This window comes from Rana temporaria, chromosome 4, assembly GCF_905171775.1.
Source record: "Rana temporaria chromosome 4, aRanTem1.1, whole genome shotgun sequence".
Lineage (NCBI taxonomy): Eukaryota > Metazoa > Chordata > Amphibia > Anura > Ranidae > Rana > Rana temporaria.
The window spans coordinates 152024956-152097044 of NC_053492.1; positions in this window are offsets into that span (position 1 = coordinate 152024956).

Genomic DNA, 72089 nt, shown 5'->3' on the forward strand with positions numbered 1-72089 from the left:
CATGATGATGAGGTTATAAGATGGTGGTGATTTCAATAATGCCTCCAGGCGAGAGTACATCTAAGCTATAGATCCAGTAAGTCTCTCTGGCACAGAGTTTTTGTAATTTTTCAGCTGCTGGGAGGGATCTATCGATTTGTTCGATGACCCACGCCTGGATCCCTGAGGTAGATTTTTCGTGTGCCTTTGCAAAGTGTCTGGGTACACTGTGAGAGTCTATACCACCCTCTATGTATCTCCTGTTTTCCACAAACCTTTGTCTCAGGGGTCGTATGGTTCGGCCTACATACATTAGGCCACATGGGCAACTGAGGCCATATACCACAAAGTCATGGGAGCAGTTGTAAAACTCTTTAAGTGGATAGGTTTTACCTTTTGTGTTAAATGTTTTTTGACCATGCTTGACAAATTGGCATGTTTTGCACAGTGGTTTGCGGCATTGATACATACCCACTATAGATATAAGAATAGGTATGGGGAGTGGATTAGTGATCAATTTTAGTTTGCTAGGGTGATTTTGTTTTTCAGGTTGAGAGCCCTCCGATAGGTATCTCTGGGGTAAGCTGGAAGTACAGATTTCAGGTGAGGATCCTGTTGTAGAATGTCCCAGTGTTTGGATAGTATTCTTTCCATATTTTTGTGCTTGTGGTGGAAGGTGGTCACAAATCTGGTTGAGCAGTCATTCATGGTTTTGTTTCTATTTTGGTGGATTTCCATGTAGATAAAAGTTGTAAGCTTCATCAATCAGGCTCTCAGGATACTGTTTCTTAATGAATTTTCTTTTAAGATTTTTGCTCGACTTAATTCGAGCCTTTGGTGCAGTTTTGTCTGAGGTGACAAAATTGGCCCTTAGGGAGGTTACTTATCCATTTTGGTTATCCCCCATAGACGTACCTTGTACTTGCTGGTAAAAGTCTCCGTCGAAGGTAAAACCTTAGCACAGGCATGCAGGCAGGAGTGTTTGCTTAGCTGAGAAAACCATTCCTCCAGATGCAAGAACAAAAATGCCCATGAAGACTCCTGGGATGTATGACATCATTTTGGCCTACACCAGAAACCAGGAAACAACCGAAGAAATGTAAAAAAAAAAGTTTAAAACAAGAAACTGTAATATACCTTCCTATCTAATGCAAGCAGTGTAAGGATTAAAAATAGTTAATGTTAAAGTGGAAGCAAGGGGACGAAAAGGACTTTTTATTTAGACAGATTTTTATCTGGAAGTCTGTTAATTTTCACTGAACAATAAAAGTGGATTGCTCAGAGCGAAAAAAGAAGCTGACTGATGGTCCGTCACACCTACACACCATAGGTTAAATAACCGATCGTGTCAGAACGCGGTGACGTAAAACACAACGACGTGATGAAAAAAACGATGTTCAATGCTTCCAAGCATGTGTCGACTTGATTCTGAGCATGCGTGGATTTTTAACCGATGGTCGTGGCTACTAACGATCGGTTTTGACCTATCGGTTAGGAATCCATAGGTTAAATTTAAAGCAAGTTGGCTTTTTTTTTAACCTATGGTTAAATAACCTATGGGGCCCACACACGATCGGTTTTGACCAATGAAAACGGTCCATCAGACCGTTGTCCTCTGGTTAACCTATCGTGTGTACAAGGCCTTAGCCCTGGCCAGTTGTCTTTTGCTGGTTTACACTATATCTCCTCATCTCCCTTTCAGTCTGGCAAAGATTTTAATGGGAACTCCACACCAATTTTTATATTCTTTTTATAAAAATGGCGTGGGGTCCCCCCAAAATCCATACCAGGCCCTTTTTTGGAGCAAACAGCCTGACAGGACAGGAAAGGGCAGGACAGGAAAGGGGGGGAGGTGAGAAGTTGCCAGGAGGCCTTCCATGGAGGCAGAACTTTTCCTTTTTTGTGGTTGACAATAGATGTACACCGCAGGACGCTTTTTTTTCTTTTTTAATAAAGGAATTGTCAAAACCTGCCTAGTTTGGTTTTTACTTGTACCCGATACCCATTCACATAGGGGAAGTCAGGATCTGGGGTCGGGATCTGTTAAAGGGGGCTTCCAGATTCCGATAAGCCCCCCACCCACAGACCCTGACAACCAATGGCCAGGGTTGTCTGGAAGAGGCCCTTGTCCCCATCGAGATGCTTTGGGGGGGGACCCCAGAGCACCCTCCCCATGTTGAGGGCAAGTGGCCTGGTATGATTCAGGACGGGGGCGCTTGCTCGCCACCCCCCCCCCCATTTCCTGGCCTGCCAGGCTGCTAGCTCAGATAAGGGTCTAGAATGGATTTTGGGGGGGACCCACGCTGTTTTTTTTTTACATTTTGGTGTGACGTTGCCCTTAAAATCCATACCAGACCAGAAGGGCCTGGTATGGACTGGAGGGGGGGTCTATTTTTTTTCTTCGATTTTTCATCTTTATTGCTGGGATCCGGCAATACATTACAGCCACGAGCAAGTTTTTAAATTACATTTTTTCCTTTAGAAATGTCATTTTGCTGTGGCACTGTTCTACACATTGCACAGATGCACAACTTTACAGAAAGATTAAGGCGACCCCCAGGCACGATATTTAAATAAATATACCTACAAGTTTTTACATTGCAGGGGTAACTTCCAGGATAGAAAAGCCAGATGGCATTGTTTAGATGAGAATAGACTAGGTGAAGTGCAGTCAGGCCCGTCGGAACAGGACAGGCAAAGCAAGCAACTGCTGGGGGCCCCCGAGCTGGCCAGGGGCCCCCAGCAGCCACTTGCTATAAGTGCTGCAGCCTGTAGCGTTAGGCTGACCAGACGTCCCCGGAGGAAGTTTGTCCCCACTTTGCAGGGTCGGGGAAGTCCGGTCACTGACAGATCGAGAGAACAGACTGATTCTCCCATCCGCAGGACAGGAGAATCAGTCTGCACATTACGGGCCAGTGGCTGCAGCTGAGTGGAGTGAGTGTCTCTGACATTCCTCTCACACAGCCCAGCGAGTTCACTCCCCCTCTCCCTGCATTGAACATGAGACACCACAGCTCCTCCTCCTCCTGTCTCCTCCTTTCTCCTCCTGTCTCACCTATCACGATGTACAGCTGTGTGCAGGAGAGAGAGGGGGAGATGTGCGCGGGAGATATGAAGAACTGCAGAGACCTGACTGCTACACATTCCAAGCTGTGTGTATGATGTCTGAGCCACCAGCTTCCAGCCTCGTCCATCCAATGAGTGAGCTCTGCATTTACACTTTACACTGGCATTTACACTTTGTTCAGTGAACTGTACTTTACACTCTGCATTTACACATTTACACTTTGTTTAGTGAACTGTCCCTATCTCCTTCCCTCCTCTATCTATCACCCCCCTTGTTGTTCCATTTAGAACTTTTATGCAGCAAATACTTGTTGTTTTGATTTTTTTTTTTTTTTTTAATCAGTACACCAGTAAAAATATATATATGATCCAGTTCCCTCCAAGTGGATGGGAGAATTCTCCCACTTTTCACCAATGGCTGAACAATCAGGGTTTCGGTCCTACCCCTGTAATTGACAGCGCTGGTCTCTGTCTCTATGGCAGAACATTAGGACACAGTGCTGGTTATGTTATGGGGCTGATAGGCACATGTGCAGAGCGCAAGTACAATTGGCTATAGACAGGATATGTCTGTGTTAAGGATGAGCTCCGGCGTGTTCGCATAGAACACGTGCAGAGCCCGCCAGGAAGTGTGCACGGCGCTGCGCTTATCACAGCCAGGGAGACATTGTCCCAATGCTCGGCTGCAGGGATCGTGAAATGTCTTCCTGGCTGTTATTAGAGCAGCGCCGTGCACACTTCCTAGCGGGCTCTGTGCGTGTTCAATGCGAACACGCCAGAGCTCATCCTTAGTCTGTGTACTGTTGGGAACATTTCCATTTACTTCCTGTCACAAGGATGCAACAGGAAGTGAAAGGAACTCATAAAGTAAGGGAAATTCCCCTCTAGGGGCTCATTCGCATGTGCAGTATCCCGTGAAAAGCAATCCACTTTGAATCATACTTCATAGTGCATTTGGCAGGTGACGAGGTGTTATGTCACTTTCTCACTGCTTGATTTAACCCCGTAAATGCCGCACTAGTGTGCTGCAATCACATGCATTGCATTCGGTTGTGGGGCAGTTGCGGCACTCCCCCTTAGACTTGCATTGGTTGGTAACGCCCACCTAATGTGACATGCTATTTAATTTTTGCCATGGCATTGGTACAGCTCTGAGCGGACAGACTAGCAGGCTCAAGGGCCTGGCTTTACCAGGGGGCTTAAGGCACATGTGAATGAAGCCTTAAGCCCCTTTCACATTGGTCCAGAGAAGAGCAGGCAGATGACATATTTGTGACCGCTTAGTATCTATGCTGTGGTTCTTGTAGGCTTTGCGTGCGGGGAGGGTTGGGGGGCCTCCATGTCCAATTTGCTTGGGGCCCCCAAATTCCTTCAAACGGCCCTGAGTGCAGTCCCCAGTGTGGGCGCACGTTGGCTAGAAAAAAGGCAACCTGCTTGCAAAATCCCATTTAAATCTTTATCTGTATACAATATAGGCAGATTCTTTTTTATTATTCTGACTATTTGATTATATTCTTGAGAAAATGTGGTTACAAATGTAATAGGTTTACCCGTTTTTCTGTTTCTAGAATTGTAAGGTCGATGAGGTTTGCTCTTATTTTTATACTCTCTCTTGGTTTTAGGCTTATCTGACAGTAATTCCTCTCTATCCATTTTCAAAACCCTTTCCAGTCCTTGATATATAACAGGTTCATTATAACCTCGGTCCAAGAAGCGCTGATGAATGACCTTACATTCTAGCTCAAAGGTTGAGCTTGTTGAGCAATTGCGTTTGGCTCGAATAAACTCCTCATAAGGGATGGCATTGATGGTGTGGGATGGATGACAACTGGCTGCAAAAAGTGTAGTGTTACCAGAGCATGGTTTTTCTATAGGTGCATGTTGAAACATCACCCGTAGTAGGATCGCCCTTTAGTGTGATATCTAAAAAGTTGATACTGAAAACATAATGCTCAATCGAAAAATGTGGATTTAACTGATTGACATTCAGGAATTTCCAAAATTCATGCAATCCCATAATGTCACAATCCCACACCATCATGAGGTCATCGATATAGTGACCATACCATACAATCTGCCTGGCAAAAGGGTTGCTGGGAGAGAACAAAACTTGTTCCTCCCACCAACCCATATAAAGGTTTGCCATGGACGGTGAGAATCTGGCACCCATCAATGCCCCACAGCGTGCAGACATGGGGGCAGATTCACATACAGTTGGACAGGCGCAGCGTATCAGACGCCGCCGTATCTTACCTGGCGTAAATTTGAATCCAGGAAGAATTTGCGCCGTAAGTTACGGCGACGTAGTGTTTTTCTGGCGGCGTATTTGAAATTGGGCGGGTTGGGGGCGGGTTTCATTTAAATGAAGCGCGCCCCCGCGCCGAATGAAATGCGCATGCGTCGTTCCTAAATTTCCCGCCGTGCATTGCGCTAAATGGCGTCGCAACGACGTCATTTTTCTAACTTAGACGTGACTTACATCCATCCCTATTCACGGACGACTTACGCAAAAAAAAAAAATTTAATTTTGACGCGGAAACGACGGCCATACTTTAACATGGCAAGTCTATCTATACGCCACAAAATAGCAGCTTTAAACTATACACCGGAAAAAGCCGACTACAGACGACGTAAGAGAATGCGACGACCGTGCGTACGTTCGTGGATCGTCGGAAAAAGCTCATTTGCATACCCGACTCGGAAAACGACGCAAACTCCACCCAGCGGATGCCGAAGTATTGCATCTGCGACCTGAAGGCGTACGAAGCCGTACGCCTGTCAGATCTTACCCAGATGCCGTCGTATCTTGGTTTGAGGATTCAAACTAAAGATACAACGCGGGAAATTAGAAAGTACGCCAGCGTTTCAGTAGATAAGCCAGCGTACTTGCTCTGTGTTTACAAGTATAAAACAGGTTTTTTGCTAGAAAATTACTTAGAACTCCCGAACATTATAAAAAAAATTCTAACACCCTAGAGAATAAAATGGCGGTCATTGCAATACTTTTTGTCACACCTTATTTGCGCAGCGGTCTTACAAGCGCACTTTTTTTGTAAAAATTTTTTTTTTTAAATTAAAAAATAAGACAACAGTAAAGTTAGCCCAATTTTTTTTTTACGCCAAGTAAATTGATACCCAACATGTCACGCTTTAAAATTGTGCCCGCTCGTGGAATGGCGTCAAACTTTTGCCCTTAAAAATCTCCATAGGCGACGTTTAAAACATTCTACAGGTTGCATGTTTTGAGTTACAGAGGAGGTCTAGGGCTAGAATTATTGCTCTCGCTCTAACGATCGCGGCGATACCTAACATTATGTGGTTTTAACACCGTTTTCATATGTGGGCGCTACTCACGTATGCATTCGCTTTTGCGCGCTAGCTCATCGGGACAGGGACTCTTTATTTTACTTGATTTTTTTTTATTTGTACCCTTTTAAAAAATAATAATAATTTGGATCACTTTTATTCCTATTACAAGGAATGTAAATATCCCTTGTAATAGAAAAAAGCATGACAGGTCCTCTTAAATATGATATCTGGGGTCAAAAAGACCTCACATCTCATATTTAGGCAAAAATGCGATAGAAAATAAAATAAAAATGTTGTTATTTGAAAAAATTACAAAAATAAATTGGCCCTTTAAGATGTATCGGCGAAAGTGACTTTTTGACGCCGCTTCCGCCCTGCTATGGTATGGAGACGGGTGGGGGCCATCTTGCCCTCACTTGTATCCGTGCCACAGAGGGAGAAGGACCCAATCGCATCCGCCGCTGCCGACGGCTCCGGTAGGTGGCGGAGGGCAGCGGGCCGCCAATAACGGTGATCTTGCGGCGAATACGCTGCTGAGACCACCATTATCGTTTACAGGACCGGCGCCTGAAGAGATGGATATCACGGTTGTGGCAGCAGCTGCTGCCGTTACCGAGATATCCCTCTTCAAAAAGAGGACGTATATAGTTGTGCGCAGGTCCTCAAGTGGTTAAAGAAGAATTTCTATTCCCATCGCCTCTGATTTCCCGTAGTTGACCTTGAAATTAGACAGTCTTCCATAATCTCTAATGCCCCGTACACACCGTCACTTTATGTGATGAAAAAAAACGACATTTTCTGTGAAGTAAAAAATGACGTTTTTGAAACTTCAATTTTCAAAGACGAAGTTGCCTACACACCATCGTTTTTCTCACAATGTTCTAGCAAAGCGAGGTTACGTTCACCACGTTTTTCCATTGAAGCTTGCTTCATAAGTAGCTTCTGGGCATGCGCGGGTGAAAAAACGTCGTTTTAAACGACGTTTTTGCTACACACGGTCAATTTCTGTGAAGTAAAAGTTGACGTTTTGAAAAACGACACATAAAATTGAAGCATGCTTCAATTTTTTTTGGTAGTTTTTTAGAAGACATAAAACATTGTTTTCCCCCACACACGGTCAATTAAAGTGACGTTTTTAAAAATGTCATTTTTTTTCATCACATAAAGTGATGGTGTGTACGGGGCATTAGTTCTGACAGTAGGGATGGCAGGGCTATGATCTAAGAAGTTATAAAAAAAAATTAATTGTTCGCGCAAGCTGCTAATTTCTGTTCTTCACCTTTCGTTACTATCCCCTTGATGTTCAGATGTTCGCATGTTCTGGTGCGAACCGAACTGGGGGGTGTTCGGCCCATCCCTAATGTTCAGTAGTCCGAGAAAAGAACCAAGAGGGCTGATTAGATTGCTTGAGATAAGACTGCAGAGTGCACGGTACACAGGATAGCTCTGAATTTTTGACAGGATAACCAGCTACTGTATTTAACAAAAAATATGTACTTATCGAACAGAAATCACAAAACACTTCAAATTCAGATTTACATGCATTTCCACACCCACAAATATTTGAAACCTAGCTAAACCGCTTGCCGAGCAGCCACCACAGTTTTACGGTGGCAGGACGGCTCGGCTGCGCAAAATCACGTAATGTTACGTGATTTCGCATTTCAGCCACTAGGGGCACGCGCGAGTGCCCGGCGGGCGCTATCACCACCGGACACCCGCGATCGCACGTTAAAGAGCGAGAACCCGGAAGCTGTGTGTGTAAACACACAGCTCCCGGTCCTGTCAAGGGGAGAAATGACTGATTGCATGTTCATACAATGTATGAACAGCGATCTGTCATTTCCCCTAGTCAGTCCAACCCCCCCTCAGTAAGAACACACCTAGGGAACATAATTAACCCCTTCCTCACCCCCTAGTGTTCACCCCTTCCCTGCCTGTGACATTTTTACAGTAATCAATGCATTTTTTTTTGTAATGATTTTTATTGAAAATTCAAACAATTACAATATGAATAATACATTGAAAAAGATATAGAATCACGGACGCAGCCGTGTGATGGAGCAGAAGTATACAATGTTAGATAGTTATGACAACATAAAAGCGTCTACTCGACTTTGGCCCCATACACACGAGAGGATTTATCCGCGGATACGGTCCAGCGGACCGTATCCGCGGATAAATCCTCTCGAGGATTTCAGCAGATCTCTATGCGATGGCGTGTACACACCATCGCATTGAAATCCGCGCCGAAATCCTCTGGCGATGACGTGTCGCGCCGTCGCCGCGATTATGACGCGGCGACGGGCGCGACGCTGTCATATAAGGAATTCAATGCATGCGTCAAATCATTACGACACGTGCGGGGAATCCCTTTGGACGGATGGATCCGGTGAGTCTGTACAGACGAGCGGATCCATCCGTGGGATCCGATTCCAGCAGATAGATATTCTGTGCATGTCGACAAATATTTATCTGCTGGAATTCGGAAATATCCGCGGATAAATATCCGCCGGAGTGTACACACCATAGAATCTATCCGCTGAAACCCATTCGATGGGATTTATCTGCGGATAGATTCTATCGTGTGTATGGGGCCTAAGAGTCGGTTCACACTAGGGCAACACGACTTCCAGCGTGACTTTCAGAGGCGACTCCGACACGACTTGAGCATGAACCACAGGGCGATCTGGGGGCGATTTACAACACGACTTGAAGTCGTCTCCAGGACAGGAGACTTTCCAGTGGCCAATCAAACAACAATCAGCTCTAGGGGAGGGAGGGGGAGGGAGGGGGAGGGAGAGGTTTGCCTGAGAAATGTATGTTATCTTCCTGGAAAGTCGCTTCAGTTAAGACAGTGATCAGACTTGGATCAGACTTAGAGGCGACTTCCATTGAAATCAATGGGTACAAATCGCCTACAAGTCGGATTGAAGTAGTACAGGAACTTCTTTTGAAGTCTGAGCGACGCGAGTCGTGTGTATTAACACCACTCCCATTCACTTGCATTGTTTTTCTCGACAGCGTGACTTGGGACGACTTGAGGCGACTTCAAGTCGGATCCCAAGTCGCCCCAGTGTGAACCGGCTCCTACAGGTCGGATAAGGCAAGCAAGTTAGATCATTATAAATCAAATATTTACGAATAAACAATAGAGGAGTCAATAAAGAACAAACAGCAAAGAACCATGACATGTTCATGAATCCAGTCAGTATTTTAATCTAGGAAAATGAAATAAACAAATAAATAACAATATTTTAAATATTAATGAGGGAAAACAAATGGGAAAGGAATGAAAGGAAGGGATCTGCCATATTTCCAATGTATCAAGAAAATCAAATAAAGAGGATATTAATTCCCAGAAATTACCTTTTTGTAGCCATCAGTCAAAATTAAATTTAGCCAATCAGACCAAGTATCCGTGAACTTCTTTTGATTATCTTTCGCTTGATGAATCAACTTCTCCATTTCCATGTTTCTCAGGGTGCGGTTAAACCAGTCAACTATTGACAGGGGATGAGTGGATTTCCATTTAGCTGGAATACACATCCTGGCAGCATTGATCAGATGCATAGCCAAGGATCGGTAATAACCTCTAGGTAACGAGGGAGAATAGTGTAACAAAAATTGAGCAGGGGTGAAGTCCAGAGTAAAAGAGGTTATTTGGGAGATATATTCATGGACCTTTTTCCAATACGGTTGGATGTCACTGCAGGACCACCAAATGTGAAGAAAGGAACCTGTCTCTTTATTGCATCTCCAACATGTTTTAGATACAGAACTATTAATCCTATGTAATTTAAGGGGGGTCATATACCATCTGGAAAGAACCTTATAGGTGTTTTCCTGCGTTTGAACGTGAATCGATCCCTTGTGAATAGATTTGTATATGTTCTTCCACTCTGAGTCTGATAAATCAAGCGAAAGGTCTCTTTCCCAAAGTTGATTAGCCCAATTAATTTTAGGTGTCTGATTGGAGAACAATAGAGAATATGTGGAAGAGACCAAATGCCTAATCCAGGTCCATCATTGTCACACCATTTTTCAAAATCGTTTTTTTCTCTCGACCAGTTCGGTCTGGGTTTGGGTTTCAGGAAAAAGTTCCTTAGTTGTACGTAGGTCCAAAATGGAAATGATTACACGCTCAATTTATCAGCCAAATCAGATTGGGATATTAATTCGTCACCCAAGAAGAACTGACCAGCTCTTACACTTGTATGAGGCCATCCAATAGACAAGAAATCGTCCTGCATTCCTGGTGTAAAAAAGGATTCAGTTTAATTGGGGTCATTGGGCCATTTGGAGAGGAGATTTTATGTTTATTGCAAGCTCGTCGAAATGCAAGAATAGTCGGATGGATCAAAGGGTGTCGTTTACATGTCAAGGGAACATCAGGAGGTCTAATCCATGGGATTTGAGAGAGTGGTATTGGTGAGAATAGATGTTCTAATTTAACCCAATCTTTGTGTTTATAGTGAATATTCCAATCAATAATTCTGGTCAGGCAGCAAGCTTGATAGTATTTGTACATGTCTGGTAGACCTATTCCACCTGATGGTTTTGGGGTAGTAAGTCTATCATAACTCAATCTCGGGCGGAGTTTATTCCAGACAAAAACCGTGCACATTTTCTTGAATGAAGAAAAGAAGGCTTGGGGGACTGCAATAGGTACAGTTTGTAAGATGTATAGGATTCTCGGAAGAATATTCATTTTAATGATCGCAGCCCTACCAAACCACAAGAAAAGTCCCGAAGACCATTTTAACAAATCAGATTACATTTTTTGTAATAGGGGTGTATAATTTAGAGAATACAAGTCAGTCAGACAAATTGGGAGGAGAACACCTAAGTATTTAATAGCATGGGAACTCCAAGTGAAGGGGAAGTCTGATTGGCATAAATTACAAATAGTTGTAGGCATGGAAACGTTGAGGGCAATAGACTTTGAGAAATTGATTTGGAAGTTTAATAGAGTCCTAAAAGTAATAAAATCTTCAAGCAAGTTTGGAATAGAGGTAAGAGGATCTGTGAGAAACATAAGGACATCATCTGCAAAGGCAGCCAATTTATAGGTGTGGTTTTCAATGTTTATGGCCCCGTACACACGACCGAGGAACTCGACGTGCCAAACACATCGAGTTCCTCGTCGAGTTCAGTGTGGAAGCCGCCGAGGAACTCGGCGGGCCGAATTTTCCCATTGACTAACGAGAAAATAGAGAACATGTTCTCTTTTCGGCCCGACGAGTTCCTCGTCGGCTTCCTCGCTGAAAAGTGTACACACGACCGAGTTTCTCGCCAGAATCCAGCTCCGACCGAGTTTCTGGCTGAATTCTGCCGAGAAACTTGGTCGTGTGTACGGGGCCTAAGCCTTTAATGTTGGGATTGGATCTAAGGCGATTCAATAGAGGTTCTAACGTAAGTATAAAAATCAGTGGGGATAGAGGGCATCCCTGGCGAGTACCATCAATGCATTTTTATAGCACTGATCGCTATAAAAATGCCAATGGTCCCAAAAATGTGTCAAAAGTGTCCGCCATAAGGTCGCAGTACCGATAAAAATCACTGATCGCCGCTATTACTAGTAAAAAAATAAATATTAATAAAAATGCCATAAAACTATCCCCTATTTTGTAGACGCTATAACTTTTGCGCAAACGCTTATTGCGTTTTTTTTATGTAAAAAATGTAGAAGAATACGTATCGGCCTAAACTAAGGGAAAAATTGTTTTTTTATATATTTTTAGGGGATATTTATTATAGCAAAAAGTAAAAAATATATTTTTTTTTTCAAAATTGTCGCTCTATTTTTGTTTATAGCGCAAAAAATAAAAACCGCAGAGGTTAACAAATACCACCAAAAGAAAGCTCTATTTGTGGGGGGAAAAAGGACACCAATTTTGTTTGGTAGCAGCGTCGCACGGCCGCGCAATTGTCAGTTAAAGCGACGCAGTAGCGAATCGCAAAAAGTGGCCCGGTCATTGACCAACAAAATGGTCCGGGGGTGAAGTGGTTAAGAGAAATCTGTGTTTAGCATGCCAGATTAATTATTGATTAAACAGGATCCAACAAGTCTAACATCCCTTGTGCCCAATACACTACTTCATTAAAAGGATTCTATTTTTTGTTAGATAATCACACCATCTATGCAAAGAGATTATGCAAAGTTATCTTTATTTCTATTATATTAGCATTGATCATTTGCTGTTTCCATGCACAATTGTAAAGTTAGTGAGGCTGAGCTGCGAGAGAGGGATAGTAAAACAAAACCTGGTGTGCTGTCTATACACAGTATATGATCTTTCTTATCTACATTCAAATATTTCTTGTCTATACAGTATATATATAAATCTCCATGGCATGGGCACGTACAATAATTATGAACTTTGTATTGTCCCAAGTTATCAACTAAGCTTAGCTTCACACAGTGCGGGAAACCCTGCAATCCGTGAGCGCTTCCCACATCGCATTCAAATCTGAAATCTGAAAAGTATCATGCGATCCGGTTGCAGTCCGGTTCCAAAATTGGTGCATGACTTTGGTGCAATGCAGTGCGATTTGAGCCCATTTAAAATGAATGGGCTCAAATAGCATCATGCTGAATCGCTTGTGAATTGAATGGGAATGCGGGGCGGTTCCTGTGCAATTCATATGCCATTCATAGTGTGAACCGAGGTCCAGTTATTTTATTGCAGTCATGCTGTACAATTATCAAGAGGTTTTCCATATACAGTACATTTTATAGCCTGTGTTGTAAATGATTTAACTTGTGCAGAACATCACAGTCTTATGACAAGTAATATTAATTCATCACTTGACTTGAACCTCAGTTTATTTTTGCACCAATTGACCCAATCTGGTATGCACCTACAGCAGGGGTCTCAAACTCAAATTACCTGAGGGCCACAAGACAAGTTTTCATATGCCATGGGGGGCCGCATGCAAACTTTCAAACTTCAAAAACAACAGTACTGGTGTCAGCGAACACATTATTACCACCAGCACTGGTGTCAGCGAGCGCATTATTACCACCAGCACTGGTGTAAGTCAGGGTTTGACAAATTTGCTTGGAATCTAGGAGCCAGCTTAAAAAGTTAGGAGCCAGAAAACGCACCCCGTCCCGACGAGCTTGCGCGCAGAAGCGAACACATACGTGAGCAGCGCCCGCATATGTAAACGGTGTTCAAACCACACATGTGAGGTATCGCCACGATTGGTAGAGTGAGAGCAATAATTATAGCTCCTCTGTAACTTAAAACATGCAACCTGTAGATTTTTTAAACGTCGCCTATGAAGATTTTAAAGGGTAAAAAAGTTTGTCGGCATTCCACAAGCGGACACAATTTTGAAGCGTGACATGTTGGGTATGAATTTACTCGGCGTAACATTATCTTTCATAATATTAAAAAAAATGGGGATAACTTTACTGTTGTGTTATTTTTTAATTAAAAAAAGTGTAATTTTTTCCCAAAAAAGTGCGCTTGTAAGACCGCTGCACAAATACGGCGTGACAGAAAGTATTGCAACGATCGCTATTTTATTCTCTAGGGTGTTAGGATAAAAAATATATATAATGTTTGGGGGTTCTAATTAGAGGGAAGAATATGGCAGTGAAAATAGTGTAAAATGACATTAGAATTGCTGTTTAACTTGTAATGCTTAACTTGTAATACCAACGGCCACCATCAGATGGCGCCAGCTCACATCTGGTGGTAATAACTTGTAATACCAACGGCTCACCACCAGATGGCGCCAGCTAAAAAAAAAAAAAAAAAAAATTTTTTTTTTTTTTTTTTTTTTTGCTCCCCTCACTTCCACCCTGCCTGCGGGCCATTTATAACTGGTCCGCGGGCCGCAAATGGCCCGCGGGCCGGTACTTTGAGACCACTGACCTACAGTATTGTGCAAATGGGTTGAGTACATTTATCAAACCACTTCAAGACTAATGCTCTGTTCACACCCGAGTGTAGCAATTTACTGCCTTTTTTTCAGGTGTTTTTGCAGCTTTTTACAATAATTTTTAAAGCATTTAGAAGTGTATTACAATCGTTTTACAGCCTAGGCTGGTTTTGTTTAACCAATAGAAAGCATTAGGGGGAGGAGAGGGAAAGGAAGTTAGGGGTGGAGAGCTGCTTGCTATTTGAGCAGGAAATGAGGGGCAAAACGCTCGTAAAATGCTCAAGTCAGGAATTTCTATTGAAGTCATGAACAGTGGCGGTTGGTGCTCAAATTTTTTTTGGGGGGGGGGCGCAAACGAAAAAAATAAATAAAACAATTGCAGCCTCACTGTGGCCATCAAATGCAGCCACTGTGCCATGCCATCAAACGCAGCCACTGTGCCATGCCATCAAATGCAACCACTGTGCCACGCTATCAAATGCAGTCACTGTGCCATGCAACACAGCCACTGTGCCATCAATTGTCACCACTGTGCCATGCCATCAAACGCAGTCACTGTGCCATGCCATCAAACACAGCCACTGTGCCATCAATTGTCACCACTGTGCCATCAATTGTCGCCACTGTGCCATCAATTGTCGCCACTGTGCCTATCAATTGTCGCCACTGTGCCCATCAATTGTTACCACTGTGCCATCAATTGTTACCACTGTGCCCATCAATTGTTACCACTGTGCCCATCAATTGTAGTCACTGTGCCCCGCAATTGTCACCACTATGCCCCGCAATTGTCGGCACTGTGCCCAGTAAAATGCTGCCACTGTGACCTGTATGTGCCATAAATTGTCACCACTGTGCCCATCAATTTTTACCACTGTGCCATCAATTGTTATCACTGTGCCCATCAATTGTTATCACTGTGCCCATCAATTGTTATCACTGTGCCCATCAATTGTTACCACTGTGCCCATCAATTGTTACCACTGTGCCCATCAATTGTTACCACTGTGCCCCGCAATTGTCGCCACTGTGCCCAGTAAAATGCTGCCACTGTGACCTGTATGTGCCATCAATTGTTACCACTGTGCCCAGCAATTGTAGCCACTGTGCCCCGCAATTGTCGCCACTGTGCCCAGTAAAATGCTGCCACTGTGACCTGTAAAATGCCTGGCATTTACCTTTCTGGGGTCAGCCGTGCTTCTACCGTCCCTCGATGTCTTCTCCCGCCCTCGATGACGCTTCAGCCAATCAGGTTACCAGTAACCAGAACTGGTGAACCTGATTGGCTGAGACGCCTGTCAGTCTTATCCAAGGAACGCACCGCCGGTATGTCCGACTCCAGAGCATAAGCTCAGGAAGCCTGGCTCTGATAGGCACTTCCACACAGCCAACCAGCTGCAGTTATTCAGATGGCCGGTGCTCAGCATCCGGCCATCTGAATAGTGGGCGGCAGCGGCGAAAATACATAGATTCATGCAATGCATGAATCTATGTATTTCAGTGGCTGTGCGAGAACCAGAGGGGGCGGCGCTCCAGCGCCCTCTATGGACAAACTGCCACTGGTCATGAAGCAATTGAGTTATGAAGCAATTTATATCCCATTCAGTATTTAACCCCTTTGAGTTATAGAATTTCAGCTCCTAAGCACAAAATGTTTGGGATATTTCATGAGTACAATTATTCCCATACCAGTAGGGTACACATTTATCAATTCCAACTATTTTTAAACTGGATGGGTCTTATAAGGGGTTGTAAAGGTTTGTTTTTTATTTTCTAAATAGGTTCCTTTAAGCTAGTGCATTGTTGGTTCGCTTACCTTTTCCTTCAATTTCCCTTCTAAATGTTTTTTTTCTTTGTTTTCTTTGTCTGAATTTTTACTTCCTGTTACTCCTCAGTAAGCTGTTCAGTAAGCTGTTCTGGCTGACTAACCACCGCTCGGATAATGGGGGCAAGCTTACTGAGGAGAAACAGGAAGTGAGAAATTCAGACAAAGAAAAAAAACATTTAGAAGGGAAATCGAAGGAAAAGGTAAGTGAACCAACAATGCACTAGCTTAAAGGAACCGATTTAGAAAATAAAAAACAAACCTTAAAAGATCTTACTCTGCAGCAGGCCAGCTATCGCACTGGCAGCAGTAGCGAGACCAATCGCTAGCTGGGCCTCAAACGCCAAGAAGTTACTCCTGGAAGGAACTGATCGATCAGGAAAAGATAGTGTCCGCCCTGCAGGAACTCGCTCTAGCCGGAGATTTTGCGTCAGAAGCTTCGGTCCATATAATCAGGACAGCAGTAAGAACCACGCTGGCATCAAGAAAGGATCTGTGGTTGAAGCCATGGTTGGTAGATCCAGCCTCCAAGACAAACTGGTGTAAAATACCTTATGACGGAACAAATCTGTTTGGCGAAAAGCTAGACTCGGCCATCTCAAAAGTCACCGGCAGTAAATCAGGCCTAATTCCATCCGACAGAAGGCCAAAGCAACAGAAAAATCAGGTGCCACACAGACTTAACCTACTGGAAAGATATAGAGAAGCGAGGTCATACAGACCTGGAAAGGAGTTCAAGCGAAATTGGAGAAATACCCAATCTTCCAAAAAACAAAACCCGCTAACACCGGAGATCAACAAAATACTTTCAAAGGCGTGACCATCCAACCTGTCACGGACGGTAGAGGCCAGACTCAGGCTTTTTTCACAGGTTTGGACGAATTAAATAAGAGATCCATGGGCAACATCCACTATCTGCGGAGGCCACAAGTGGAGGTTCAAGAACAGTTCTCCCAGTGACCATTTTTAACCTACCAGATTTCCATTTGAATTATTCCAAAAACTTGCAATCGTGCAAGTTCCCCTCAATCAGAGAGGAAGAGGTTTCTATTCTCCTATTTTACTTTTAAAAAAGAAAACGGGAGACCTACATCCAATCTTAGATGCTAAACAGGAATATTTGTGTCGAGTCATTCAAAATGGAGAGCCTCCAATCCATCCTGATGGCAGTAAACACTGGAAAATTTGGATGCTGTCAATCGATTTGTCAGACGCCTACTTGCACGTCTCCATACATCCGACTTTTCAAAAATTCCTTCGCTTTGAGGTGAATCAACAACATTTCCAGTTCCAAAACCTACCGTTCGGGATATCGACTGCACCCAGAACATTCACAAAAGTCCTTCTCCCAGTCATAGCCTACTTGAGAGAGAGAGAGGATTGAGGGTTTACCATTACCTTGACGATATAGACTTATTGGCTGACAGCCAGCAGTCTCTCCTCCTCCTCCACTGAAAAATTCTGTAATCCACACTACCACAGTTCAGATGGCTAATAAATTGGAAGAAGAGCAACCTACAATCAACCCAAAGACAATCTTTTTGGGAGCATAATTAAATACCAGAGCCAACAGAGTGGAACTTCCTCAGGAAAAGATAAAACCTTTAACTCACAAAATGAGAAAACTGATGGCAGCGGTTCACCTTCTAGCCAGGGCATGCATGAGTATTCTGGGGTCCATGTCGGCCACTTTCAATATGATTCAATGGCAAAAAAATATGTGTTATCAGAGGTAAAAACTTAATAAAACATTAACAGCGCTTTCAAGTCACTAGCGTGACTTATGAGTTCAAAAGAATCTCATAACCTTAAATGAGATGATAAAAAAGCTCTCAGGGTCAAAACATTTGTTTGGCAGCTCCTATCAATCTCTTTATATAAACAGCTCAGTCCAAAACCCAAACTGTATGTGTGATGAAGTGTCCATTCACATATTGCTACCAAAGCAGAAATTGTAGATAAAAACTTCTCCAAGCACTACAGGGCTGTATGCTTCACACTGATATCTTCCCCCTATAGGTAATGTACTCACCACATATTAGGTGAAAGACAGCATAATGAATCCTGGATCACTGCTTGTTTCCTCAAGAACTCTGGATGGATGTCAGCTGTAATGGGATCCTGGTGTGGAATCACTCTTGCTACAATTTAACTCTCTGCAGTTGTAAAGAGGTGTTTCCTTGGAACATTGGTGCAGCACAACGGTCATGCAGGGAGAAAAAGGGAGACTAGATAGTGTAAAACCCTTTTATTGTTAGTAATAAACCCCTGCTGCCCACATATGCTTACACGCTTAAAATTCATAAAAGGCTTGTCACTCAAGACTAGGTATCAGCTTACGCAGGGAGGATGTTCGCAAATCTCTATCCCCTGTTTTGTAAGTCCCGGGTAAATACCAGCATCGGTGCAAGAAAGCTTGTCGTGTAGACACGCCCTGACGCGTTTCGTGATTGGCTCACGTCTTCAGAGGGCGTCCTCTGAAGACGTGAGCCAATCACGAAACGCGTCAGGGCGTGTCTACACGACAAGCTTTCTTGCACCGATGCTGGTATTTACCCGGGACTTACAAAACAGGGGATAGAGATTTGCGAACATCCTCCCTGCGTAAGCTGATACCTAGTCTTGAGTGACAAGCCTTTTATGAATTTTAAGCGTGTAAGCATATGTGGGCAGCAGGGGTTTATTACTAACAATAAAAGGGTTTTACACTATCTAGTCTCCCTTTTTCTCCCTGCATGACCGTTGTGCTGCACCAATGTTCCAAGGAAACACCTCTTTACAACTGCAGAGAGTTAAATTGTAGCAAGAGTGATTCCACACCAGGATCCCATTACAGCTGACATCCATCCAGAGTTCTTGAGGAAACAAGCAGTGATCCAGGATTCATTATGCTGTCTTTCACCTAATATGTGGTGAGTACATTACCTATAGGGGGAAGATATCAGTGTGAAGCATACAGCCCTGTAGTGCTTGGAGAAGTTTTTATCTACAATTTCTGCTTTGGTAGCAATATGTGAATGGACACTTCATCACACATACAGTTTGGGTTTTGGACTGAGCTGTTTATATAAAGAGATTGATAGGAGCTGCCAAACAAATGTTTTGACCCTGAGAGCTTTTTTATCATCTCATTTAAGGTTATGAGATTCTTTTGAACTCATAAGTCACGCTAGTGACTTGAAAGCGCTGTTAATGTTTTATTAAGTTTTTACCTCTGATAACACATATTTTTTTAGTAATTGTTGATTTTATAATAGCCGCTATATACCTTGTAAATATTGTGATATTTTTTGATTATACCATTGAGCGCTGGGATTAGAGTAATTTTAGGATTATATCTGATATTTTTTATATGATTCAATGGCACATGAGAGAATTCCAAAATTCATTCTTGACGCAGTGGGATGGAGTCTCAGGTCTCGTACACACGGACCAACTGTCCGATGAAAACGGTCCGCCGGACCGTTTTCATCAGACATGTCCGCTGCCGGATTTTGGTCTGATTGTTGTACACACCATCAAACCAAAATCCCTGCGTACAGGATACGCGGTGACGTGGCCGCGCCGTCGCCACGACGATGACGCGGCGACGTGCGCGACCCTGGAAGGTCAATGCTTCCACGCATGCGTCGAATCACTTCGAAGCAAGCGAGGGCTTTTCGGCCGAGCGGATATGTCCGGTAAGCCATACAGACGACCGAACATGTCCGACGGACAGGCTTCCAGCGGACATGTTTCTTAGCATGCTAAGAAACATTTGTCCACTGGAAACCTGTCCTATCCACCGAAAAATTGTCCGGTCGGACGTACAGACGACCGAACATATCCGCTGAAACTGGTCTGCGGACCAGTTTCAGCAGACATGTTCGGTCGTGTGTACGAGGCCTTAGTGTGTCAGAAGATATATATTCACAAAACAGTGAAACAGTCAATATGGTGCTAGACTCGGACTTACAACCTAAAACGTTATCGCCAAATTACTCCCCCTCAGCCAGACATAATTACGTCGGATGGGAAGACCACTACTGGGACCAATCGGTTCAGGTCGTTGGCACTTCAGACCGATAGGAGTGGTTTTTGAATATTTGGGGATTTCTCTCCTAGCATTCAGTCCACTTATCACTTACTATGTATAGACAACAGAGTGGCAGTAGCCTACATACAGAGAAAAGGTGGAACCAGAAGTCGTACACTCATGAGGGAGGTACAACCAATTTTCGAATGGCCTCAACTATATCTGATGGATCTGAGAGCAGTTTACGTTTCAGTAGCCAAGAACCGTTTGGCTGACAACCTGAGCAGAACCCTAATTTCACAAATGGTGCCTGAGTTCCCAAGCCTTCTCTCTTCTAACACAGGCCTGGGGAGTCTCTGACATCGACCTGTCAGCAACACTGATGAATGCTAAATTTCAAAATTTCTGACAAGAGCGATATATCCAACAGCAGCGGTCATAGACTGTCTACACCAGTGGTCATCAACCCTGTCCTCAGGGCACACTAACCAGCCAGATTTTATGTATTACCTTGGGGAGATGCAGACTAGAATACTGCAATCACTGAGCAGCAAATTATATTACCTGTGATGTATTTCAGTTATCTTGCAAACCTGGCCTGTTAGTGGGCCCTGAGGACAGGGTTGATGACCACTGGTCTGAACCATCCATGGAACTTCAGCCTGGGATACATTTTCCCTCCGGTTCTATTAATAGCAAGATTTCTAGCCAGACTTCGAAAATCCACCTCCACAGTAATTACAGTTAAAACCTTGTGGCTGAGACGTCCATGGTTCACAACCATCCTACATTTAAGCATAGAGGAACCATTTCTACTACCAGTAACACCAGACCTACTCTCACATGGCCTATTCCTACATCTGTAAAAGCTACATCTGACAGCATTGAAATTGAGAGGGATAGGCTGCTAAGTCAAGGATGCTCAATCAAGGTGGTTCTACTTTACAACATGCTAGGCAGAATTCAACTAATAACACCTACAAGAGAGTATGGGAGAGATTCACCATATTTGCACAACAGCAAGACTGGGACCATCCAGTACCCACAGTTTCACAAATTCTGGAATTTCTACAATCAGGCTCTATTGGCAATGACAGGAATACAATCGCGTTAGACCCCCTCCTCACTCAGTTTCTGAAGGCTTGCCTAAAGAAAAGACCACCAAAGAAGTCGACCTTTCCTACATGGAATCTCGCCACAGTGTTGGAGGCACTATCAAGTGCTCTTTCCAACCCATTGAAGCAATCTCACTTTGGGATTTAACACTTAAAACAACCTTCCTTATTGCCATAACATCAGGCAAAAGGGTCTTTGAGATGCAGGCTTTACAGATGAAAGAACCTCATCTGATAATCTACCCAGACACTAGTACTGAGACCAGCAGATCAGTTCATTCCAAAAGTATCATCTGCTTTTCATTTCAATCAATAAATCAACCTACCTCCATTCCTCACTAGTCAAGGTTATCCACATCTCTTGGATGTCAAAACTACAATTGCTTCATACCTAACGGTTACCAGCCCAATTAGGAAGACAGAGAATCTTTTGATGATTCTGCATGGTCCAAAAAGAGGACAAGCAGTGTCGCCGGGCACAATAGCCTCTTGGCTAATTAAGGCCATCAAGAAAGCATACTTTGCACAGCAGCTTCCAATACCTGAGGGCTTAAGGGCTCATTCTACAGGGGCAGTGGTAACATCATGTGCGGCATATTGCAGGGTCTCGGCGGAAACCATATGCAAGGCAGCTACATGGTCATCTAAAACAATGTTAATGTCGCATTACAGAGTAGATGCAATTGACGACAGTAGAATTTGGGAAAAAAATTGTTCACGCAAATTCCTCTGTATCTTGTGAATAAATAAATACCTTATAAATCACCCACTCATATAGTAAGTTATTTCCCAGTGTGTGCTGCCATGATGCGACAGGAAAACGGAACATTGTATACTCACCTTTCCTGACGCATTTTATTGGAGCACACAGCTGCCCACCCGTTTAAGGCGATAGATACAGAGAATGGTGGGTCTCTCTTCAACTCTTATAGTTAACCAGTCCTATCAGGTTGTGGTGCCGCCATAAGATGTGTCAGGAAAAGAAAATTACGGAAAGGGGAGTATACAATTTTATGTTTTACAGATGTTGACCACATATTTACCAATTCTCACCTGCAGTGCCCTTGTGGTGTGACCTAGATATTTCAACCCACAAGGGTCCTGCAGGAAGTAAACCACTCCCCAAATTGAACAACTTATGAACTATTTAATATTATACCTTCATTTAGTTACTTCTGAAATAAATGTTTTAATTCCAACACTTTTTGTACTGACACACCTACAGACTTGACATCTCTTACAGTAATAAAAACCCATCATCCCCCCAAAGAGACTCATACATTTTGGTAGACCTAGTATATTAGGGGCAATTATATATCTCAGGCCTTGTACACACGGGCCAGAATCTCATCAGGAAAAAAACATTGTTTTTCCTGATGAGATTCTTGGCAAGAATCTCTTGCCGCCTGGGTGTACACACAGTCCTTTCAAAAGAACCGTGGTTCTTTTGAAAGGCAAGAACGCGGTGACATCATCGCGTACGACGAGCATGCGCTCTTCACATTCGATGCCGTCGCCGCCATCTTGTTTCACCCTAACTATGCCGTGGAAGCTACCGCGCATGCGTTGAAGTAATTTCGAGCATGCGCAGGTTTCCACAGCATCGGGTAAGTATACACACTCTCGGGTTTCTTGTCGGGAAACAGGCCGACAAGAATCCCGATGAGAAAATAGAGAGCAGGATCTCTATTTTTCTCATTGAGATTCTGGCCAGATTTCCCAACGAGAAACCTGAAAGCCTCAAACACGTGCTCAGTTTACTCTGCAAGACAGCTCTGAGAGCAGTTTTATTGCTAGTTCTTGCAGAGAAAACCAAGCATGTGTTGTGTACGAGGCTTCAGAGTGGGACCCTTTCTGAAGATGAATGAATGATTTTAGTAAAACTGGACCTAAAATGTTATCGCTCTACAGTATGTTCCATAGCTTAGCCAAAAATAAATGCATATTCATTTGGGGAATCATTACGGATTGTATTCTAGTTTGAATATACTGACGATTCAGTTGGCGCATCTAGTGAAGTTTAGTGTAGCCTATATAAGTGGAGAAGTTTTAGTCTGACACCATTTCTATGCCCCTTAAAGACATACTCTGCGAAGAAACGCATAGGACAGAGCTAGTGGTGACATCATCATGACCATCTTTACATGCTTGTTTTCGATTTCATTATGTGAGTATCTCTTTTTTTTTAATAAAACAGTTTGTTAAGATTATATACTATGGAGCTCTTTTAGATTTTTTGACAGGACATTTACCTAAATCAAATAGTTGTGAGCATGCCATTGGAGGAGTGAACTGGGTGAGCAGTCCAGATGGCCTGTTGAGGCTTGATGTTTGAGTGCGGTTAGACCTCCTTGACTTAGGAGTCAGAAACATCTGGTAAGAAACCTATATTACTTGATGGCGGTGGTGCACTGGATTGATTTCACAAGAAATAATACACACAGATTTTTATTCACAAGTTTTGTTGGTTTTGAGCACATTTGCTTCACTGAATTTAAAGGGACAGTGCAACACTCTTTATCTACCGTATTTATCGGCGTATACCGCGCACTTTTTTCCCCTGAAAATAGGGGGGGAAATCGATAGCATACCTAGGAGGGGAAGGAGTGGGATGAGCGCCCGCCGGAAATCACAGAGCCGTCATCTCCTCTCGGCTGCATGTCACACACGCACGGTCCTGCCTCCGCCACCAGCATTGGACCAGTGTTCTGTCTGTCACAGGAGATGGTCCAATGCCGATGGTGGAGGTGGGACTGTGCGTGTGTGACGTGACAGCCGCCGAGTGGAGATGACGGCTCTGTGATTTCCGCCGGTGATTTCTGGCGGGCGCTCGTCCCCTCCTTCCCCTCTGAGGTATGCCATAGGCCCGGGCAGCTAGCCGGCGACAAAGTCCTGCTCCTCCCTGGGGATTTCATACAGCCACCCTCTCTACTTGGATGCAGGATTGCGCTCTGACAAGGTAATTACTGATCTGACAAGCTTCCATTGTAACTACCAAGTAGTTACAAAGTCCCTTTGCAGGCAGTTTGTGTGTGGGAGGTAATTGGTGTACAGGTACAATTTGCTGTTGATCTTTGTACTTTACAACTAGCAACTGAAGATCAGTCCAAAAATACTACCAAGGTTGACTTTGCACTTGAAAAGCGGGGCTCTGGTCTATTTCAGTTTATTATTGCATATGTCATACGTGATTTCTTATTGTGCAAAGCACGCACTTCTTAGGCTGGTTTAATTTCAACTGCATTTACTATTTGCACTAAAAAAAATAGTTTTTACAGAAAACTCCCTCTTAAAATTGGGGTGCGCATTAAACGCTGGCGTCCGTTATACGCTGATAAATACGGTATATTTCTAGTTGAATATTTAATATCATATGATTGCTGCTGTTCAATTTTCTATCTGCATTTGATTTAAAGTGAACACTAAGTGCAAGTTAAGATATTTATTTTTCATGACCAGGACACATGATCTCAGATTTTCTCTCTCTTCACTTCCTCCTTCTGAGATTTTCAACCCAACAACCAAGAAACGAGAAGTGCATTCATAATATATCAGCAGCCCAGACATTTACGAATACAGACAGTAGAGTGCCACAAATATTTATTCATATATATATATATATATATATATATATATATATATATATATATATATATATATATATATATATATATATATATATTGCCCCTTTATTTATGCATATTGCTGATAAATCGCATGTGTGATTTTATTTTATTATTATTGAGTGAGTGAGAAACTTATATAGTGCAACACATGCGAACTGAATCGCCTCTGGGCGCTTAGTATCTGTTCCCTACTGTCCTTTTGCCTTCAGAAAAGATGGGTTTTGAATTTTTTTCTGAAGGCCAGGTGATTCACCTCCATTCGGATGCTGGTTGGTAGAGCGTTCCATAGTCTAGGTCCTTGGACTGCAAATCTTCGTTCTCCTTTGGACTTGTATCTGGCTTTGGGTATCTGGAGTTGATTTTGGTCGGTGGATCGGAGAACGCGATTGGGGTTGTGAGCTTTTAGTTTTTCGCATAGATATTGGGGGCATTTCCTTGAACACACTTATGCGTCAGACAGAGTGCCTTAAAAGTAATTCTATCTTTTACTGGCAACCAATGAAGGGATCTCAGTGAAGGTGAGATTGATTTCCATGTTTTTTTCCCAGTCACGAGTCGAGCGGACATATTTTGAACGACTTGCAGACGAGAAATTTGGTATTTTGGGTGTCCGAGGTAAAGGGCATTTGCATAGTCGAGTCTGGAGTTGATAATTGTTCCCACCACGACTGCTATGTCTTCTTTCGGGATAAAGGGAACGAGTATAGGTAGTAGGCGCAGCAGATGGTGGGATCCGCTGACTACTGACCCTATTTGTGCATCCATTGTCATGTGGGTTTCAAAAATGACTCCGAGACTTTTGACTTTGGTGCTAGGGGTGATGATTTGTCCCAGAATGGGCGGTGGTGTCCATGTTGGTGCAGGAGATCTCTTTCGGTTGGTGTGAAACAGGAGAAGTTCTGTTTTTGAGCCGTTGAGTTTAAAGTAACTCTTCGTCATCCAATTTTCTATCAAAGTAAGGGATCCTTATTGTTGCATATGCGAAAATATAGTTGCGTGTCATCCGCGTAGGAGTGGTAGAGTACTTTCTGGTTACTGATGATTTCAAAAAGAGGGCGGAGATAGATATTGAACAATACAGGCGACAAGGGGGATCCCTGAGAGACTCCGCATGACACCGTGCTTTTTTCAGAAGTGAAAGGGCCTAGTTTCACTATTTGTGATCGGTTTTCCAAGAAGGAGAACCAGGGTAAATCCGAGTCCGCGACTCTAGCTACTTCAGCTAGGTGAGTCAGTAATAATTTGAAGTCTACAGTATCAAATGCTGCGCTTAGGTCCAACAGTACCAGAAGACAAGATTCTCCTTCATCTGCTGCTTCAAGAGCGTCACCCCATATTTTGAGTGGTGCTGTTTCTGTTCCGTAACCAGGACGGAAACCTGATTGAAATGGATCAAGTAATTTATGGGTGTCTAAGTGATGTTGTAGCTGTTGTACAACTTCTTTCTCCATTATCTTGGAGAAGACATTTAGGCCTGTTATGGGTTGACGATGGTTTGGGTCTTTGGGGTCAAGGGTGTTTTTTTTTTAGAATTGGTTTGATTATGCCTTGTTTCAGTAAGGTTGGCACCATGCCTTCCTTGAATGACTGGTTTATGAGATCCGTGATAGCTGGTGCCACAATATCGGCACATTCTTTCAGCAATTTGGTGGGGATGATACCATTAGGCGCTGTGCTATCTCGCAGAGTGCTGATGATATCTTTAGTGGCATCGATGGAGATGGGCTTTAAAGTGAAATCAGTTGATTGCGGCATATTTGTGTGGATATTAGCTTTTTGATTTAAAGGGGGGTCGATGAAGGTTCTATTTTGCTAAATAATTTCACAGATTTTGTCAATTTTGTTAATGAAATAATCCGATAATTCATTGCAAAATTCTTGTGATTCTAAATTCGGGGCCTCTAGGCAGACTGGGTTCATGGACTGAGCGACTAAATGAAAGAGTTTGCGGGGGCGGTTCAGGGCATTTGCGATGATATTAGAACAATGATCTTTTTTGGCCTTTCTTTGTGATATTTCTTAGTTATTACCTTGTAAATATTGTGGTTTTCCTCTGTTGAGCTTCTTCTCCAGGCTGTTTTCGCTCTTCTACGCTCTTGCTTCAGTAACGTGAGCTCGTCGTTAAACCAGCTGGAATTATTTTTCCAGATGCACGTTCTGCGTTTTGGCGCTACCATGTCTGTTGTCTGTAGAAGAGCTTTGTTGATGGAGTTGAGTATTTCTGTCGCTGTTTGGTGTTGTTGAATTGTTTTTATTTTGTTCCCTAATGTAGTTTTAAAGAGTTCTGAGTGGAGTTTCATCTGAGATCTTGTCCAATGTGTTGTCACCGGTTTTATTGTTTTTCTTAAGGGGGAGTTTGTAGTGATTATAAATTTGATTGCATGGTGATCTGTCCACGGTAGAGGCTCATTTTCCAGTATGTTAATTTCCAGATCTTGTCTGAAGATGAGATCAAGCGTGTGACCTGAAGCATGTGTGGGCCCACGTACTAGTTGCTGCAGACCTAATCCTTCCAAGTGGTCAATGCAGGCGTCAGCGATGGGGTCCTGTGAGGAGTTGGCCCAGAGGTTGAAGTCCCCGAGTAGCAGGAGATGTTTGATGTTTAAGGTATAGGTGGAAATTAATTCTGTCAAAGGGGTGAGGAGCTGCGTTTTAGGTCCAGGTGGTCTATAGCAGAGTAGTATATGAACGGTTTCCTGGGGATTTGTTTGCAGTTGCAGAGTGAGGGATTCCATGAATGGAAGTGAGTTCTGTAGGTCTGGTTTAGTGACCGAGTTGTGAGCCTTGTGGATCACCGCCAGGCCTCCTCCTCTTTGCCCCACTCTGTTTTCTTTTAGAATGCGATAATTCTCTGGCACCAGTTTTCCTAGAATGGTGTTACAGTCGGCTGTTAGCCAGCTTTCTGTGATGAAGAGGCAGTCAATGTCGTGTTGTAAGATGAAATCATGGATTTCTTGTCTGTGTTTTACTGCCGATCTTGTGTTGAGCAAGGTGCATGATATATGCTTTGGCTGCAATGTAGGCGTGCAATTTTTGACTGTCGATCGTCGATCGATTCTTAACAGTTGCTCTTTCCTTAGTACTTTTTTGGTGACAGCTGGTAGTATTGAGGCGGAAGTCCTTAGCCCCCAAATGGTATTTGCAGTATTGCAAATTGACCATAATCGCAGAATCGCCGAGGCTAGTGATGGTGGTTAAGTGTTGATCACAGTGGTAATCAAGTGAAAATCAGTGAAAATTTTCTAGGGAAAAGGGAGTAGCCGCTCCAGGTGGGAACCCAGATGAATATCCTCCGTTGCAGACAACTCAGGTGCAGGCAATGCACTTAGCAAAGCAGGAACAAAAATTTCCAGGTGGGCCTCCAACTAATCCCCCCCCCCCCCAGTTGATCCAGAGGAAGGCGGAAAAAAAAAACCTAGCCGTGCAATGCCAATCTTCAGCGACGGGGGAAAACATATATACATATTTGTTTTCTTCTTTATTTCTTCTTTTTTTTGTAAAGGCCCCCCCGCTTCTCAATTTGGGGCAGCCCCCACGCTTCTCAATTTCAGGCGGCAGCACCCCCACCCCCCCTAGGTTCTCTGCTTCAGGGGGCCCATGCCTTAAGCTGTGCAAGGGGCCCAAAAATTCCTGATGGCGGCCCTGCGCATACCTCCCAACACGCACGGATTCTGTGGGATTTTCCCGCACAGACAGCTTCTTCCCGCAGTCCCGCAAAAGGGTTAATTTTCCCGCACTGCAAGAGGAGGCAGCACGGAAGCAGGAGGAACCGGAGCGGTGTGTGGAGGACTGTGGCTGCTGAAGGGAAGAAAGCCGACAGCCGTGCTAATGACAGTCTGTGGCCCCGGCTGTTGGCACAGGTGAGAGGCACTCCCCCCCTCAACAAGTGCAAAATCCCCCCCGCTCAACAACTTTAATGCGCTCCCCCCCCGCTCAACAACTTCAATTCGCCCCCCCCCCGCTCAACAACTTCGATCCCCCCCCAATTCTCGGCTTCAGGGGGCCCCTTCAACACTCAAGCCCAGGGGCCCCCACCACCCTAAGTCCTGCCCTGATGGTGAAAGAATGTTTTCAATGATTTACAAATATGTGGCAGAAAAAATAATGTATATACAGAAGTAGATAAGTGAAAGAAAATTGTTAAGGACACTAATTTTATAATTGAAGAACTTTTTATTGACAATTATTATGGGCACATTGAGTTACTTTTGGCTTTTTTTTCCAAGTGGAGAGATGTGTTGTTGTATAATATAAGTTTATTAGCTGTTTCATTTTACAAAATACTGCACAGCACTAGAAAATATATGATTTTAGCACAGGACACTGTTGTGGCCCCAAGGACTTGGGTTCCCCTGCCTTCAGTAATTTGCGAAGCATGGACTCTTTAATGCTCAAGAGCCGACAGAGCAGAGAATTAAACATTTGGAGGATACGCTACAGAAAAATCTGTGTCATACTCTTACAGAGCCTGGCAGGACAACACCTCATAAGCAAGGTATCTCTGAGATTCCTGTCATGGAAGAAAGAAACATCGGTAGGGGTGGCCGCCTTAGCCATGCTATTAAAATAAAATTCAGTCTGCATTACCCAAGGCTGTTTGCTACCAGTGGTTCCATTACACAGTGATCAATTATCTGACAGCGAGTACAGTTGTAGAAATCTTCAGAATGGTTGACCCCCTTGACCATTTGGTCTTGTGGATAGTCCACCGGCTACACCCTGTCAAGTAGGCAATTGAGCTGACAGTGTGTCTTCTGAATGTGCATTCAGTTATGCAGAGGGCTTTGTGACAGACAAAAGAGTGTGTCTGTCGACAGTCTTAGATCAGCAGAAGTTACTATGCCCCTGCTGCAGATGCTGCAGGTTAAATATTTGGAGAATTCTGCCACTTTTTTATTTCCTTCTTAGCCACCTTTCGCATTTTCTTCTACCTACCCGACTATCTTTTGCCACTGTCGGAAACTTTAATACAGCAAAATGTGTTTTTGTGTCAGGATCACTTAAGTGCTCCTGCTCCTCATTCCAGCATCTGGGTTTTGGATATTGCATTTCTCCCTGTCTGTGCCCACCTGCTAGGTGATTGATGTGGTCCGTTACCTGTTATAAGCAAGCCAAACACTCAGTCCCTTGCTTGTAATAGTGAGTGATACCTGTGTTGTTCTTGATCAAGCTCCCTGTCTGTCTGCCCTGCTTTGCTAGTTTGGATTTCCCTATGTATGAACTTGGACCGGATGTTGGACTATTCCTTGAACTCAGCCTGCCTTTTACCTGGACTGTCATGGAATCACGCTATCTGTCTGCTAACTGCAAGTATCTCTTTGCTTTGCTCAGTTCGCATCTGCCCTGGTGTGGTGGCCAGACACTATAGCATTGTGTATATGTCCTGGGGGCAACCAAGTACAGGTAGGCCTGCTTGCCTAATGGAAAGGGGGCTGCTATTGGGGTAGACATGACATTTTGTATGTGTAGCACCCTCCTAGATAGGTTACTAGGAAAGCTAGGAAATATCATTCATTTGGCTCTACTGTAATCATTGGAGCAGTATTGAGATTGCTTTGGGCTGTTCTGGGCTCTACTGGCTGCAGGTTTGATTGTTATTTCATGCTTTCTGGAGGAATCTAGAATTTAGTGGGCTGGAAAGGCAAATCAGCATCCTGAATATTTGTGTTGTCTCAGCCAATCCCTGGGCAAGATGCCCAGAATGTGGCTGGAGAAATGCATAAATAGAGCCTGAGACAGCCCTGTTCTTGTGCAGGAGGTGAAATTAAACCTTTGTTTTTTTTATTTATTTATTTATTTTTATTTAACTAAATTGTAAAAAGTATAAAAACATGTTATACTTACCTGTTCTGTGCAGTGGTTTTGCACAGAGCAGCTCTAATTCTCCTTTTCTGGGGTCCCCGCCAGTGCTCCAGGCCCTTTCTCTTTGGCGAGTGCCCCCAGGGAAAGCCACTTTCAATGGGAGCACCTGTGCATGCTTGGTCCCAAGCCACCCAGTCTGTCTATTGACAGAGACTGGGTGAATTGACCCCGCCCCCCCACTCCCTTGACACAGTATTTGATTGACAGCAGTGGGAGCCAATGGCTTCCATTGCTATCAATCTACCAAATGAGGAGGGAGACAGTGGCGAGAGGTGCTGCTCTCGTGCACATGGCTGGATCGGATTGGGCTCAGGTTAGAATAAGACGGGGGGCTGGGGGTCTCCTACAGCACAGAAGGTTTTTTACCTTAATGCATAGAATGCATTTAGGTAAAAAAACATGAGGCTTTAGAACCAGTTGGAATTCTACCCATGCTCATCGAGGTCCCAGCTATCCTGAAGCTGGGGGGCCTGTTTGCTGCGAATCTCTGAAGCTAAGTAAGGGACTTAACTGAGGATCCACTCTGGTGAATTTACTAGGGACATCTCTGTCCGATATAGGAAGAAGGCATCCAAGTATCCAGGGACATTGTGATTTCAGACCTTAATGCGGGATCTGGGTGACTGTTGCTATGCTTTGTGTGTCAGTACTAGCGCTTGCCTTGTCTGGGACAACTCTGCCAGTGTCTCAGTGCAGTCCAATTTCTGGGCCATTACTTAAAGTGTACTGGCCCAAGGGAGTTGCTTCAAAGTGCTGTTCAGAGTTAATGGAGTATTCCACAGCTACCAATGCCTTATCCAAGTTTATTTGGCAATACATTTTAGAAAAGGTAACCCCCTAGACTGTCCATTGAGCTAGAACATGTGACTATTGCTGTGTGCCTGGCTGCTGCTGCTGCACTACTTTGGGAAAGGAACCTGTGAAAAATCAGCAGCCCTTGTGGGAGTGAGCGCTACATATGGTCTAAAAAAATGGTAATGATTGCAAGTGAGAGAGTGGGGCTCATTAGACAGGGCAATTATAAAAAGTTTGAGAGAATGTGGAGGCCTTGGTTGGGGGCAATGGGGTGCCCTCTTTAACGGGGTCAGCATTGCCCTCTGCTCTCGGCCCCCTCGTCGGAATTGGGATGTTTGCCCATCGGCAGTACTATTTATTAATAAGTATAAAAAACAAGCAGCTTATTGCTTATGTCACTCAATTTTTACTAATCACTTCATTTTAGCGCAGCGCCAGCCATTTGTTTGTTTCTGTTTTATTTAATAAGGGCCACTTGCCCCCTTTTTTTTTTTTTTTCTTCTCTCTGTTGTTTTTTTCTTTCTTTTTTTCTTTTGATCTTTCTGGGTTTCTTCCCCCTTTTCCAATCTTAGACTATTTCCACCCCTCTTAGGTAACTACCCTTATTCTCCTTTAGGCAACCACAACCAATATACACTAATAAACAAGGATTGTGTGGCGTGTGTTAGGGATTGGAAGGGGTTGATTAAGGGGGGAAAATATAGCAAGAATTATTTTATGATATTGTATGTAATTATAGGGTTCTTTTCTTGCTTCTCCTCTGCTATTTTGTTACTTGTTTTGAAGAAATACAAATAAAAAAGATATTATTTAAAAAAAATGATTGCAAGTGTTGATCTTGCATGACAAGTTTTTCTTGTTACAAAGACTTATTGAATTAATCTTTTAACACTGAAATCTTTGGTTTTGTCAAGTGTGCCAATGACTAGAGAAAAGTCACAATGGAAATATTGTATTTGTGAATAAAGGAAGTTGTATGTCAATAAACTTACACTTGCCCAGATATTTCCACATATATTGTTGTTTAAAATAGCCCTATTGTGAATGTACGTGTTTGCCAGGACCAATATCTCAGTGAGCTATTTAAAAAATAACACAGAACAATACGCTCTTTTAACTCTAATATAGAAAGCTTTCCAACTAGAGCTACCAGTACTAGTTTTTCCGCATTAAGAGGTTTTGAAACAAAAATAATGTATTTTTATTCCATTCTTTTCTTTTTTTAACTTGATTCAAGATTTTCTTACAGATTATGTGGCCCATAGTAACATTTTCATGAGTCAAATGGGACAGTAGTGTAACTGATCTTAATGTGAATTATGTCAAATAAAGGAAAGGTAGAAGAGCTGCCAATTATCAGTCAGTACAGAACTATGGATCAGTGCCAAAGAAGAGAAACAATGCAGGTCATTTGTACAAAGAGTTTTCCAGCTAATTACTTTGTCCTCACTGGCTCAGGAGCCTTTATTGGCAAGAAGAAATTATTTTTTGAGTTTAAAATCCTAAAGCCTTGGTGTAAATTCTAAGCCCACATACCCATTTCCTACTCTAGCTAGCAAGCACTGATTGTTGTTTTTTAGTAGTCAGTTAAAATGTATTATCAATGATATCATAATAACCATAATAATGTAGCGGCACTCCCAAAGAAATCACTTGTTTATTTTGGGTTCTCCGTTCTGCACCTTGACTCCAAGAACAACCTCAGCCCCTCTGACACACCTGATTGAACAAAAATCTCTGCAAGCACATAGAGAATCAGGTATAAAAACCTTTTCCTGGCTATAAGCTGCTACCCGAAAAATAGACACACACCCATCAAGACAGAAATGTGCTTTACCTATTGGTATGAGTTTATTATAAATGGCAGTAGAAAATAAATGCAGACACAGCAGATGAATTTGGACACAGTCTGCTGGACAGAGTAGTAACTATGTCAAAGTAACTAAGATCAAGTTTTATACCTCTAACTGAAATCAATGCGGATATTAGCAAATCGGCAATAAACAATGTAAACAAATGTTAAATGCTGTGTGAGGGATACTGTAAGAGAAGTACAGTTAAATTTAAAAACGCTAGTATCTCACAGGAACATATGCAGTGCTGCTACAATATGCAGAGTATCTCACAGGAGCCTATGCAGTGCTGGTGCAATATGCAGAGTATCTCACAGGAACATATGCAGTGCTGGTGTAATATGCAGAGTATCTCACAGGAACATATGCAGTGCTGGTGTAATATGCAGAGTATCTCACAGGAACATATGCAATGCTGCTGCAATTTGATTTGTTAAGCAGGACTGACTCCTATATATTTCTCTCCCTATAAGAACAATCTGGAACCTTTCCCTAAAGTATCTAATACAGAGTATCTCACAGGAACATATGCAGTGCTGCTGCAATGCAGAGTATCTCACAGGAACATATGCAGTGCTGCTACAATATGCAGAGTATCTCACAGGAACATATGCAGTGCTGGTGCAATATGACGCGCATCTCACAGGAACATATGCAGTGCTGCTACAATATGCAGAGTATCTCACAGGAACATATGTAGTGCTGGTGCAATATGCAGAGTATCTCACAGGAACATATGCAGTGCTGCTACAATATGCAGAGTATCTCACAGGAACATATGCAGTGCTGGTGCAATATGCAGAGTATCTCACAGGAACATATGCAGTGCTGCTGCAATTTGATTTGTGAAGCAGGACTGACTCCTATATATTTCTCTCCCTGTAAGAACAATCTGGAACCTTTCCCTAAAGTATCTAATACAGAGTATCTCACATGAACATATGCAGTGCTGCTGCAATGCAGAGTATCTCACAGGAACATATGCAGTGCTGCTACAATATGCAGAGTATCTCACAGGAACATATGCAGTGCTGGTGCAATATGACGAGCATCGCACAGGAACATATGCAGTGCTGCTACAATATGCAGAGTATCTCACAGGAACATATGCAGTGCTGGTGCAATATGCAGAGTATCTCACAGGAACATATGCAGTGCTGCTACAATATGCAGAGTATCTCACAGGAACATATGCAGTGCTGGTGCAATATGGAGAGTATCTCACAGGAACATATGCAGTGCTGGTGCAATATGGAGAGTATCTCACAGGAACATATGCAGTGCTGGTGTAATATGCAGAGTATCTCACAGGAACATATGCAATGCTGCTGCAATTTGATTTGTGAAGCAGGACTGACTCCTATATATTTCTCTCCCTATAAGAACAATCTGGAACCTTTCCCTAAAGTACCTAATGCAGAGTATCTCACAGGAACTAATGCAGTGCTGGTGCAATATGCAGAGTATCTCTCAGGAACATATGCAGTGCTGCTGCAATTTGATTTGTGAAGCAGGACTGACTCCTATAGATTTGTCTCCCTATAAGAACAATCTGGAACCTTTCCCTAAAGTAGCTAATGCAGAGTATCTCACAGGAACATATGCAGTGATGGTGCAATATGCAGAGTATTTCACAGGAACATATGCAGTGCTGCTGCAATTTGATTTGTGAAGCAGGACTGACTCCTATATATTTCTCTCCCTATAAGAACAATCTGGAACCTTTCCCTAAAGTATCTAATGCAGAGTATCTCAGAGGAACATATGCAGTGCTGGTACAATATGCAGAGTATCTCACAGGAACATGTGCAGTGCTGCTACAATATGCAGAGTATCTCACAGGAACATATGCAGTGCTGGTGCAATATGCAGAGTATCTCACAGGAACATATGCAGTGCTGGTGTAATATGCATAGTATCTCACAGGAACATATGCAATGCTGCTGCAATTTGATTTGTGAAGCAGGACTGACTCCTATATATTTCTCTCCCTATAAGAACAATCTGGAACCTTTCCCTAAAGTATCTAATGCAGAGTATCTCACAGGAACATATGCAGTGCTGGTGCAATATGCAGTGCTGCTACAATATGCAGAGTATCTCACAGGAACATATGCAGTGCTGGTGCAATATGCAGAGTATCTCACATGAACATATGCAGTGCTGGTGTAATATGCAAAGTATCTCACAGCAACATATGCAATGCTGCTGCAATTTGATTTGTGAAGCAGGACTGACTCCTATATATTTCTCTCCCTAAAAGAACAATCTGGAACCTTTCCCTAAAGTATCTAATGCAGAGTATTTCACAGGAACATATGCAGCGCTGGTGTAATATGATTTCTGTAGCAGGACAGTCTGACTCCTATCTAAATCTCTCCTTTAGATCAGATCAGCAGCAGCCTTTCCCTACCCTATCTAAAGCAGAGTAATCAGCAGTGCTATGTCCCTCGCTTATATAGAGTCTGGGTCACATGCTGGGTCACATGCTGCACTGGCCAATCACAGCAATTCCATTAGTAGGCATGGCTGTGATGGCTTCTTACTCACAGGAGTAAAACAAATGGTGATTGGCTGCCCTGCAGCCCACCATTACATTGCCGAACACCGGACCCGAACTTACAGCAAATTGTTCGGGTTCGGGTCCGGGTACAAAAAAAACAAAAGTCCGTACCGAACCCGAACTTTACAGTTCTGGTTCGCTCAAACCTAGTACCAAGAAAAAGTATTGATTCCATTATACATGAGTTAGCTATACTCCCTAGGGATGAGTTCCTTAGGGATAGGGAAGGTCCCCTTATTGCTAATAGCAATGAATGGAACTTCATCTCTGGTTTTCACTCACAGTATAAAGAGGTGGAGGAGATTTTCTCCAACCATTGGCATATTTTACGTCTGGACAAAGTCTTATCCTCAGTACTACCTCCTAAACCAGGTTTTATCTATAGAAAAGCTCAAAGTTTTGCAGATAAAATTGTGAGGAAAGTCATAGATCCGCCTTCTAGGCCTTCCATTTTCTGGGATCAAGATGGATTTTTTTGCATGTAGGAAATGTAGGGCATGCCATGAGGTGAATAGACCTCTAAGGGCTGTAGAAAAATTCACCTCTACATCAAATAATAAACAATTCACTATTAGTGAATTTATTACATTTAATACTTCCTACGTCGTTTACGCCCTACAGTGCCCTTGTGGCCTTATTTATATAGGCCGCACTAAACGTCAACTAAAAGTGAGAATAGCAGAGCACATTGCAAATATAAAAATAGGTTTTAAAGACCATAATGTGTCACTGCATTTTAAATGATGTCATAACCAAGATCCCACCAATCTTAAGTTTTGGGGCATTGATCATTTATGGTCGATACTCTCTCGCCGAAGGGGTTAAATATCGATCGATCTATATATTATTTGCTTTATTAGCGATTACTAACTTGGTCTTCTTTCATATCTAATGGCTTGTTTGGGATAGATATATTATCTGTATTTTTAAATCGTTTTTTTTTTGTTAATCATTTTTTCTACCTATGTATGTTATAGATATATTATTAATTCAAAAAGTTCTCTATCCTCTTTCTCTCTATTTATGTTGGAGATAGAAAGCATTTATAAGTGTTTTTTACTTATTATTGTATTTAAGGCAGCTTTTTATAACACATTATTTATATGTATTATGTGTTCCATATTGTCAAATTAATGCGCTAAATGTATTGCATGTTTTTAGCCCCATTTTTTAAAAGTATTTGGTACCGTTTATGGTCCCAGATTAATTAGTGTAGTTGCGGCTTTTCTCAAGCTCCCCTTACTCTGTAATTATGCGATCAGCGGTTTCTATGGTTGCTGGATATGCACCTATTGCCGTGCCGTGTCTCCGCTGATTGGTGCAGTAGATGGGGGAGTGTCGTTTTAAGTCGGCGTATTTGTCGTGTGGTCACGCCCTCAGTCGAAGTCAGGATATGACTAAACGCGTCAGAGCGTGACCTACACAACGCTAACAGGAAGTGACGCATGCGCTCCACCGCAGCCCTATATGGAACCAGGGAGTGCTAGCTGTTTAACCACTTCCCGCCCGGCCTATGGCCGATTTACGTCCGGGAAGTGGTTATGAAATCCTGACAGGACGTTCTAGAACGTCCTGCAGTATTTCATGCCGCGCGCGCCCGTGGGGGCGCGCATCGCGGCGATCGGTGATGCGGGGTGTCAGTCTGACACCCTGCATCTCCGATCTCGGTAAAGAGCCTCCGGCGGAGACTCTTTACTACGTGATCAGCCGTGTCCAACCACGGCTGATCACGATGTAAACAGGAAGAGCCGTCGATGGCTTTTCCTCACTCGCGTCTGACAGACGCGAGTAGAGGATAGCCGATCGGCGGCTCTCCTGACAGGGGGGGTTAGCGCATCAGCGCAGCCCCCCCTCGGATCGCCACACTGCCCACCCTGGATGCCCACCCTGGAGCACCAGGGTGGGCAAAAAAAAAAAAAATGACAGAAAAAAAAAAAGTCTAAAAATAAAATAAAAAAAAAAGCATAAAGAAAAAAGATGCCAGTCAGTGCCCACAAATGGGCACTGACTGGCAACCTGGCAAAAATCAGTGCTGCCACCCCAGTGTCCATCAGCGCCACCCCAGTGTCCATCAGCGCCACCCCAGTGTCCATCAGCGCCACCCCAGTGTCCATCAGTGCCACCCCACAGTGCCCATCCATGCCCAGTGCCCACCTATCAGTGCCCATCTGTGCCACCCATAAGTATCCATCAGTGCCGCCCATGAGTGCCCATCTGTGCCGCCTATGAGTGCCCAGTGCCGCCCATGAGTGCCCATCAGTGCCGCCTATGTGTGCCCATCAGTGCCGCCTATGTGTGCCCATCAGTGCCGCCTATGTGTGCCCATCAGTGCCGCCTATGTGTGCCCATCAGTGCCCATCAGTGTCGCATACCAGCGCCGCCAATCAGTGCCACCTCATCTGTTCCCGTCAGTACTACCTCATCGATGTCCATCAGTGCCATCTCATCGGTGCCCATTAGTGCCGCCATATCAGTGCCCGTAATTGAAAGAGAAAACTTATTTACAAAAAAATTAACAGAAAAAAATAAAAACGTAATTTTTTTTCCAAATTTTCAGCCTTTTTTTAGTTGTTGCGCAAAAAAAAAAAAATTGCAGAGGTGATCGAATACCACCAAAAGAAAGCTCTATTTGTGGGGAAAAAAGGACGCCAATTTTGTTTGGGTACAGTGTAGCATGACCGCGCAATTGTCATTCAAAGTGCGACAGTGCTGAAAGCTGAAAATTGGCTTGGGCGGGAAGCTGCGTAAGTACCTGGTATGGAAGTGGTTAAACAGAAAAAATAAGTTGCGCTAAACCATAAGTGAATGTGAATTATCAATTAATATGAATTAATATAAATAGTGTTCATAAAGTCCAAAAAATAGTGAAAAAACAAATCAAGTGAGTGAATTGATGAATGATGGTGTGAACGTGACTGGCAAAACAAAAATCCTCCACCGGTGCAATAAATGTCTATGCGCTTACCAGAAGGGCAAGCAAACAAGGCTTGCAGCTGGAACCCCCAGCAAGGGTCTTTAACAGAAACTGCCGCTAGTAGTCTGGATGGTATTCCTCCAGTGATATGGATAGATAAGATCCGAAGAGCATGGAAAAAATATATACAGCATATGGTGATGTACCGCAATGAAAATGAAAAAATGGGCACACCAAGGAAAAAGCCGCCACCAATAGATATCACCGAATAAGGGGGACTCTTACCAGATGTAAAACAATAGAATGCTTGTGGCCAAACCCAGCCAGGGCCTTTAGGGGGTTAACTCCAAACACACCAGCCAGTATTAACGACTCTCTCAAGCAACCACAGCAGAGTATGTCACCAAAAGGAAAAATGAGATCCACATAGTGATGTACCGCAGATAAAACGATTTAATAAGGTAGATTGCACTTACATAAAAAAGGAATACATTCAGCATTTAAAAATTTCCGAGCCGGCCGGCTACAACGAACGCCCGTCCTTCGGGACCTAGACGCAGCACGTCAAAGCCGGCCGGCTCGGAAATTTTTAAATGCTGAATGTATTCCTTTTTTATGTAAGTGCAATCTACCTTATTAAATCGTTTTATCTGCGGTACATCACTATGTGGATCTCATTTTTCCTTTTGGTGACATACTCTGCTGTGGTTGCTTGAGAGAGTCGTTAATACTGGCTGGTGTGTTTGGAGTTAACCCCCTAAAGGCCCTGGCTGGGTTTGGCCACAAGCATTCTATTGTTTTACATCTGGTAAGAGTCCCCCTTATTTGGTGATATCTATTGGTGGCGGCTTTTTCCTTGGTGTGCCTATTTTTTCATTTTCATTGCGGTACATCACCATATGCTGTATATATTTTTTCCATGCTCTTCGGATCTTATCTATCCATATCACTGGAGGAATACCATCCGGACTACTAGCGGCAGTTTCTGTTAAAGACCCTTGCTGGGGGTTCCAGCTGCAAGCCTTGTTTGCTTGCCCTTCTGGTAAGCGCATAGACATTCATTTATTGCACCGGTGGAGGATTTTTGTTTTGCCAGTCACGTTCACACCATCATTCATCAATTCACTCAATTGATTTGTTTTTTCACTATTTTTTGGACTTTATGAACACTATTTATATTAATTCATATTAATTGATAATTCACATTCACTTATGGTTTAGCGCAACTTATTTTTTCTGTTTATTGTTTGTATATTGTGCGTATATCACAATTTTTGTTGCAGCTTATTTATTTTCTGTTTATTTAGTTAGTTAGCGCAGTATCACATTTTTTCTAGTGCTAGCTGTTTGCTATTCACGCAAGGTCCAAGTGGCGTTTCTCCCGGTCAAGGAGACGGTGATGTGTGGCTTACTTTTATTTTATTCAATGTACGTGCAATTTATGAGGGGAACACTTCTGTGGGGGGTTCTTTGTTAACAATAAAACGGAATTACGATATGTTGGCCTGTTTCTGCTTGTTTTTTTTAACTGGAGCCTGCAGCATTTAGTGTTCACCTGGCTGATGACAAGTGCAGTACCCCATCTGGTGTTTATTAATTGCCTGGCTATCTCTTTGCTCTGGTGAGTTCAAATCTCACGAGGTGGATCAGAAATTTCTCGGTGGAAGGTGCACGCTGTTCAAATTCAATAGGATCACCTATGGACACTTTTCTTTATCTTTCCTGCACTTGATCAATCATCTAAAATCATCATTGTGGATGGGGGCGTGTCCAGCCACGGGAGTGTATGGATGCAGTGTGAGGGAGCTCTGCTAGAACAGACTTCCCTGAGCTACTTATATAGCGACTTTTAAGCCTCGAGTGACACCGTTTTGCTCCGGAGGACAGCGGTAACAAAAGAGGGATGGCGGCCAAAAGAAAAACGAGAGAGGGGCTACGTAAGCTGAGTGAGTTCTGTAGCCCTGCTGCACCTCAGAGAATCCAAGATGGCGCCGGCCCCTCTCCTCACCATGGCAATGAAAGCAATACTGCCAGCTCTGACATAGCTGTGGAGAAACATAGTGCTTCACAGGCTGAATGCAGCACGGAGCACCAGAAGGACATTCTGAGCCCTGTGAGGCAGATGAGAAGGAATTCTGATAAAGAAGGTAGCTTTTCCATCATTAACCCTGACACTGCCTATATTCCGGAATGTAATCCTTATGATGATAAACTTAATGCTATACAGACAGCAGGTCAACCCATACTGGACACGACTATAAAAGACATGACATGCTGAGCTATATGCACAAGTCCAAACTAGAAATTGACGCGCTGGGGGACAGAGTGGACTATGTTTAGAATAAGATGTGCGACTTTACCTCAGCGCACAACGAGTTATTAGATTCTCACTTTGACCTGGAGGAAGAAGTCAGACATCTTAGAATTAAGGTCGGAAATATTGAGGACCGGAGCAGAAGAAATAATATAAAATTCAGAGGAATACCAGAAACAGTGAAACCATCAGAGCTGAAAGGCTTTATTAAAAGCATGATTTCAGACCTAATTCCCTCAGTCTCAAAACAAGAATCAGAGATTGATAGAGCTCACAGGCTCCCTAAACCACAGCATAAAGCTGAAAAGTTACCACGAGACGTCATTGCTAGAATTCATTTTTTTGGGGTAAAGGATCAGCTCATGCAATACGCTAGACGCCATTCACCACTACCTGACCCTTACGCTGGAATAATCCTTTTCTCAGACCTCTCCCAAGCGACATTTCTAGCTTACAAGAACATGAATTCAATCACAAAAATATTCCGCAACCATGGAATGATCAATAAATGGGGGTTCCCCACAACATTTCTTGTAGATAACAAAGGATCCTCCTACGCAATTAAAAGTTTGGATCAGGGTCTAAAACGTCTTTGTTCCTGGAGTTTGATCCCCAATCAAGAGATTGATAAAATGGATGTCAGCGCTCCTGGACCAATACCACAAGACTGGAAGAAAAACGAGAACTTAGTCCACCATTAATTTGGTTCTACCGGTTTTCTAACGTTTGCCTTCAATATTTCATTCGGGAATTACCTGATGGCTCACGGGAGGAAGTTCAAGGGAACATGTTTGAGTTATTCCCTATAACCTCCTACTTAAAAGTACATGTTATGGTACACAGGAGTTGTTCCACAACTCCTCCTATTTTTTCTGATTTTTGTTTTGTTTTTGTTGTTTGCCTTCCACTATAGTATCTGCACCATGCTGCTTTACCTGATACAACACCTCCACCTACTGGAAATAAAGTATTACTGCATCTGCACTCTGCTTTCTCCACATTTTAACTTGCAACTTGTCAACAAAAATGATCTCGCATCTCAGCAATCATCCTCTTATCAGCAATGACCCTTAAACTCTTGTCAATGAATGTGAAGGGCATCAATAGCCCATACAAGTGGAGAGCTCTATGGGCCCACGCCATACAATTTGGCAGCAACATCCTCTGTATCCAAGAATCTCATTTCGCTAAGGATAAGTCTCCTAAATTTCAACATCACAAATTTCCACATATTTTTGTTTCCAACCACAAGAAAAAGAAAAGAGGTGTGATTACGGCTGTAAAGGACACGGTTTCCTTTCATCAATTAGACCTTAAAGGGGTTGTAAAGGAAACATTTTTTTTTTCATGATAAGCATCCTTTACCTGCAGACATCCCTCTTTTCACTTCCTCATTGTTCGTTTTTGCTCAGAAGTTGCTCAATTTCTTCTCTGTTCTGTTCACTTCCTGCTTGTTTGATTTTACTGACCATCGTGAAGGGAGGCTTTACTGCGGTGGTCAATAACGTGCTCACCCCCTCCTGGGAACTACATCTGTGTGGCAGGACGCTCTCTACGTGTTAGAGCAGGGGTGGGCAATTATTTTTTCGATGGGGCCACATGAGAAACTAAAAATGTTTTGGAGGGCCGGGCCAAAAGGCTAAACTCAATACTGCATAAAATCAATTGTATTTCTTTATAAAAAGCAGTAAATATCATTGTTGGAAAACTGGTACGAGTACTTGTTATACACATGGCACAGGAGGGGGACAGAGGCTGGGGACATGGCACAGGAGGGGGACAGAGGCTGGGGACATGGCACAGGAGGGGGACAGAGGCTGTGAACATGGCACAGGAGGGGGACAGAGGCTGGGGACATGACACAGGAGGGGGACAGAGGCTGGGGACATGACACAGGAGGGGGACAGAGGCTGGGGACATGACACAAGAGGGGGACAGAGGCTGGGGACATGACACAGGAGGGGGACAGACGCTGGGGACATGACACAGGAGGGGGACAGAGGCTGGGGACATGACACAGGAGGGGGACAGAGGCTGGGGACATGACACAAGAGGGGGACAGAGGCTGGGGACATGACACAAGAGGGGGACAGACGCTGGGGACATGACACAGGAGGGGGACAGACGCTGGGGACATGACACAGGAGGGGGACAGACGCTGGGGACATGACACAGGAGGGGAACAGACGCTGGGGACATGACACAGGAGGGGGACAGACGCTGGGGACATGACACAGGAGGGGGACAGACGCTGGGGACATGACACAGGAGGGGGACAGACGCTGGGGACATGACACAGGAGGGAGACAGACGCTGGGGACATGACACAGGAGGGGGACAGACGCTGGGGACATGACACAGGAGGGGGACAGACGCTGGGGACATGACACAGGAGGGGGACAGACGCTGGGGACATGACACAGGAGGGGGACAGACGCTGGGGACATGACACAGGAGGGGGACAGACGCTGGGGACATGACACAGGAGGGGGACAGACGCTGGGGACATGACACAGGAGGGGGACAGAGGCTGGGGACAGGCAGCCACTGTTTAATCAATAACAATTGATTAAACAGTGGCTGCATGTGATGGCACAGTGGCTGCGTGTGATGGCACAGTGGCTGCGTGTGATGGCACAGTGGTTGCGTTTGATGGGCACAGTGGCGACAATTGATGGCACAGTGGCTGCGTGTGATGGGCACAGTGGCAACAATTGATGGCACAGTGACTGCGTGTGTTGGCACAGTGGCTGCGTGTGATGGGCACAGTGGCTGCGTTTGATGGGCACAGTGGCTGCGTGTAATTGGCACAGTGGCTGCGTGTGATTGGCACAGTGGCTGCGTTTGATGGGCACAGTGGCTGCATGTGATTGGCACAGTGGCTGCGTGTGATTGGCACAGTGGCTGCGTGTGATTGGCACAGTGGCTGCATGTGATTGGCACAGTGGCTGCATGTGATTGGCACAGTGGCTGTGTTTGGGAACAGTGGCAACAATTGATTGCACAGTGGCTGCGTGTGATTGGCACAGTGGCTGCGTTTGATGAGAACAGTGGCTGCGTGTGATTGGCACATTGGCTGCGTGTTATTGGCACAGTGGCTGCGTTTGATGGGCACAGTGGCTGCGTGTGAGTGGCACAGTGGCTGCGTTTGATGGGCAGAGTGGCTGCGTGTTATTGGCACAGTGGCTGCGTGTGATTGGCACAGTGGCTGCATGTGATTGGCACAGTGGCTGCGTGTGATTGGCACAGTGGCTGCGTGTGATTGGCACAGTGGCTGTGTTTGGGAACAGTGGCAACAATTGATTGCACAGTGGCTGTGTGTGATTGGCACAGTGGCGACAATTTATGGTGGCACAGTGGCTGCGTGTGTTGGCACAAGTGGCTGCATGTGTTGGCACAAGTGGCTGCATGTGTTGGCACAAGTGGCTGTATGTGTTGGCACAAGTGGCTGCGTGTGATGGGCACAGTGACCCCTCCCGGCCCTGCCTACTGTTATCACCGCGGCAGGGAACATTACAGACAGCGTTCGTTTGAACAGCTGTTTTCCCCGCTGCGCATAGACACTCCCCATTGGACGGATCTGTCCAATCGCGAGCAAGGGGGAGTGTCTATGTGACTCCCCCTTGCTCGCGATTGGACAGATCCGTCCAAGGGGGAGTGTCTATGGCATAGACACTCCCCCTTGGACGGATCTGTCCAATCGTGAGCAAGGGGGAGTGTCTATGTGACTCCCCCTTGCTCGCGATTGGACAGATCCGTCCAAGGGGGAGTGTCTATGCGCGGCGGGGGAAAACAGCTGTTCAAACGAACGCTGTCTGTAATGTTCCCCGCCGCGGTGATTAACGTGGCAGCGGCGGCGGGGGTGGGCCAGATTAAAAGGTCCGCCGGGCCGTAGTTTGCCCAGGTCTGTGTTAGAGACTATAAGGAGGTGTGAATTACTGGGCGTGCCGCAATTCATACTGGGAAATGTAGTTCTTACATGAACGAGCGCCGCAAACCAGGAAGTGAATGAGAGAACAGAAACTAGAATGCCGGAGGTGATATAGATGAAGGAATTTAATAGGTATTTACTCGTTTTTTAACAGAATCATTACACTATTCTGTCTGTCTACCTTGCAGACATTCATTTTAGGCAAAAAAAAAAATGTCCTTTACAACTCCTTTAAGACGGATGCCCATGGAAGATATATTATTTTAGTAGCCTCTATAGATAACTCAACGTATACTATTGTCAACATTTATGCTCCAAATAAGAATCCCCACCAGTTTATCCAGAAAGTGATCAAGATGGCAAGGAAGATTCAGAAGGGTTGTCTTATTATTTGTGGAGACTTTAATGCACCCCTAGACCCAGATATGGACACTTCAAGAAAAGGAAAGACTCCTAGGAAAGGTTTAGCTGATATTTTCTCGATAGAAGATTTATATGATCCATGGAGATGCTTGCACACTACAGAGAAAGATTTTACATTTTTTTCTAATGTTCAAATGTCATACTCTAGATTGGATTACTTTATCACAGACAAAAATCTCCTACCGAAAATAGTGGACGCAAAAATTCATAATCTAACGTGGTCAGACTGCGCTCCTATTATGATAAAAATTGATTCTAATCAAATCTGCCCCAACAATTACTTATAGAGGAATAATACATTTATTCTTGCACAGGGGAAACATCAGTCTGTGATGAAGGAATCTATTGAAGAATTTTTTGTTATGAATGACAATAGTAGTGTTAACGATGCTACTTTAGGCTCCATTCACACCTAGGCAGACAAATTTGCGGCGACAAAATAGCGGCGTTTTGTACCGCGATTTGCGGCGACAAAACGCTGGTATTGTCTGCCTAGATGTGCCCCAGATTGACCCCCTCTATGGAGATGGTTCCCATCTCCTAGCCGAAGGCCGAACGCCGAAAGCCGCCTGAAAAATAGGTCCGGGACCTTTTTTCAGGCGGCAGGCGTCCGGCGTTCAGCATGGAGATGTGAACCATCTCCATAGAGGGACATGTGTTTTCATCCCTCTGGCGGCAGCGGCGTAGCAATACAGGAGTAAAAACGCCTAGATGTGAATGGGGGCTTATGGTGTTCCCACAAGGCCTATGTTAGGGGCCTCCTGATACAATTAACTGCCAGGGAGAGAAAAAATAGAAATATCAAAATAAACTCACTACTAAAAGAGATTGCAAGCCAAGAAGAGTTACATAAAAAAAATCCTCTAGATATTAATTTGGAACATCATCTTTCCACAGAATGCACTGGGGGTATATTTCACACACTTTATCTAAATTCGGCCTTGAAGGATTTATACACTCTGCTATTATGGCATTATATACTCATCCCACTGCTAAAGTTTTTTCCTCAGGTATGCTTTCTAGAACTTTCACACTAACCAACGGGACAAGACAGGGGTGCCCTTTATCCCCACTGATTTTTTCCCTTGCAATAGAACCCCTAGCGGAATATATTCGCTCTTCCCCAGATATCAAAGGCATTGCGATTGGTCAGGATGAACACAAGTTGGGCCTTTTTCGCTGATGACATTATACGGACTCTGGCCGATCCTGAATTATCCTTACCTTCAGTAATTAATGCGCTAGAAAAATTTAAGGAAGTCTCATACTACAAAATCAACGTAAATAAATGTTACATATTACCCATAAATATCCCTACTCCATTAACAGTCAGCCTTAAATCAAAGTTTGGATTCATATGGAATAACAACTCGGTAGAGTACTTAGGAATTCGACTTGCACCATTGCCAACCAAAATGTATGATGTTAACCCCCCCCCCCTCATAGAACAAATTAGTGGCGACCTATCGAAAATGCAGAAAATTCAATTATCATGGGTCAGGAAAATAGCTGCATTCAAAATGCAAACATTACCAAAGATCATATATTACTTTAGATGCCTTCCTATCCCAATTCTGGCTAAATTCTTCAAGCAACTAAACATGATTAAACTGAGACAGTTTATTTGGAATAAAAAAAAAACAGGGTAGCCTTTTCCATTCTTACCTCCATTACGGCTCATGGTGGTATGAACTTACCTGACATCAGGAATTACTATTATGCAGCAATACTAGATCAAATGAAATATTGGTTCTCCCCCCAGAAAGATAAACTATGGTTGAACATAGAACAAGATTCTACCAAGGCCTCTGATTTATACACCCTAGCATTAGCTAATATTGTACTCCCAAAAGTAGTCAATCCCAATCTATTAAGTATTAAGGCCACGCTATTTGCATTGAAACACATAGGGCCAGATTCTGGTACATTTGCGGCGGCGTAACGTATCGCATTTACATTACACCGTCGCAAGTTTTACGGGCAAGTGCTTGATTCACAAAGCACTTGCCTGTAAAGTTGCGGCGCCGTAGCGTAAATCCCTCCGGCGCAAGCCCGCCTAATTCAAATGGCATACCCGACGTGGAAAACGACGCGAACTCCACCCAACGGGCGCGGAAGTATTACACCTACGATCCGAAGGCGTACGAAGGCGTACTCCTGTCGGATCGAAGCCAAAAGCCGTCGTATCTTGGTTTGAGGATTCAAACTAAAGATACGACGCGGCAAATTTGAAAGTACGCCGGAGTATCAGAAGATACTCCGGCGTACTTCTTCTGAGAATCTGGCCCATACTTTCTAAATCTAGACATTTAGGAAAAAAATCTAAATTATACCTCCCTTCAGAAATTATTAACTACTGCAAAATCCGTATGTCAGTAGATGATTGGATCAAACAGGGATATTATCTTTACGTTAACCTCCCCCTGAATTATAAAAATGTCACTTTGTGTAAGCGTCTGAGGGATTTTAACCCGGAAAATACGATAGAGATACCATCGTTAATCTGGGATTATTTATCCCAACAAAGGGATTACGTTAAAAAAGGTATTTCATACTTCTATAACATACTTTCATCCCAGCCAGTTGAAAAAAACGCTCAAATGATACAATGGGAAAAAAACATAGACGTATCCTTTTCCTGGGATCAATGGAAAAAATCATTCCAGACAATTAAAAATGCATCTTCATGCATCGAACATTGGGATAACGCCCAAAAAATTACCAATAGATGGTATCCAACTCCCAACAGGCTATCTAAAATCTACCCTACAATGTCCGACATTTGTTGGAGGTGCAAAGAACAAACGGGAAACCTCCTACACACTCTTTGGAGTTGCAAATCTCTGAGAAGCTTTTGGAACTCAATATCATCCTTCATAGCAGATTTCACAGGCAACCTGCTTACGCTTACACCTGCCTCAGCTTTACTGGGCATTGACCTGGAGCTATACCCTACCATTTATAGAACTGTTGTGACCCATATCTTGATAGCCTCGAGACTAACTGTTACTAAACTATGGAAATCCACAGAAGCACCTAATATTTCCACGGTTATAAATAGAGTGAATACCCAAGCTCAATTCGAGCTGATGCTAGCTTATAAAAACCACACAATCCCCTCTTTTAGGAAAAAATGGAAAACATGGCTAACACATCATAGAGCCTCTGCCTATTTAAAAGATTGCAATATTTAATTTCTACTTGAGTATTTGAAAACATTTATGCTTAGTATTAAGCAGTATGCAGGTGTAGAGCAATGAATATTTTATTAGTTTATAGTGGATATTTTGTTTGATTTTATTTTACTTTTATTTTTATCTTTATTTATTTATTTTTACTCTTTCTATAGTACAGGCTGTACCATTACTTATGGTGATGTCCTTACAGTCCTACAGTTAGAACCCAGTTGGGGTAGACTGGTCTAGGTCATCAAGGCCCGTACCATGTTTACAAGCACGGCCTTTACAGTTCTGATTATATCTCTGCTGTTTTGTTTGTACTGCAACTATGTCATTTATGCTTTTGCTGTATGTATGTACTATTTTATTGATATAATAAAAAATGTATAGTTAAAAAAAAAAAATCATCATTGTGGAGTTGGCCACATGTTATTGTTATTAATAACTTACCAACATCAGTGCTGTTTGGGTTTAAGACTGGCACAGTTGGACTGTTCTCTAGTAATTTTACCTTTGCACTCTGTATATACACACGTTGCTTTGAAGCTGCCCGCTAGCGGGCGTGCGCGCCCGCCGCGGTCTCTCTAACTGTGGCTGCAGAACCCACAGACTCAATATTCGCCGGTGTCCCGTGATCGGGTCACGGAATGGCAGAACGGGGGAATGCCTTTGTAAACAAGGCATCTCCCTGTTCTGCCTGGTGACACAGCACTGATCATCTGCTTCCTCTCATCAGAAGCAGTGATCAGTGACGTGTCACAGTAAGCCACGCCCCCTAACAGTTAGAATCACTCCCTATGACACACTTAACCCCTTCCCTGCCTCCTACTGATTAACCCCTTCCCTGCCAGTCACATTTATACAGTAGTCAGTGCATTTTTATAGCACTGATCGCTGTATAAATGTGAATGGTCCCAAAATAGTGTCAAAAGTGTCCGATGTGTCCACCATAATGTCGCATTCACAAAAAAAATTGCAGATCGCCGCCATAACAAGAAAAACAAATAATAATAAAAATGCCATAAAACTACCCCCTATTTTGTAGACGCTATAACTTTTGCGCAAACCAATCAATATACGCTTATTGCATTTTTTTTTACAAAAATATGTAGAAGAAAACGTATCGGCCTAAACTGAGAAACAATTTCCTTTTTTTTTTAAAAAAAATTGGGGATAATTATTATAGTAAAAAGTACAAACTATTGCTTTTTTTTTCAAAATTGTTGCTCTAATTATGTTTGGGAGCCATGTCGCACGACCGCGCAATTGTCAGTTAAAGTGACACCGTGCCGAATCACAAAAAGTGGCCCGGTCAATTGGCAGCCAAATGGTCCGAGGCTGAAGTGGTCAAAGGGTGGTTTCTCCCCTCCCCAATGCAAGGGGAATGTCAGGTAACCTACTTGAGATCCTAATGCACATATACAAAACAAACACAAGAGGGCGCCTGCATCTAACAAAAAATTCCACAACATAAAGTTGGATCTGTATCGATGTCAAAATCCAAGCGCTCAGTCCAAATTACATCTACCAAATTCTCATTGTGGTGTGCAGAACAGTTAAGTGCACCATCTAGAACAAATTTGTAAATTATGGAGTATGCAGATAACCGATCATAAAATGATTGGCATGTAGGAACATCAGTATATACACCATCACAATACATTTGCTCCCCTCCTAATAATCTTTGGGAGGTATATTGATGATGATATTACCATCATATGGGATGGCCCCCACCCCACTATCTCATTGCAACAACAATGAATATAGCCTATCATTTACCTATGTCAGTGATGCCAAGTCCACGTCCCTTGTATGTCCTGACATTATCACTCAGCCTACTGAGGATTGATCAGCTGACATCTCTCCAGTCTCCAGCAGCTTCCTGGCTATACTCTGCTACAGCTAGTCACTCGCTTGCTGAGCCCTGCAGTCCCATGGCAATCCTTTGAAGGTCTTTTTTTTTCTGCTTCTTTTTAATCCTTTTAATAAATCTGCACACTGAGATGGAGGCGCCCGCTTGTGTTTGTTCTGTATAATCTTGCAATACATCAGACTGCTGTTTTTATTACTGGGCTTGCTGCTAAACACTGACATGCGTTCCCACACCAACTGAACCAAATAATACAAAAAAGTGTGGCGCTACCTCAGTTTTTCCAGTATGTGTGAATAGTGGCGGAACCCTCCTGATTATAAAGTAAAGAAGTTACTCGTAATCAGGAGTTTTCTACCACTATTCAAACATACTGGAAAAATTGAGGGAACACTACACTTTTTTTTGTATTATTACTTTTTTTTTTTTTTTTTAATGCTACGTGTGCGTTTTTGGGGGCACAAAAGCAACAAACATTGTAATTTTTTTTTTAATCTATCATGAATAAATCCACATTTTAACCCTTTCATGACTAAAGCCCTGTACACATGATCGGTTTGTCCGATGAAAACAGACCGATGGACTGTTTTCATCGAACAAACCGATCGCGTGTGGGCCCCATCGTTTTGTTTTTCATCTGTGAAAAAAAATAGAACGTTTTAAATTTTTCTTATGGATAAAAAAAACAATCGTCTGTGTGGAAGTCCATCGGTCAAAAATCCACGCAGGCTCAGAATCAAGTCGACGCATGCTCGGAAGCATTGAACTTAATTTTTCTCAGCACGTCGTAGTGTTTTACGTCACTGCGTTTTGGCACGGTCGGATTTTTGAATGATGGTGTGTAGGCAAGACTGATGAAAGTCAGCTTCATCGGATATCCGACGAAAAGATTCCATCAGATATGCGATCGTGTGTACAAGGCTTAAAGGGGTTGTAAAGGTTCGTCTTTTATTTTCTAAATTGGTTCCTTTAAGCTAGTGCATAGTTGGTTCACTTACCTTTTCCTTAGATTTCCCTTCTAAATGTTTTTTTTTCCTTTGTCTGAATTTCTCACTTCCTGCTTCTCCTCAGTAAGCTTTCCACCATCATCCAAGCGGTGGAAAGTCATTTAGAACAGCTTACTGAATCCATTTAGAAAATAAAAAACAAACCTTTGGAACCCCTTTAACCACTTCCAGACCTGCGCACGACGATGTACGTCCTATTTTTAAAGACGGATATCTCGGTAACGGCAGCAGCTGCTGTCACAACCGAGGTATCCATCTTTAGTGTGCGCGGTCTGGAATCCGATAATGGCGGTCTCCGCGGTGGATTCACCGCGAGATCGCCGTTATCGGTGGCGGGAGAGGGCCTCCCGCCGCTCTCCCGCGCCCTCCGCCACTTACCGGAGCCGTCGGTAGCGGCGGAGGCGATCGGATGCTGTCGGCTGGTGAGCGGGGACGAGACTGAAGGAAAAATCTCCTTCGCCCGTCCCCATAGCTCGGCTGGGCGGAAGTGACGTCAAAACGTCAGTCCCGCCCAGCCTCTTAAAGAGACAAATTTTTTTTTTGGTCATTTGAAAAAATGACATTTTTTATTTTTTTTCTATTTTTTGCATTTACGCCCAAATATGAGATCTGAGGTCTTTTTGACCCCAGATCTCATATTTAAGAGGACCTGTCATGCTTTTTTCTATTACAAGGGATGTTTACATTCCTTGTAATAGGAATAAAAGTGATAATTTTTTTTTTTTTTTTTTTCAGTGTTAAAAATTCTAAAATAAATAAAAATAAATGCGAAAAGCAAAAAAAAATTTTTTTAAAGCGCCCCGTCCCGACGAGCTCGCGCGTAGAAGCGAACGCATACGCGAGTAGCGCCGACATATGAAAACGGTATTCAAACCACACAAGTGAGGTATTTCCGCGATCGTTAGAGCGAGAGCAATAATTTTAGCCTTAGGCCTACTCTGTAACTCAAAAAATGCAACCTGTAGAATTTTTTAAACGTCGCCTATCAAGATTTTTAAGGGTAAAAGTTTGACGCCATGCCACGAGCGGGCGCAATTTTTAAGCGTGACATGTTGGGCATCATTTTACTCGGCGTAACATTATCTTTCAAAATATATAAAACAATTGGGCCAAATTTATTGTTGTCTTATTTTTTAATTCAAAAAAGTGAATTTTTTCCAAAAAAAGTGCGCTTGTAAGACCGCTGCGCAAATACGGTGTGACAAAAAGTATTGGAATGACCACTATTTTATTCTCTAGGGTGTTAGAAAAAAAAAATATATAATGTTTGGGGGTTTTAAGTAATTTTCTAGCAGAAAAAAATGTTTTAGTCTTGCAAACACCGAATCTGAAAAACACCTAAGGTCTGGAAGTGGTTAAGACTATTTCTGACATTTGGTCCGGATTCAGAAAGAAGATACGACGGCGTATCTCCTGATATGCCGTCGTATCTCTGAATCCGGCCGTCGTATCTACAGTATGCGCCCGATTCATAGAATCAGGTTACGCATAGATATCCCTAAGATCCGACAGGTGTAAGTGACTTACACCGTCGGATCTTAGGCTGCAATCTCACGCTGGCCGCTAGGTGGCGCTTCCGTTTGAATACGCGAGGAATATGCAAATGAGGAGTTACGCCGATTTAGAAACAAACAACCGCCCGGTGCTTTTTTTTTACGTCGTTTGCGTTCGGCTTTTTCCAGCAAATAGTTACCCCTGCTATATGTGGCGTATCCTATGTTAAGTATGGCCGTCGTTCCCGGGTCGAATTTTGAATTTTTTACGTTGTTTGCGCAAGTCGTTCGCGAATACGGATGTACGTAATTTACGTTCACGTCGAAACCAATGACGTCCTAGCGACGTCATTTAGAGCAATGCACGCTGGGAAATTTGACGGACGGCGCATGCGCAGTTCATTCGGCGCGGGAACGCGCCCGATTTAAATTTTACACGCCCCCTACCCGTGGAATTTGAATTCCGCCGGGGAATTTACGATACGCCGCCGCAAATTTACAGGCAAGTGCTTTCTGAATAAAGCACTTGCCTCAAAAACTTGCGGCGGCGGATCGTAAATGAGATAGGTTACGCGGATCTAAAGATCCGCTAACCTATCTGAATCTAGCCCTTGGTGATTTTTTGCTAGAATATTACTTAGAACCACCAAACATTATGTAGATTTTTTTAGCAGAGAATATAGAGAATAAAATGGCAATTGTTGCAATATTTTATGTCACACGGTATTTGTGTAATGGTCTTTTAAACACAACTTCTTGGGGGAAAAAAAAACACTTTCATGAATAAAAAAAAACAAAAAAAAAAAACAGTAAAGTTAGCCCAATTTTTTTGTATAATGTGAAAGATGATGCTACGTCGAGTAAATATATACCAAACATGTCACACTTTAAAATTGCGCACACTCGTGGAATGGCAACAAACTACGGTACCTAAAAATCTCCATAGTCGCTTTAATTTTTTTTACGGTTACCAGGTTAGAATTACAACGGAGATCTAGTGCAAGAATTATTGCTCACGCTCTGATGATTGTGGCGATACCTCACATGTGTGATTTGAACATAGTTTACATATGCGGACGCGACTTCTGTATGCGTTTTCTTTGCTGTGCGAGCTCACGGGGACGTGGCACTTTAAAAATAACATATAATAATATTTATTTAATTTATTTACATTTTTTTACATTGTGTTTTTAAAAAAAATTAACACTTTTATTGCTGTCACAAGGACTGTAAAAGTCCCTTGTGACAGTAATAGGTAGTGACAGGCAGGGCCGGATTCCAGACAAGGCCAACAAGGCCAGGCCTCGGGGCGGCAGTGGGTGCAGGGGCGGCACTGTGGCTGAGAGGAGAGGACACTTTCACCTTCATTTCGGGAGCTCCCCCCTGTCATGTCACGGATGGTGAGAGGAGAGAAAACTGAGGGAAGAGGAGGTGAGCACCCCCCCGCTTCTCAATGCAATTTTCAGCAGCAGCAACCCCCCCCCACCTCTCAATGTGAGCACCTGCCCGCTTCTCAGTGTTCTGCCAAAAAAGTCCCTCGGCGGATAATGTCCCCCCTGCAGTGGCGGCTGGTGCTCAAAATTTTTGGGGGGGCGCAAACGAAAAAAAAAAAAATTGCAGCCTCACTGTGCCCATCACATGCAGCCACTGTGCCATCAAACGCAGCCACTGTGCCATGCCACCAAATGCAGCCACTGTGCCCATCAATTGTCACCACTGTGCCATGCCATCAAACGCAGCCACTGTGCCATCAATTGTCACCACTGTGCCATGCCATCAAACGCAAACACTGTGCCATCAATTGTCACCACTGTGCCATGCCATCAAACGCAAACACTGTGCCATCAATTGTCACCACTGTGCCATGCCATCAAACGCAGCCACTGTGCCATGCAACACAGCAACTGTGCCATCAATTGTCACCACTGTGCCATGCCATCAAACGCAACCACTGTGCCATCAATTGTCACCACTGTGCCATGCCATCAAACGCAACCACTGTGCCATCAATTGTCACCACTGTGCCATGCCATCAAACGCAGCCACTGTGCCATCAATTGTCACCACTGTGCCATGCAACACAGCAACTGTGCCATCAATTGTCACCACTGTGCCATGCCATCAAACGCAGCCACTGTGCCATCAATTGTCACCACTGTGCCATGCCATCAAACGCAGCCACTGTGCCCCTCAACTGTTGCCACTGTGCCAATTGTCACCACTGTGCCCTTTAATTGTCACCACTGTGCCCCATGATGCCACTGTGCCCATTGTCACCACTGTGCCCCATGATGCCACTGTGCCCATTGTCACCTCTGTGCCCTTTGTCACCACTGTGCCCCATGATGCCACTGTGCCAATTGTCACCTCTGTGCCCTTTGTCACCACTGTGCCCCATGATGCCACTGTGCCAATTGTCACCTCTGTGCCCTTTGTCACCACTGTGCCCCATGATGTCACTGTGCCCCTTTCCCTGTAAAAAGCACTTACCTGAGGATCCCATGTGCTCCCTCGATGTCTTCTGCGGCTGTGGTGAAGCTTCAGCCAATCAGGTTCCTGATAACCAGAATCCGGGAACCTGATTGGCTGAAACGGCCGTTTGTCTTATACAATGAGCGCAGATTGCCTGCGCTCAGAGTATAGACAGCTGAGAGCCGGAGAAAAGCCTATCAGAGCCACTGGCTTTGATAGGCAGTTCCCCTCAGCCAACCAGCTGCCGCTATTCGGGTAACCGGCGTCCCGCATCCGGTTATCTGAATAGACCAGGCAGCACTGGCAACCAACAATAACATACATTTGTGCATTTATGCACGAGTGTGTTATTTGTGAGAGGGGGTGGCGCTGCAGCGCCCTCTATAGACGGCCGCCAGAACTGCGGCTAAAATGTCAAAATGACATTTTAGCCGAATAAAAGTTCTTAAAGGGCCCGTTTTTTTTTTTTATTTTTTTTTTTTTTTTGTGACTGTGGGAGGGGGGGGCGGCGCCCGTGCGTCCCTATGGACGGGCCGCCACTGCCCCCCTGTACTGCGGAGACGGCATTGAAGGACCCGGCCTTGGGGTGGCAAAGGGAGTAAATCCGGGCCTGGTGACAGGTACTCTTTATGGAGGGATCGGGGGTTTAAAAGACCCAAAATCCCTCCTTTTGCATTTCAAAGTATTCAGATCGCTAAAAAAGGTTGATTCTGAATACTGTATATATTATTTTAAAACTGCACCATTGGCAACGTTGTGACGTCGCTTCCGTGTTTACAGAGAGAAGACTAGAACAAAGCCATTTCTGGCTTTGTGGCTTCGTGCCAGTCTGTCTTTAGCCGCTGGAAGTGGCGGATCGAGGATCGGTTCTCCCGATAGGACGGGAGGCCCGGTAAGAACGGCGGAAGGCGGCATGTTTTTAGGCGGTGGGAGTGGGCATGCTTTTAGCCGCCTGCTCTAAAAAAAACTATATCGGGATGATGCCTGCAGCTGCGGTAAAAACCCCAAAAGCCAAGGCCGCATATATGTGTACGCTTGGTGGGAAGGGGTTAAAATATTGATATTAAAAGAGCCCCTGGTCTAAGTACTAGTCAGCAGCATGTAAGTTAGAAAATTACCAATTTTTTTGAGGCGTCTAAGACAGGTGATTAGCTCTGTGGCATATCCTTTTTAAGGAACTTGTAGCAAAATAAATATTGGGGCTTCAATTGCTGTGTTCTTTATGATAAAAAAAAGTACTAATTCCCTGTCTGTCTCTGGCTTTAACAGTGTTTAATTCATTGAACTGAGACAGGAACTCAGATTAGAATGTCATCTAACTCAGAACTCCTTGTGCATACATGTTTCAGTACTGTCATAAGGTATTACAGCTATTGGATCATCATGACAGCCAGGCATCTAGCAGCCTTCATATATTCTTAGTACAGCTTTCTTATAAAATGAGAAGTTAGCAGGACAGAGGTAGGAATTTCAGCTCCATAATTAATTTTCTTTTTTCCATTGCACCACATGGCCTCATCTTTGAGACTGACAAGTAAATGCACAGACAGTTCATGTAATGTTGTTTTTCTTGCTACTAAAGAATAATTCCATTCATTATTAGCAGTGGGGGTTGATACTATTACCATTTCTTGCACACACCCTGCTAGAAACACTTTATATGCATTGAGCAATGTAAAAAGAAAAAATATTTAAAGAAAATAGTTATGCAATACTACCTGAGAACTCTGGAATTTTGGCTGTTACACAATGTTACAGTTTATATTTAATTGTATCCTTTTTACTAAAATGGAACAGAGAACATTCAGAATGGCTAACATAATGAAGTTTCAGTTTATGACAGGGGTTTCTCAATGAGGGTTCCACCAGAGGTTGCAGGTGGTCCCTTGAGCAATGAGCAATTTCTGCCTCTCAGATACTGTAAAGAAAATAGAGAACAGGTTCTCTATTTTTCTCGTCAAAATTTTAGGCAGTTTTCTTGACGAGAAACCTGAAAGCCTCGTACACACGCTCGGTATACTCGGCAAGAACCAGCAAGAAAACTGCTGGCAGAGCTTTCTTGTCGAGTATACCGTGCGTGTGTACGAGGCTTTCAGGTTTCTCGTCAAGAAAACTGCCTAAAATTTTGACGAGAAAAATAGAGAACCTGCTCTCTATTTTCTCGTTGTGATTCTCGGCAGTTTTCCTGTCGAGAAACCTGAAAATTGTGTATACTTACCTGTCGCCGTGGAAACCCGCTCATGCTCAAAATGACTTTGACGCATGCGTGGTAGCTTCCTAGGCATAGGTAGGATGCAGCAAGATAGCGGCGACGGCATTGAATGTGACGAGCGCATGCTCGTCATACACAATGATGTCACCGTGTTTTTGCCATTCAAAAGAACCGTGGTTCTTTTGAATGGAGTGTCTGTACACTAGGAGAGATTCTTGCCAAGAAAAAACAACAGTTTTTTAGCCTGACGAGATTCGACACTGGCCCGTGTGTACATGACTTGAGTTCCCACTGACACCATCGATCTTTTTATCTTTTGGTAAGATGGTAATCCTTCCCAATGATCGCAGGTGTAAGAATCACTGTTCCCCATTGACCATCACATGAATGTATCATGAATTGTAGATGTAGTCATTTTTAGCAGGTACAGGGCCACCATCAGGGGGGTACAGCCCATATACCTGTAAAAGGCTCCGGCATTCCTAGGGGCTTCTTTGGGTACTTTCCTTGCATATCCTCTGCGGCATTGAAGTTCTCTGTGACAGGTACCGGCTGCTTATCACAAAAGCACAGCTAGCCCTAGACTCCTTCTCCATTTTGACCAGGGGCAGGTTGAGGGCCCAGGGTAAGTGGGGGGAGGGGGGGTATACTTGAACATAGGATGGAGCCTTCTAAATACATACGCTGTGCTAGGGGTGAATGTATTTAGAATCTCCAAAGCTCCTCTCTCCCTCTGTCTTCTGCCCTGTGAGATCTCTGACTCGACCCCCCCCTCCTCCAATCATCAGTGTAGTGTGCTGAGGGGGGCAGAGAGTTTACTGTAGCTACTGTTGACCGGAACTGCTGCTCACACTACAGGGAGGAGTCATCTTGGAAGAAAATCTTCCAAAGTTTCTGTAGGATTTGTCTTGTAGGTATTGCAGTAATAAGGAGACACAGAGAATGAAGAGACAGTGAGTGTGACAGATATCTCTCAAGCTGGCACACAACCCGTTCTTTATAACATCCACCAATCACTCTGTACAGATGATGTGAATGTAATTTATGACCATTCATGTAACCCTGTGTTTATGTGGTGAGTTAATACTTCTGATTGTACAGACTCACAGCTTGGATAACACTCGGTTACGTGAATAGTCATAAATTACATTCCCATCATCTGGACATACAGAGTACTAGAGGCTGGATTATATAGATATATATATATACATCTTACAACAGGAGGATGTTTTCTTGGAGTACCAATTTTGCATTATGTATTGTTGTATATATTAGCAGATGAGCACAATTTTTTTTTTTTTTTATTACAAATATCACTATCTGACCAATTCTCAGCCCCCTACCCCACCCAGCTTGCATCACTTTCAGACCAGTGCATACATCCAGCTGACGGCATCATTTGGACCCTTATCTGCCCAACATCACTCCCTGGTCACCACACAGACTGCCATTTAAATAAACCTATCCCTGTTATGCCACTGTCATACCCTCCACACTCCTCTCCATACTGGAGGGATTACACTGGACTGGATCTGGACTGTACTGAGGGTGCAGAAGAGATAGAAGAATTACAGAGGACACTGCAAGAGAGGACTGACAGAAAGGAGATTAGACTGGAGAAGGATGACATGGGATGGAGGAGGAGGACATAGAATGGAGGAAGAGGAGGACATAGGATGGAGGAGAAGGACATAGAATGGAGGAAGAGGAGGACATGGGATGGAGGAGAAGGACATAGAATGGAGGAAGAGGAGGACATGGGATGGAGGAGGAGGACATAGAATGGAGGAAGAGGAGGACATGGGATGGCAAAGATGGTACTGCAAAAGGAGGATGATGTGGGATGGGGTGAGATGGGACTGGGGGAGCAGGAGGACATGGGATGGTGGAGATAAGACTGGAGGAGCAGGAGGACATGGGATGGAGGAGATGCGACTGGAGCAGCAGGAGGACATGGGATGGAGGAGATGCGACTGGAGAAGCAGGAGGACATGGGATGGAGGAGATGCGACTGGAGGAGCAGGAGGACATGGGATGGAGGAGAAGGACATGGGATGAGGGAGAAGGGACTCGAGAAGGAATAGGTCATGGGATGGAGGCGGAGGACATGGGATGGGCAGAAGGGACTGGAAGAGGAGCACATGGGATGGAGAAGAAGGAGAACATAGGATGGAGCATATGGGAGTGGAGGAGGAAGAGGACATGGGATGAAAGATATATTACGCTGTAAGAGTATTAGAATAAAAGTGGGTGCACTGAAGTACTTGGTGGGATGGCAAGTGGGTGGATTCGGTGGGACAGCCAGTGGGCAGGCCTTGAGGAATGTTTGTGGTTAGGTCCAGGGGGGCCCAGACCTAAAGCTATGTAAGGGGCCCCAAAATTTCTGATGGCTGCCCTGAGAAGGCGTTATTTCAAGGGTTCCTCTGCATTGAAAAGATTGAGAAAGGCTAATTATACATTATAGGCTATGTCATACTGGCAGTTTTGTAGAAGAGAGTTGTAGAAGCTACTGATTATTTAGGATTCATGTACACTTGGCTGTCATTTACTGCTGCCACAGGAAAATGCAAAACATGGCCAAATTGTATGGATGGGCCCGATGTTGGAGCCGAACATAAGTTCGACTCCAACATCAAGTGTTCGCCGAATAACAATTTGCGGTGTTCGCAGCAAATTCGATAGCCGCGGAACATGGTTTAAAATTCTATGGGAGATTGACATGAAAAATCAAAAGTGATAATTTTAAAGGCTTATATGCATGGTATTTTGATAAAAAGTGTTTGGGGACCTGGGTCCTGCCCCAGGGGACATGTATCAATGCAAAAAAAGGTTTAAAAACTGAAGTTTTTTGGGAGCAGTGATTTTAATAATGCTTAAAGTGAAACAATAAAAGTGAAATATTCCTTTCAATTTCATACCTGGGGGGTGTCTATAGTATGCCTGTAAAGTGGCACATATTTCCCTTTGGTAAATTATATTTCTAAAGAAAAAAAAAGTAATTTAAAGCTACTCGCGGCTGTAATGAATTGTCAGGTCTCGACAATACAGATAAAAGTCATTGTAAAAAACATCATGGGTTCCCCCCCCCCCCATTACCATGCCCTTTGTGTCTGGAACCAAAATACCAGGCCTTTTGGGTCTGGAACCAAAATTTTAAAAACAAATTGCGTACCAGGCCCTTTTGATATGGTATGGATATTAAGGGGAACCCTGAGCCAATTTTTTTTAAAATGGCATAGGGGTCCCCCTCAAAATTCATACCAGACCCTTCAGGTCTGGTATGGATTTTAAGGGAAACCCTGTGCCAAAATGTAAAAAAAAATTGTTGCAGGGGTCCCCCAAAAATTCATACCGGACCCTTATCCGAGCACGCAACCTGACAGGTCACTGGAAAAAAAGGGGGGACGAGAGAGCACCCCCCTCCTGAATTGTACCAGGCCACATGCCAGGCCACATGCCCTCAACATGGGGGGATGTTTTTTTTTCTCTGTCCAGTGGCGCGAGATGGATTTACATCGCTGGAAAAAAATGTTTTGCCCCTGGTCTGCCCCAGTTCCATGTCCCTCTGGTCTGCACCAGTGCCCTGTCCCTCAGGTCTGCCCCATTGCCATGTCCCTCTGGTCTTCCCCCCAGTGCCTTGATCCTCAGGTCTGCCCCAGTGCCCTGTCCCTCAGGTCTGCCCCAGTGCCCTGTCCCTCAGGTCTTCCTCCCAGTGCCATGTCCCTCTGGTCTGTCCCCAGTGCCATGTCCCTCTGGTCTGTCCCCAGTGCCTTGTCCCTCTGGTCTGTCCCCAGTGCCATGTCCCATTTTGTTAAAGTTGTTGTTGGTAATATTTAATTGTGTAACTTGATTCTGCATAAAACATTTACCAGTGTGTAGCGCTACCCCCGGAGGAGCCGCTGATTCGATTTGGGATCTACTCTCTTTAATTGATCTCCCTCTTAACTAGCTCGAACCCTCCCTTGGCACACCAAATGTATTTCATGTGTATTGTGACCTCTATTTGTCAAGGCCACAATAGCAAGGCATATAACATACAATGATACTATAATAATAATAATAATGTTACCTGCTTCTGAGGGTGATCTCCATATGAAAGACACGTCACACAATATATATATTCAAACCAAACGAATGACTTTACTTGGTATATGTGAAAGAAGAAAATGGGTTTGAATAACAGGTAAATAACAAATATACACTAACACACAATGACTCTGTAAGGGCCCTTGCGAAAGTCAGAAAGTAAAGGAAAAAGGGTTTAAACTAGAGGGTAGTGTTGTCCAACCTAAACTAATAAGGCAGTCTATGCTCGCGAGCTCCCTCTAATGGGCAATCCTGCAAAACAGCTTAATGTAAAATACTTCTTGCCAGGCCTGGCTTGAACATATATCAAGAATAACTTTGAGAACGAAGTCCACGTTGCGGCCGTTGGTGCACTTCAACTTGAAAGACCGCTATAGTTCAGTCAGAGATCACACTCGTGTATAAGGCTTGTGGGGTGACACTAAGTGATATGTCTAAGAAACAGAGGATTGGAAGTTGGGCATGTGCTCTCTCACCCAAACAGGCCCGAACCGCCTGATTACTTCTCAAAGGGCGCGCTGGTCATTCACTGCTTCACAGCACAAGATCTCCGGTATCAAGTTCCCACTGTTTCAGTTGTCAGCTGGGCGGCTTCTCCGGTCTCCTGGCATACGAGCTGGGCACTCTTGGTCTTGCTTCCCTCTGGATGGTTAGTCTTCCGGAGAAAATCCAGGCCCAGGCTTCAGGCCTAGCAACACTACTGTGTGGCTCTACACAGCTCCGCAGAGGAGAAAATGAAAATCCAGAGAGGAGGAAATCAGCCCCTCCCTCTCTTTAAATAATCTCCCCCATAAGTCTGTGCGGAGGTGTCACATGTTCCAATAAGGTAGGGCATTGTGGAAAGTATAGTCTGTTTCTGCTGAGAGTCAGTGGAGTCCATATCTCCTGATACTTCCGATCCCACAATGCATGGCTTCTAAAAGAGTGTGAACATTGTGACAGGAAGTCAGGTAAATCTGTGGGTGTTGTCACAAACGGGACATACATTTCTGCCTTGCTTAGACAATACACTAATCATTATTGGGTGTCGGCTACAAATGTGGCCAGGAAGGCTAAGGGCCGTTGGAAGACTCCAGCTGTTTAGAGTGAGGCAATTAAAGGCCTCTATAAGAAGTCCAGAGGATTACCACTAATTGGCTGCATCACTCCTAAGGCTGTGTGAGTAGGAGAGCAGTGCCAGAAGGTCTTCGGGGGAGGTGAGGAGAGGATTGATTTTTCTGTGTGATAAAAATCAAAAGACTATTGTTTTGTGCTGTATGACCAGCACTGTCTACCCAGCAGTAGGCTGTGTTAGACTTTATAGATAGGTTCCTGTGTGGAAGGTAGACGCCCAGAGTGGCTAGGATTTGTTTTATGTTTGATTTTGTTTTTTTTGCTGTTTTGGATGCTTGCAATTGTTTTCCAGCAAGATGGAAAAATAAACCAGAAACGTTGTTTTCAACCGTCTTTGACTTCCAGTCTGTATAAATTCAGTGTGTGGTGAACCCAACCAAGGGGTCACACACCCCGCTACCGAGCTAACCCCTCACAACATGTATATACAACATAACTAGAGCTCATTGGTGTAATGCTGTAGCTTTCCCCCACTGGCTCTAATGCCGCGTACACACGATCGGAATATCCGGCAACAAATGTTCGATGTGAGCTTTTGGTCGGAAATTCCAACCGTGTGTAGGCTCCATCAGACACTTGCTGTCGGAATTTCCAAAACAAATGTTTGAGAGCTGGTTCTCTAAAGTTCCTGTCGGAAATTCCGATCGTCTGTACGCAAATCCGGCGCACAAAAATCCTACGCATGCTCGAAATCTGCTCAGAATCATTAAACTTAATTTTCTCGGCTCGTCATAGTGTTGTACGTCACCGCGTTCTTGACGTTCGGAATTTCAGACAACATTTGTGTGACCATGTGTATGCAACACAAGTTTGAGCCAACATTCCGTCGGAAAAAAATCCACGGTTTTGTTGTTGGAAATTCTGATTGTGTGTACGTGGCATTCGCCTGAGTGATTACATGACCATTGATTGCTCAATTCTCAGAGCAGAGAGCAGTGATTGTCGGTCACGGCTCTCTACTATGCTCTTCCAGGGCCCAATGGAGTGTCAGGCAGGTGGTGGATGGGAGCAGCTGGCTCAGGCTCTCAGCAGCAGACTCTGAGACTGAACCAGCTGTGGATTAGACATCTGGTTAGATCCTGACATCATTGTCAGGATACATCCAGAGACTGGAGCAGCTTGGTGTTGGCTGATTCTTGATCACAGGAATACACAAGTAAGTGCACCCCAGCATAGGGTGCCCAGTCACACCCTAATCACCCCAATGCGCATTGGTGTTATTGCTCTGTGTAGCCGCAGAGGCATGGGAAAGATCTCCCTCTTACTGGCTCTGCCATAAGAGAAGTGTTTATGCTCTTCTCTTTCACTGTGCCATCAGGGAGATCAATGTGCCGGGGGTCATATATACCGTATGTAGACACACACACATGCACATGTGTTTGAGCTTATTGGTGCACACCTATGCACCCCAGTGACCCACAAGAGATTTGGCCCTACTTCTTTTTTTACCCCCTGCTCTTGCCTCTTAACTTGTAAACTGTGAAACAGTTTAATGTATAGTCCTAGTGATCTTTGGGAGAGGATAGACTGAGGAAATGCTTCCTCATGCATGCAGCATAAACAGATGACATTCTCCTTCCAGCTTGTTTTTTTTTATTACAGTCGGAGCAACAGATTAGCTTTTCCAGCTAAAAGATCCAGATTTTAAACATTAAACTAAATTATTGTGCCAGCTATTTAGGAACAACTAACATCTATTTTGTAACCAAATGTTATTCATGCCTAATTTCCATTGAAAAATATAAAAATGAAACATTTTTCTCATGAGATATAAACTAATGGAAATGTGTGTGCTGGCACAGTGCCACAACCACTCACAAGTAGCTGACAAATAACAATAAGCATGCTTGAAAATATGTAAAAGAGGAGCGTGATTTATTGCTTGTATTGCTAGGAATGGAAAATGTATGTTTAATTTACAAACTTGGAATGAATACTCCCCTGATAATGTACAAATCTGACTGAAAATGCATAGCCAGCTTTAGCTGTACAGACATCATCTGTTGGGGGCCTTCCACAGCACAATTTTCATAAATATATTATAGCAATAGGCAAACCTCTGATAAGCAATAAAAGGGGAGGAAAGGGTGCAGTTGGGGAAGAACCCAGCAGGTGCATCCAAGCGGTTAATTGGGCAGACACGGCTTGTTTTGATAGTATGAAAAAACTTGTATTTATTGAAAAAAATTATCAATAAAAGGAGACCAATGCTCCTATTATACATAATGTATAAACAGTAAGAGCCAGTTCACACTGGGGTGACTCGTCAGGTGACTCAGCCACCTGACAAATCGCGTCCCATTCTATATAATAGAACCGTTCTAATAGGAGCGACGCAAGTCGCTCCGACTTAGAAAAAGGTTCTTGTACGACCTTGCATTGACTTTTATACAGAAGTAATTTTGCAAGTCGCCTCTGAAGTCGTCTTCAGGACGCATTGCTGAGTCGCCCCCGAAGTCATGCCGCCCCAGTGTGAACCGGCTCTTAACACCCTTCACCAATATTAAAAACAAAATCACAACACACAGATCCGGATCATGCTGGAGGCTAATAGGACACAGATGTATATACGATAGCCAATAATGGGCTTATAATTTTCGAGTAAGGTTTCTCATATATAGCATTGACATCTGTATGCCACAATTCAGAAAGAATAAATGGCTGAGCCTGTTTCTAGAAATGGTTCAAATGGACCTAAAATCAATTAAATGGGACGGTCATTTAAAGGATAATTTATCTAGGGAAGAACGAAATGCAATGAAGGAACTTAGGGAAGCTAGGGGTTTAATAATAAAGAGAAGTGACATGGGAGTCAATGTTGTATTGCTTAATGAAAAGTAGGAAGTCAAGAGACAACTGGGTGATTTATCAACTTGCAGACAGCTGCAGACTAACCCCTTCCCTGACCTATTAAGCAGGCTAAATTACAAATTAAAATGGGCAAAGGAGGAAGGACTATTGACCAAACATGAGTATGAAAACCTTAAGGTAACTGAGTTAAATATAACAGCCTTTTACTTAATCTCAAAGAGACATAAAAAATAAATAAAAAAAAAAAACCTGGGAGACCCATAGTCTCCGCGATCGGAGGCCCACTAGAGAGAATAGGCAAGTATCTTGACCTCTTACTGAAGAATGTGGTCTTAAAATTGAAATCTTATATTAAAGACACCTGTGACGTCCTGCATAAAATAAACAACATAAAGATTGAGGGGGACTTGTGGCTAGTTGGGATATACGTGGAAACATTTTACATGTCTATCCCGCATGCTACTGGGTTACAGATGATCTGATGGTTCTTGGAAAATTACTATACAACCATGGGCCCCCAAAACAAATTTACTTTGGACCTTCTGTCCTTCGCTCTAGAGAACAACTGCTTTAAATTTTCAGGACAATTCTATCAACAAATCAGAGGTACCTTAATGGGGGCACCCGCCTATGCGTGGCTCCATCTGGGGGATGTGGGAGGAGGCTGACGTCTATAATTCACAAATGTACCTTGGCCATTTGTATACCTGGCTAAGGTACATTAATTATGTCCTTTTCCTGCGGAAGGGAGACCTTGACTCCTTACATTCGCTTGTCGAAGGTCTAAATAAAAATTACTGCAATATACGGTTAACTTATACCTTTGATCAAACTCAAATCTATTTTCTGGATCTTCTGATCTCCAAGGATAATTTGAAACACTTATTACGCATACATTTTGTAAGGCATCAGCTGCTAATACGCTGCTTGCCGCAGATAGCCATCGCCCTACATGGCTTAAGAACGGTATTCCCACAGGACAGTTTCTCCATATTAAACAAAATTGTTCCAAACAGGACTAAAGGGGGAAAGTTTGATCGACGGGACTTTAAATGAGGCCAATTACTTTACGCTATACAGTGAATGGCCTCATTCAAAGTAATTGGCCTCATTCAAAGTCCTGCCAATCAAACTTTCTCTCTTTCTGATCAAATTTGTGATGGAGGCCAATTAGTTATGGTGCATTGGACCGCATCATTCCCTAAACAGGACTATAGACTAGGGATTAGCTTGATGTTCGATTCGTACGTAAGTTCGACTCGAACATCGGGTGTTCGTCTGTTCAATTGGGGGCGTTTGCGGCAAATTCGAAAGCCGTGGAACACCCTTTAATAATCTATGGGAGAAATCAAAAGTGATAATTTGAAAGGCTTATATGCATGGTATTGTCATAAAAAGTGTTTGGGGACCTGGGTCCTGCCCCAGGGGACATGTTTTAATGCAAAAAAAGTTTTAAAAACTGTATTTTTTTCGGGAGCAGTTATTTTAATAATGCTTAAAGTGAAACAATAAAATATATGAAATATTCCTTTAAATTTCGTACCTGGGGGGGGGGGTGTCTATAGTATGCCTGTAAAGTGGCACATGTTTCCCGTGTTTAGAACAGTCCCGCAGCAAAATGACATTTCTAAAAGGAAAAGGAAAAAAAGTTATTTAAAACTCGCCGCTGTAATGAATTGTCGGGTCTCAGCAATACAGATAAAAGTTATTGAAAAAACAGCATGGGTTCCCCCCCAGTTCATTACCAGACCCTTCAGGTCTGGTATTGATTTAAAGTAAAACCCCAAACCAAAATAATAAAAAAAAAATTGCGTGGGGGTTCCACCAAAAATCCATATTATCCGAGCATGCAACCTGGCAGGCCACAGCAAAAGAGGGGGGGGACGATAGAGCGCCCCCCTCCTAAACCCCTAAACCGTACCAGGCCACATGCCCTCAACATTGGGGGGTGGGTGCTTTGAGGCAGGGGGGCTCTTCCTCTCCTCCTGACTGACGTCATTCTCTGCCCCGCCCGCTGCAATTGTCAGACGAGGAGAAGAGAGAGGCGGCAAGTCACGTGAGTCTTGATTGCCGCTTTTAATGAGGTATATAGCTGCATTTTTATTATATAACACTTTTGCAGATTATATTTTTAAACGCTGGGCAAGCATTTACTTGTATCCTCCATCCACAGCCACCTCGGTATCTCTCCCCCTGTCCACAGACACTGCTGTACCCCCCCTGTCCACAGCCACCGGTGTACTCCCCCTGTCCACAGCCACCGGTGTACTCCCCCTGTCCACAGCCACCTCTGTATCCCCCCTCCACCCAGTCCAAAGCTACCACTGTATCTCTCCCCCTGTCCACAGCCACCTCTGTATCTCCCCCTCCACAGCCACCTCTGTATCCCTTCCTGTCAATAGACACCACTGTATACCCCCCCGTCCGCAGCCACCTCTGTATCCCCCTCCATCCACAGCCACCTCTTTGTCCCCCCCATCCCCAGCCCCCTCTATATCCCTCCCTGTTCACAGCCACCTCTGTATCTCCCCCCGTCCACAGCAACTTTTGTACCCCCTGTCCACAACCACCTCTGTATCCCCCCCTCCATCCACAGCCACCTCTGTGCCCCCCCCATCCACAGCAACTGTTTTATCCCCACCTGTCTCCACAGCTACCTCTGTATCCCCCCACAGCCACCTCTGTATCTCCCCCCCCCCCCCCCCCGTCCACAGCAACTTTTGTACCCCATGTCCACAACCACCTCTGTATCCCCCCTCCATCCACAGCCACCTCTGTGCCCCCCCCCATTCACAGCAACTGTTTTATCCCCACCTGTCTCCACAGCCACCTCTGTATCCCCCCACAGCCATCTCTGTTATCCCTCCCGTCCACAGCCTCCCCTGTATCCCCCTGTCCACAGCCACCACTGTACCCCCACCCCTCTGTCCACAGCCACCTCTGTATCCCCCTGTACCCCACCATCTTCAATTATTAGCATGTGAATGTGGCCCTCCATGCATTCACATACATTGAACCCGGCCCTTAAGTGGAAAAAGGTTGCTGACCCCTGATCTAAAGGCTCGATGGCTCTGAAAGGCCATCCTGTCTTTAAGGATTTTTTTCTATTTTTTTCTATTTTTCCTGTATACTATTTACCGTATATACTCGAGTATAAGCCAAGTTTTTTAGCCCTTTTTTTTAGTCTGAAAATGCCCCCCTCGTCTTATACTCAAGTCAGTGTTCCTACTTACTGTTTCGGGGCCGCTCCGGTGTGTGCGGGTGTGCTCGGGACCGCTCCGGTGTCTGCCGATGTTTTTCTGTCTCTCTGGGGCCGCGGTGTGCTTTTACTGCGACTGGTGTGAGCCGCGGCTACAACAAAATGGAGGCGACTCGGAAACAACGCAGTCCGCTGTTAGACCTCTAGAGGCAGATCATCATGCCATGCAGAATATGAGGCATAGCTGCCTCTAGAGGTCTAACAGCAGCTTGCATTGTTTACGAGTCTTGCAAGGACCAAGGAGTACACCTCCACCTCATTATACAATTACATCTTCCATGAAACAAAACAATGTAAATGGTTGTACAAGTCTTCATAATAGGCATATAGATGAGTCAGCGCTTTTACCAAGTTGATTTCTCAGGGCCAGGAGGATGAAACTCTGAAAGAAATATTCCAACAACCCCCAATACTTGCTTTCAGACAACCACCCAACCTCAGACATAAACTAATCATCAGGAAACTTAATTCTGATTATAAAGTCACAAATAATGGAAGCAAACCGTGCAACAAAAAAATGCTGCAAACTGTGCAACCAAATCAATCTATCTAAAAGTGTCACATACACAAACGGGACCTTCAATATCATGGGATAATACAACTGTACCTCCAGTAATGTTGTGTACCTCATCCAATGCAGAAGATGTAGCAAAGGATCGTATGTTGGTGAAACGAGGACGAACTTGCACAGACACATCAAGGAACATAAAGAAAATAGTTTCTACACACCTGTGGGACATCATTGCTCATAACCAGACCACACTATGGAAGACCTCAATGTTTTAATTCTTATTCCCCGTACTCACGACCAAACATGTCTGCTGAAACTGGTCCGCGGACCAGTTTCAGCAGACATGTTTGGCCGTGTGTAGGCACGAGCGGACCATTTTCGGGCGGATCGGACAGGTTTCCAGCGGACAACTGTTTCCTGGCATTGCTTTAAAACAGTCCGCTGGAAACCTGTCCCCCCGACATGTACGGTCGTCTATACAGACCTACCGTACATGTCCGGCCGCCCGCCATCCCTCGCATGCGTCGAATGACTTTGACGCATGCGTGGAAGCATTTAAAAGGCAGGCCCGCCCACGTCGCGGCGACACCGCGGACACGCCCCGCGTATTGTTTACGCGCGGAGTTCTGTTCGATGGTGTGTACATCCATCGAACAGAAGTCCCCGGGCAGACATGTCCGATGAAAACGGTCCGCGGACCGGTTTCATCGGACATGTCTGCTCGTGAGTACAAGGCCTAAAAGGGAATTTCAGAACTATTCAGGAAAGGAAAACTTTTGAACCAAGAATGATACCTTTATTTGACACAAAAAATAACAGCCTAAATTTAGATATTGGTTTCCTTACTCATTATCCAAAAGATACGACCCCCTCTGTGACTATTATCCTCCACCAGTCTATAGCTCTCCCTTAATGTTATCTTATCTCATTAACTGTATTCCTAATGCTGTGTACATTTGTTTGTGTGTGTTTTTTTTCTTTCCCTCAAAGATTGTGTTTTTTTTTTAACATTCTGCTAAAACTTTTGTAAATCAGTACTGCTGGGACCTTGAAGAAGTGAACAACCCCTGAAAGCTTGTCCTGAAAAATTGTGAGTTAGTGCAACTAAAAAAAGTATAGTACTCAATTGCCTCTGTCACAAGTGCTCTAATACGGCTACAAACCTCAAGCAGAAAATAACTCTATACCAAAACTGCTGTCCCGTAATAGCTCATATAACTTCAAAGAATTGTATATTGATGCAACATAGCCTTATGTACTACAATATAAAATTATTGAAAATGGTGATGGGGGGGTCATTTGGACAGATATTCACAAAGATGGACCAATTACACTTATGACAATGCACCAGTGCCATTTATTGTGAGTGGCACCCCAACACATTCTGCAGTAGAGCCCAAAGCACAATGCACCACAGCACAGAACAACACATAAACCGTGAGTTGTGGAGCACTACATTGCAAAAACAAGGTTATGCACATATTTTTCATACATTGTGGTGCAGTGGCTACCCATTCATAATGACTGGGTCACTAAATAGACTGTATTTGATGTTGGACATAATGGGCCAGATTCACAGTCACACGCCCACTACCAGCCTAATTTGAATTAGGCGGGCTTACGCTGGCCCATTTACGCTACGCCGCCGTAACTTAGGGAGCAAGTGCTTTGTGAATACTGTACTTGCCTCTCTATGTTACGTTGGCATAGCGCATATGAGATGCGCTACGCCCGCACAGAGATACGCCGATCTCTGTGAATCTGGCCCAATGTCTGTAAATGATATGCAAAACAAAAAGCTCTAGAAGCAATCTAAGAAATGAACAATGCTACAAACTATATTTATATTATGTTTTTCTTTTCTCCTTACTAGGAAAAATTTTATATTATTGTTTACACCAATATTAAGAATCCCTGAAGAAGGAATTTTCATATGGTTTACGAATTAACCTAACCGTCTGCCTCCGAAACATGTCAGGTTTTATGCACTCTTGCTTGTCTTGATTTATTTGTCAGCATTCGGGTGTGGATTTCTGTATATTTGTGAATTCACTTTGTATGTCAATTCCTTTGTTTTAAATTAATTTTTTTCAATTTTTTTGTATATTGTGACTATCATGATTTATACTAAATAAACGTTTCTATTTTTATATACTTTTTGACAATTCCATTCTATTATTACAATCCGTACCATCCCAGGGGCTTTTTTCTCCTACAAATTTTCAAATTTTGCCGGGATATGATTGTGATTCCTTGGAATTGCATAACAACTGATTTAGCTTCATTCTTTTTTCTTTAAACTTTTCAGTCGGGTAGTAGATACCCTATAAGTCCCCTACCATTTAAAGCTTTCAGTTGTTTTTCTTGTTTCTCTTCCATACGCTTTCTTTGCATATAATCTGCATAAGTTAAATTTTTTTCTTTTTTTTTTTTATATGGCCGAATTGTACAGCGAATCCTGGGAGTCCTTTGTGACTAAGTTGCAATCTGACTATGATCAAAATGAATCTCGGGAATCCGAATGAATTTCTCTTTTCTAACCTTACCAAATGGCTGAAAAAAAAGTCTTTGATGCATTGGCATGTAAAAA